Raw genomic sequence first — 72,089 nt, forward strand, 5'->3', positions numbered from 1 at the left:
CCTTCCTTATGATTAGACTTGTACATCTAATTTCTCCCTTAGCTTATTACCGAGAGACCAACGGATTGGTCAAGGAAATTGATCTTGAGAGAGAATGAAAAGTACCTCCCGAGCTAAGAGGGAGTGTTGGAATTAGTAGTTGCAGTGGGTATCTTAATTATCAAATTCAAAGGAGAAATAATTTAATTTCTTGTTGACCAAGTCGGCCCGAAATAGACAATTTGACCCCCACCACTTGAAGGGGTTTGACCATGTGGTCAAAACCCACCTCTTGACTCACATATATATTGGAATTTGATTGAACTCATTTGGCATCATCACATCACTCACTCATTCGACCAATCAAGGATATATGTTCACACATGCAACAATAAGAAGAGGATTGATTTATTCGTTGACCAACTCATTTGACTTTTTCTGACCAACATTGACTTGATTTGTTTCTCTTGTCTGATCAAGCTATTAAGGCTGAATTTTTTTGTGGTTCATTGACTATCTTTGATCAAAGTTTTATCTTTGTTTCTAGGTCGTTGAATGATATTTGACCAGAAGTCGGCTTTGTAAGTTTCACTGAAATCTTGATTGTGGAATTACAGGCCAAATTTCGTCCACTTTTTTTTTTTTTTTCTTTTTCAGTCATTTGATGGGTTTTGACTTCAAAATTATTGATGTCAGAGATTGGAATTTCAACTACAATATTCTAATGTGCATTTTGATAAATTGAACTCTCTCTTATAAGGAAAGACCACCAAGTTTCCCCCTTGTGGCGTTTTGTCCCAAGAAATTTTGGTTTCTCTTGGTTTATTGTTTTTTTTTTTTTCAATCTCTATTTCTCTATTGAAGTTTATTATTGAAAATTTGAAGTATAACTAATTAATGATTGGAATGTTTTAAATAAATCAAATTGTATCATTGGAAGTAATTATCAGTTTGAAAATGTGTTCTCATCTTGCTTGCTACTAGAAAATCAACACTTTTCAACTTCAGCAAGAACCAATCATTTACAGTTTCATTCATTGACTTGGAGACTTGTCATCAGCTATTTCCTTCAAATCAATGGTTAATTATTTGAAGATAAAACCACATGATCTTTGCTAATCATTTGTCATATTTTGGGAGACTGTCAATACATGCTTATACGGTAACCAACCTTTCATAATCATCCTTTGGCTTTGGAAAACCGGAAATTGTTTTTTGATACTTAGTTTATTTTTTCTTCTTCTTTCCACCATCATATGGGCTTTGATTCACTCAAGCACTTCTTTTGAGGCTAGAGATTTAAGAAATCCACACCCATATTGATCAAATGGAGATGAGATGAGATTTGAGTTCCTCTTCCTTTATATTTCTCCTTGACTTTGAGAAAATGTCTCCACTTCTTGCTCTATCAAAAGGACATAATAATGACTTCGTTGAAATTTGTTCTAGCCCCTCATGATGACCTTATTCCTCCATTAGTACCACTAACTGTCTACCATACTCATATAGGAATGCTTTGACATTATTAATGTTATCTTCACACCAAAATATCCATCCTTTATCTCCTCTAGAACATGTCATCAAAATTCCATGTTCCCTTATGAGCTTTGAGACAGTGTGCTTGCTTCAGATTAGAAGCATTCAACATAAATATGTTACTCTAAGTTGAAGGTTTAACTAGCCTATAGGAAATGAAGAAAATGATGAGTTGTTGGCTGGATAGGGTGATCTCCCCCAAGGCTTGCATCAATGTTCTATGTTCATGCTAAGAAAAAAAGAGATATCATTCAAATAACATAGTTCTATTAAGTCTTTTCAATGTTTTCTTGTTTAGTTTCTATATATTGGGTTGAGTGAACCATGAGTGTAAGCGAGTCTGCATGTGTAAATTTGTTCAAGTTATATAAGCCAAGTCTATATTTCATGTCATTCTAGCCCATATGTTATTTAGGTAGAATATAAACATATAACAATTCCTCTTTCTCTTCTTGAATCATGAAATTATTGGAACCATCAAAAAATCAACCAACAAGTCTCAAGAAATGCCTCTACCGACAACTCTCATGAGTATGCACTTTCATTTTCATCATTCAAGCAAAAAATATTCACTAGGATTGACATATTTCCTTCAAAATAAACATAAAATGCTCATACCATGTGGTTTTTGGGATCAATCTTATGTTGGATAATTCCATATGCCATCTTAGGAGAAGTTAGTGTTGTGCCACTATGTTTTCCTTTTGCATTGTTGGTATAGAAACATAGAGTTGAATCATATCACTAGAAGGGCCTAGTTAAGTAAAAATTAGTAACCTTTTGCAAACCAAGAATATCAAGTTAATACTAGATTTATTGTTCTTCATACCATGTATTGTGAAAGGGGTTTATGAAGCCTTGCATATTACATGAAGCTACCTTTGTTGCAATTTTTTTAGGTGGCAATCCATCTTCTCATTTTCCTTCCTTCTTCCTACCCTCTTAGGGGAATAAAAGGGTTTGGAGAATTCATACTTTGCAACTTGAGTAAGAGAAATCATTTAAAATTGCATTTATTGGCCTCTTTTGCGTATATTCAATACCAAATGTTAATTAAGGAGCATCCACTAGGGGTGGAGATTGGCACTAACTACCCCCACCTTGCCTTGTGAAGGAGTCATTTTGGATCCAACAAGAAGTTATTTGAAAACTACATAGCTTGAAAGCTTCATTTGATCCATGCAATAATTAGCATGTTGGATTGAATGGAAACTATAATCTTGAGGTGTTGGTTGTGATTGTTGAGCTAGAGAAATTTTTCCCTTTCTTACCACTTTTATCTATATTTAATTTTTTGTTAGGGATAAGGCACGAGGGGCATGGCATAGGGGTTTTTCCTCTTTGGGGGAATGAGTATATATTTTCACTAACAAAGGAATATCCTTAATAATATTCTAAGGAATTTGGCACCCATTTGAGCACTACAATACTCAAATTGATAATGCCATAAAGTGGGGGAAAAATTTGACCTTAAACTCTCAATCCATTACAAGATATCTCATCAAAACAAATCATTGATGAATATATTGAGGTATATAAAAAAACATCACCAAATCTTGTACATTATTTTAAATGAAATTTACACACTTTTTAAAAATAATTTCACCTTTCAAATGAGCCCATGATGTAGTTCAATTGGCGATTGTGTTATGAAGTATTATGTAAATTGTGAGATCTAAGGTTCAAATCCCCTGTAAGTGTTCACCTAAAAAAACACCTTTGAAATAATATTTTAATCTAAAATAAACACTAACATAGATAAGTAGAAAATAAATTGACAATATTCTAAATATAAATAAGAAAATTATAGATTAGATACCTTTTCCAAATCCTATACGCCACAACCACACAAACTTATATTCTTGATATTTTCTTCTTTAACCAATTATAATTTATAAATTTTCTTTGAATCAATTTCCAATTTTTTTAAATGTTTTTGTTTGTGAACTTTTTGAACATGCCTAGAGTGGATAATAAAAATATATGAGAAATTTCTAGTTAAGGAGTACAAGTCTTTGCTAAGGAGAATGTATGGTAAGGACTACTTGCAAAACTTACTTCAATCAATCTAATATAACTTATTGTTGGGCCTAATACACTTTGCCTTGCAGCAAGATAATTATTAGTTTCGTATTTACGTTTATGTCCATCATATCTTCGGTATCAATAACTTTAAAGTGCGACAAAATTGTTAGATGATAATAATTGTAGTTGGTAAAACTTGCTTTTCAAAATTCCATATCTCAAAAACAAACTTATATGGTTGGTGTTTGCTTCTTAACTAATATAATATACAACTTCTCTTTGAATTCATTTTCATTTCGTCTATGAATGTTTTTGTTTATTAACTTTTTGAAAATTCCTAGATAATAAAAATATATGAGAAATTTTTAAGTTAAGTACAATACTTTGCTAAGGGAAATGCAGGGTAGGGACTACTTACAAAACTTACTTCAATCAATCTAATAAGATATCTAATATATCTTATAGTAGGGCTAATACACTTTGCTTTCGACAAAGATAAATACTAGTTTCTTATTTACAATTTTGCCCGTGATATCTTTGATATCAATAGCTTGAAAGCATGATAAAATTGTTAGATGAGAATAATTGCAGTTTGTAAAACTCACTAATAATGTGATTGATCCTTTGAATGAATTATTATATTTAGGATTTAGTAATTATTAAATTTAAGATTTGGTACCTTTGATTTCAACAAAAATTGTGTTCACAATGTTTTAAATCTAAATAAACTATTTTTTATCTTTGGGTTACTCATGTTTTTTTCATGGATGGACTATTTTTCTATGTAAAGTTGACTAAATAAAGCTTCTTCATTTACATTTTTGCACCATCATCAACGCTCAATTTTGAAGTCTCTTCGTACCTTTTGGATTTGCAATTATTAATCATTGTTGACTTTTAAGATGTTATTTACGGCTTTGTTAGTAAGGATTCCTCATATGGTTAAGGTTGTTCCTTGAGAAAAGTGTTAATGGGTATATTGATAGGAGATTATAATGGTTGTGATATGAGGAATGGAAGATGACAAAAAAAAACCACTAGATTACATCCATAAAAGGTTGAAGCGAAATTTAAAGAATCAAAAGTTGAAGCAATTATTAGTTGTCAAGGAAATATTTGTATGATTTTAAGGAGTTATGGAAATTGAGTGTACATGTAATGGAAATTTATAGAGTAATAAGCCACACCTCCATGTAGGACATGCCTACATAACTTAGCAATCATTATTGTAGCCATTGCTTATAATATGAGGTATTAGTTTTTTATAGAAACTCAAAGTGACTATTTAAGTATTTAATATTTCAATTTTTATTAGAGAAATTTTGAGGTCTAAATTGAGTCTCCTAAAAAATATTACATAATAATAGTGGAAATAATAAAATAATATTAGATTACATCATTAGATTTCAAAGGACAAAAATAAAATAAAATAAATTGTTTTTTCAACTCATCTTTTCAACTTATCTCCCTACGGTTTTAATCAAATTTTGAGTTGGAGCACTCGTTGGATGCGGAATTTAATTCATCATCTGAGTACCCTTGTTGCATACTTTCTATGGACCATGCTACACAAAAAAAATCAGAAATACATGAAAAAAACGTGATTGCAATCACATTTTTCATGTATTTCTCATTTTTCGTGTAGCAAGGTCTATCAAAAGTATGAAATATGGGTACTCCTTGGATGAGGAATTAAATTATGCATCCAATGATTGCTCCTGCTCGAAATTTGTGTAAAATCGTAGGGTTATAGGTTGAAGATACAAGTTGAAAAAATATTTTTTCATTTTTTAATATTTTTACTTTTTTAGTCCAAATATGGTGAATCATTCCCCATGGTTGTCATCATCATCTTGAATCCTATTGGTTATGTTGAGAAATCAATGCTAGCAGAGTTACGGTTAGATTTCTCTTTCTTGATAATTACTTGTGAATTATGTTGCCTTCTTTTACTTCTTTGTTATATTATCTTTCATCAAGCAATTACCAAATTATGTGTGTATGAAGATCACAAAAACACAAGACACAAGATATAGGCACTCTGCTAAGGAAAAATACCTATCTAGGGGAAAAACTTGTCAAAATATATTCCTTAAATAGTTTTCTTGAGATAACCAAGGCTCTTCAACCTAGACACAGAGCTCCTCCAACCACGAAGTCGGCCTCTCCTTCCAGCAACTTCGACCTAGATCTTTGACCTTGCAATAGCAGTACTTTGACCCAACAAATCTAGAATTTTGACCTTCCAGCAACACGATCTTCGACCTAGCACTTTTGGAATTTCGACCCTTCTAGCCTTAAGACTTCAATCCATTAGGGGAATTTTGAGGTCTAAAACGGGCCTCCTAAGGAAGTTATAAAATAATAGTGAAAAAAAACTATTTTTCAACTTATCTCCCTATGGGTTTACAAAAATTTCGAGCAGAAACACTCGTTGGATGCAAAGTTTGATTCCTCATCCAAGGATTACCCATGTTGCATACTTTCGATGGACCCTGCTACATGAAAAATGTGATTTCAATATCGTTTTTTCATGTAATTCTCATTTTTTGTGTAGTAGTGTCCATCGAAAGTATGAAACATGGCTACTCCTTGGATGAGGAATTAAATTTTTCATCCAACGAGTACTCCAAATCGAAATTTGAGTAAAACCTTAGGGAGATAAGTTGAAAATATGAGTTGAAAAAGTAGTTTTATTATTTTTTTTATCTTTTTACTTTTTTACTCCAAAAATGGTGAATCATCCCCCATGGTTGACATCATCATCTTGAATCTTATTGGTTCTCATAAAGTTTATTTTGGTTGTATATTTTTCTTAGGAGGCCAATTTTAGAACTCAAAATTCCCCTAATGTAACAATTGGCCCAATAACTTCACATAAGAGAGAAATAGATAACCCAAAACCTTTGACCTTGATCCTTCCAACACTTCTCCTCTTCTTGGGATTTCACACTTTTTCTACCTCCTTCACTTGGATATCGAACTTGTGAGAGAGGTGCTCCAAATGAATTCAAATTTCTTGTATATATACCCTTTAGGTAAGGTCAAATAGCCTAGTTTGAGGCTGACTTGATCTCTTTGAGGTCAACTTGGTGTGGAGGTGTCAAATACCTAATTTGACTCAAAAGCCCAAGAAGGGTCTCATAAATTTTACAATGACTCTAATGACTCACTATAAATCCTAGGAGTCCACAATGGGGAATTTGACTAATAAAAGATAACCCATGCATGAAACCCATGCTTTAATAAGTCACTGTAATAATAATAATAATAATTCTTTTTCATTCTTTTTACAAGTACATTACATAATGACTCAAATACATTTATGAAGATCGAACCTAGTTACATTCTTCAACACTCCCTCTTAACTAGGGAGGTATTCATAATAACATATACAAGTACAAGGAAGATATCAAAACATATGAACTATGAAGAGTTTAGGCACCACAATGCCATGGGCTAGATTCCTAACAAAGGCAATCTATTTGGGTGGGACTAACATGGACTAAATATTTTATCCTCTCTAGGCACCATTAGGTTTACTTGCTAAACATCAACCCAGGGATCCAGGTGCATATACGAGGTTAGAGATCCATGACCAATGCCACCCTCCCTACTTCGGGATCCAGACATCAACACATAGTGTCAGCCAGAGGTCCTCCTAGATAATGTGTCTCACACACAAAGCCTCAACAAACCTCTTCTAAACTTTTATCATCTTCAACAACATTAGCAATATAAACTAAACTAAGCATGCTCCTAAGATATTCAAAGTTCTTATTAGGAAGAGACTTTGTTAGTATATCAGCTACCTGATCATCAATCGGTACATACTTTAGCTTCACAATCCCATTCTACACCAAGTTCCTTATGTAGTGGAACTTATTGTTGATATGCTTCATCCTAGCATGAAACACGGGATCTTCAGACATCTTGATGCAACTTTGATTATCACAGTTTATCATAGTAGGACTCAAAGGCTTCTCGAACAAATATGTTAGAATCTTCCTCAACCATACAACCTCCTTTCCTACTTCACATGCAACCACATACTCTGCTTCAACACTACTCAAAGCAATGAGATCTTGCTTTCTACTAATCCATGAGATCATGGCAGATCCCAAACTAAAGCACCCACCTGTAGTGCTTCTTCCAATAGTCTCACTGCCACCCAAATCGGAATTTGTGAAGACAATCAACTTGACTTCCTTGTTATCGTACTTTAGGCAATGATGAATAGTGCCACAAAGATATATCAATATATCCTTGATAGCTATCCAATGATCATGATGAGGCTCCAATTGAAACTGACTAAGAATATTCATAGCAAAACGTATATATGGCCTCATATTTACCAAATACATTATAGAACCCACCAACTTACGATAGGAGGTAGGATCTACGAGACTTGAGTCAAAGCTTCTCAACTTCTTGAGATTGGTGATCATAGGAGTAACCATGGGCTTAGAATCCATCATCCCAAATTTTTGCAACAACTTGATTATATACTTTTCTTGCCCCAGAAATATCTCCCTAGGTTTCTTCCATACTTCCAGACCTAGGTAATAGTGCATCAGTCCAAAATCCTTCATCTAAAATTCGGCTATCAGCGTCTTCTTGCATTCTTGTATCCTCCGCTCCACACCTATAATGAATAGATCATCCAAATATAGTAGAATAATGGTTGGCTCATTATCCATAACCTTGATGTAGAGATTTGGATCAACAGTGCTTTTCACGAACCCAATTCTTAGAAGGTATGCATCCATTCTTGCATACCATGCCCTAGGAGCTTGCTTCAAACCATATCGGGCCTTCTTGAGTCTACAGACATGAGTATCTTTGTTATTTACTTCAAAACCTTCAGGTTGTTCAATGTATACTTCCTCATCGATGGTCTCATTCAGAAATGTTGTCTTTACATCCATTTGATGGATATTCTATCCCATTGTAGTAGCCAATGAAACCAAATATCTAATCATAGTATACCTTGTAGTGTGTGCAAAGTTTCTTCACAATCTATTCCTTCCTTTTGAGAGAAACCACTTGCAAAAAATCTAGCTTTGTATTTGTCTTCCATCAACACCGTGATTGATCTTGTAGATCTATTTGGAGGTGACAACTGATTAGTCACTAGGTCTAGGAACAATTTCCCAAACCCCATTCTTCATGTTGGATTGATATTATTCCTGTATTTCCTTCTTCCATACTTCTTGATGAGCATCTTCTTCAAATTTAGATGGTTCATCTTCAATTATTTTGTCATATATGCAACATATCCAGAATATCTTTTCAGCCTTTTGCTTTCTCTAAAGGTTCCTTTTGCAGCTCCATGTCCTTCAGCATCTTCAAGAGTAGCTTTTAGCCAATTTGGCCTCTTCCTTGTGTTCAATATGATCACAGTTTGAATAGTCTCACATGGTCTTTCTTCTTCTTCTTGAATTGTAGAGGGATTGTCGTGGTGTACTTCTTCTTATTCGAATATTGGTGTATCTTCGTCATCGGAATCAATAGGGATATCTTTGGATATTTTGTAGGCATGATTTTCATCAAATATAACATCCCTTCTTACTTCAATATGTCTTCCTTCCTTGATGTAGATTCTATATTCTTTTGAGGAGAGATTATAGCCAACGAAGGTCCCTTTCATGCTTGTAGAATCTAATTCTTTCGTTTGTCCTTTGGAATGTGGATATAATGAGCACTCCCAAAGATTCAGAGATGGTCCACACTTGGTTTCTTCCCTATGAATGTTTCCTCAGGTGTCATATTCTCAAGAATTCTATGAGGACTTCTATTTTGAATACATATTGTTGCCATTGTTGCTTCTCCCCATAGAAATTTTGGTAAGTTTTGATCAACAAGAATTGTTCATATACCTTCTTTAATTGTCTTATTCTTTCTTTCGACCACTCAATTTTGTTCAGGATAGTTGGGAACAATGAACTCCCTCTTAATTGCTGCTTCTTTACAATATGCAATCAATTCTTTAGAAGTGTATTCTCGACCATTGTTGGATCTCAAAGTCTTTATTTTTCTTTCACTTAGGGTTTCCACTTCAGATCTAAACTCCTTGAATTTCTTAAATACTTCATACTTTTTATTGAGAAGGTAGAGCCATGTCTTTCTAGAGTGATCATCAATGAATGTTACATAGTAAATATGTCCTCCAAGTGATTGGTCAAACATACTCATGTTACCGCTCAAACTAGTAGGGGACCTAAAGGGGATTCCTAAAGGGTCAAATGTTAGGCCAAGGGCAATAAATGGAGATTTAGCCCACTGTCACCTTAGCTAAGGCTCCCTACTCTTTACAGACTTTCACCGATGGGAGGAGACCCGGTATATATGGAGTCACAAATGAAGGATAAATCAACAAATGGATATAAAGTGACTCAAGCAATCCCTTTCCAGAAGAGGGTCAAGAATGGAACTTGCTTGCTTTCTAAGCAAGGTACAATGTCTTCTAGGAGAAGGATGTGGGGATTTGAGGGTTAGGTTTAGGGAATATGACTTGTGAAAGAGTTTCCCAATCCCTAAAATCCTTATTGAAATTGGTATCCCAGATGGTTCTTGAAGAATAGTCTTTTCAAAGATGCGGGACCACACAAGACCAAGTGGACCCAACCTAGGTTAAGGGGCACAAATTTAGCAACCAATGATGTTCTTAACCCAGACAAGGAGGGGGAAGGATCAAAGCAAGAATATTCACTTAAAGGTGTCAAATTGATCCTATGAGGCACTAGCCTTGGGGATGCTAGGGCAAAGTTTGATCTCAGAGCTAGGGCTTGGGTTATCTCACAACTCCACTGTCGGAATGGCTTCAAAATTGGAGGAGGCCTTGAGGACACACCAACACAGGAGAGGCTAGGAGATTGAAACTTTTGGAGGGCTACTTTGTTGGGAAATTGATGCCCTAGGTAGCTTAGTGTGGCTAGTCCTAGAAAAGGAGAAAAAGGTGAAGAAATAGGTTTAAAGTGACCATCTTTTGATGGATCAGTGCCTAATTCCTCTTGGGGATATGGATTCAAGGAGAACTATGAAGATAGATCTTGTTTCTTGTTCAAGGAGGCTCTCAAAGTCAACTTCGTCCAATGTTAAGGGAAAGAGAAGAAAAGTGACCTTAAAAGCATTTATACTTCTTTGAAAAGGGAGATGGCTTGTCAAGGTAACTTTGACCTCTAGGAAAATTTGTTCATCAAAAATTGATCATACATAGAGATAAGCTATATAGAGACACAATTCCACATTGATGTCATAAATGCATGCAACAACTAGCCCAAAAATAGCGAAAATCTCATGATCAATGTATGCAGCAAAGTAAAAGAAAATAGCATCAAAATTGTACTTACATGTAAGAGAATATATCCAACCATCAACACATTTGCAATATAAGAAGCTCCAAGATAAGAAGGCCCAATCCACACATCAAAATTCATCCATGATCCAAAAATATCCTCCAAGGAAAAATGTGAAGTTCTCAAGAGAGAGAATGATCCAAGTCAAGTGATGATACAAAGTGAATTCATCTAACTCCTATTTATACACTCATTAGGAGTTTGAATTACCTAATTGGGCCTACATTAGCCCGTAAAATAAAATAATGTGAAAATTAACTAACTTTTGGTGACAAGCCAACCAAATTAGCTCTCATGAGGTCAAATAATAATCTATGCATGTTGCAGGGCCCTAAAAGAAGCCTTATGAGGTCCATAAGTTCCATAATGATGAGTAGGACCCTCAAAAGTGATGGACAAGGGGGTGGCCCCTTGTTCTCCAAACAATAAACTTGTGGTGCTCCCAATGGGTGTGGGGCAACACCAATAACCTCATGGGTCTCCAAGTAAGTCAAAGATGTATGTGGACCATCTATACGGGCTCAGATGATGGAATAAATTATGCCACATCATTGTAAGATCCCATCCTAGGGTCTTCTACTAGATCTATATTCTCTAAAATTAAATGCAATAAGAGGCAATAATTTATTTTCTTACAAGACATTTAAACGATGATAATTTACCATTTAGAATCTAATTCCTACAATTTAATTAGTGAACATTTCATTTCAATCACTTACATGAGTAATCTATGCATAGAGGAATATTTGTACCAATGGCCCGGTGGAGATGCCCTTGAGTTGCTTCTCCTGCTGGAACGCTCCTCTTGACTATTGATTGGATTTACCTCTCAGCCAATTAGGAAGTAATTCCTAGCCCAGGAAACCTCCACAGGTTCCCTAGCCCTCCGAGCTCAAGTCCAACCAGATGTAGTGTGTGTGTCCAAGACCAAGATAAACAATACTCCTTTCCTCTCTCTCAACAATTCCTCCAAAAGCAAGACCCAACATCCCCCTTTCTCTCTTCCTAACCTACTTCTGTTCCCACCCTATCCATCCTCTGCTGCTATATACGGTGGCATCGGCAATACCAATCTAACCACTGATAAAACCAACATGGTGGAAGCGTCGACTATATCAACCTAACTTCCCCAGTAGGAAACTGGCAATCGTCATCACACATCTAGGGGAGCATCTCTACCACTGCCCTCCCATGATTCCAGGTTTGGAGGTTACATGGTGGGAAATGCCTCCACCCCTCCTCACAACTAGGGTCAACGCCCTAATATGGACCACACTACAACGCTGGTTGGACTTGTCATCGAATAATCCAGTCAGGACGTCTTGCCACCTGTCATTTACATTTTACTCATGTCATAAGAGTGCATATCAAATAGATACCAAAAGTAATAGAACAATGTACATTATACCTTTCCCCATGATATGTCTCGACCTTAGAACGCTGCTATCATATAGTTCTTTCCCACCTGTGGGTTAGCTCTCATTCATGCATTTATATAACAACAAGATATATAAGTGATTTTTAATCATCATGTTATTAAGTCTAGTATCCACGTGTCAATCTTGTAGTTCATACTGGAAATAAATCATAAATTCACTAAGTCATTTATTTAAACAAATCATATCCACTTGATCCATATATGAAACAAAATAATTCTGATAAGTCACGCACTAGATAATTCATCACTAAGTGAGTCATACATTTAGGCCATACATCAACCATTTCCATCATCAATACCAAATCTATCAATTGATTTATATAAGTAGTTTCACATGTCCAACCAAATGCATCAATATTACATAATGTTCATAAATAAATAACATGGAACAACAAAATAGAACCTTAACATAGGTAGTTGTCTATGTCAAAAAAAATGGGCATCACAGATGCTCAAAAAGTGAGGGGTAGTCCCGTCGTATAGTTTCTGCGTCCTCCCAGGTAGCAGATCCTGGGCTATACTTGTCCCACTAGACGTTAACTTGGTACACCTTGCGACGTCTAAGCTGTCGAACCCTACAATCCAATATGCATAATGGTTCGACCACTACGATTCCCATGTCTGAGACCTGCAATTCCCTCCAATCTAGTTTTTGAGATTCAACAGAAACATAATGTTGTAAAATAGATACATCAAAAACATCATGAGTTTTATGCAAATGGGGTGGCAGTACAAGATGATAGGCAACTGGTCCAATCTTCTCCTTGATCCTAAAGGGTCCTACGAACCGAGGTGACAATTTCGTCCCCTTCCCAAACCGAATGGTGCTTTTTTTGGGCTGGATACGAATAAAAACTTGGTCCCCTACTTCATAACTATGATCGATCCTATGTGAATCAGCATAACTCTTTTGTCTATCCTGTGCTTCCTTTAACCTTTGTCGAATCTGCTTTACCTATTCCTCCATTTCTTGAACTAATTCAGGGCCAACTATTACTCGGTCCTCCAACTTTTCCCAACTCAACGGAGTCCTACATGGCCTTCCATATAGAGCTTGATAAGGAGGCATCCTAATTGAACTGTGGTAACTATTATTCTAGGAAATCTCTACCAATGGTAAGTATCTTTCCCACTAAGATTGATTATCCATGACATACATCCTAGGCATGTCCTCCAGAACCTGATTTACTCTTTCATTTTGCCCATCTGTTTCTGGATGATATGCAGTGCTCAGGTTCAACTGAGTCCCTAGTGCTGACTGCAAACTTGTCCAAAACCTAGATGTAAATCGAGAGTCTCTATCAGAAATGATCTTTGTGGGCAACCCGTGTAGTCGAATAACTTCATTTACAAACACTTGCGCCACATCCGTAACATCGTAAGTGTCTCTTACTGGGATGAAATGGGCACTTTTGGTCAATTTATCAACTATAACCAATATAGCATTGTGCCTCTATGAAGTGAGTGGAAAACCCACAAAAAAATCCATGTAAATTACCTCCCATTTAGATATAGGGATGTCATGAGGTTGTAGGAGTCCTGCTAGATGGTGATGATCAGCCTTCACTCGTTGACATTCAAGACATTTGGTGACAAACTGGACTATGTCATGCTTCATGCCTGCCCAAAAGAAGAGTTTCTTCGTGTCTACGTACATCTTCTTTACTCCAGGATGTGCACAATAGAGTGCTCTATGTGACTCTTTGAGGATGGTTTTTCTTATACCCCCTTCCTTAGGTACGTACATTCTCCCTTGAAATCTCAATAGTCCATCTAGTTCAAGGACATATCCCTCAAACTTTGGTTCTATCTACTTCCCACTCTGGATTGCTAAGATTACTTTTAGATACCAATTATCTTCAAATAGTTTCTCCAATACATGTTCCCTTAAATTTACCTTTAAGGCTATTAGGGAGAAGGTTCGTGGTCTCTTGCTTAGTGCATCAGCCACCACATTCTCCTTTCCCTTGATGTATGAGATCTCAAAATCATACTCACTCATGAATTCTCTCCACCGCCTTTGTTTGGCATTCAAATCCCTTTGAGTGAAGAGGTGCTTCAGGCTTTGATGATTTGTTCTTAACTCAAATCTTCTCCCAATGAGGTAGTGTCTCCACAGTTTCAAGGCTAACATCACTGCTGCTAATTCTAAGTCATGGGTAGCATATAACTCTTCATGTTTCTTCAATTTTCTAGATGCATAAGCTATTACTCTGCCTTCTTGCATCAATACTGCACCCAATCCTTGCGCCAAAGCATCGGTGCAGACAGTGAAGGCTTTTCCCATGTTAGGTACTCAAAGGATCGGTGCACTAGTTAGTAACCTCTTTAGTTCTGTGAATGCAGTGTCACATTCATTTGTCCATTCATACCTGACCCCCTTTCGTTGTAATGTGGTGATGGGTTTTGCAATCCTTGAAAACCCTTCCACAAACCTGCAATAATACCCTGCTAGCCCCATAAAACTATGTACCTCATGGGAATTTTTTGGTACTGGCCAATCCATTATGGCCTTCACCTTTTCTGAGTCAACTGAAATCCCTTCTCTTGAAATGATGTGCCCAAGGTAATGAACTTTCTTCTGAAAGAAGGAACATTTTGAAAATTTCCCATACAATTGATTTTCCCTTAAGCAAGTCAATACCACCCTTAGGTGCTTTTCATGCTCCTTTTCATTCTTGGAATACACAAGAATGTCGTCGAGGAAGACTTGCACAAATTGGTCCAAATACTTCCTCAACACGCCATTCATGAGGCTCATGAATACTGTTGGTGCATTGGTTAAACCAAATGAAACAACTACGAACTCATAGTACCCAAACGGAGTTCGAAATGTAGTTTTTGAGATGTCCTCATCCTTAATCCTCAATTGGTGGTATCCAGATCGTAGATCCATCTTTGAGAAAACCGTTGCTCCATTCATTTGATCAAATAGGTCATCTATTCCAGGTATCGAGTACTTATTCTTTATTGTGGCTCTATTTAAGTCTCTATAATCTATGCATAGCCGCAAGGAACCATCCTTATTCTTGACAAAAATCACTGGTGCACCCCAAGGTGAAATAATAGGTCTGATAAATCCCAAGTCTAAGAGCTCTTTTAACTGCATTTGCAACTCATAAAGTTCTAGAGTTCTCATCCTATAGGGTGTCTTAGATATTGGTTCTGCATCAGGCTTTAGGTCAATTGTGAAATCAATCTCCCTTACAGGAGGTAATCCAGGCAATTCCTTAGGAAAAACATCCTTGAATTTTGACAAAATTGGATGTTGATCTAGGGAGGGTCCTTTCTAGTCACTTACAGCCTCGACCACATATAGTTTGCAACCTTGTCGAAGACAATGTTTTACCTTCATCATGGATATGAATCATAGCAACACTCCCCTCTTGATTCCAAAGATCTCAATTGACCTACCTTCATCATCTAAACAAATCACCTTCTTCTTGAAACAGTCTACCAAAGCTCGATGAGCTTCTAGCCAGTCCATTCTAATAATTACATCATACGTCCCCAATGTTGTGACGTATGCCTTCAACTTAGTCATACACACCCTGAGGTTTACCTGACATTGGTCAACACTAGGTCCTACTGCTTGTTTTATCCCAGAAGCCATCTCAACTTGTTTAAAGTCATCGTGCTCATAGGCTGCCAACCCACATTTTTCTAATGCAACTGGTGAAATGAAACTATTTGTAGCACCAGAATCAAACAAAATTTTAACTTTTACTTTTTTTATCATACCTGAGGTTTCTACCACGGTAGACTAGTGTTCAACTTGCTAGTTGTCAACTGCTACATAGATTCGATGGTGGCTACTTGCCCCCCCCCCCCCCCCCACTGGTTCTTTTCCTTCTCTACGGTTGTTACCAGTTTGTAACTCAAGGCAGTCCCGCTAGTAATGAGGTCCTCTGCATCCCCAACAAGTGATGTGCGGTGGACCTTGAACTGAATGTTGTGGAGTTCTTTGGAAAGAGTTCCTTCCCCTGGGACCCCTGCCCCCACTTGTTTCTCCTCGCGTATGACTTTTATTTGTATGTGCCCTTGAAGCTGCGGGTGAGGCTGCACTAGAAACCATTGAAATCCCCACTGTTGGTGCTCTAGGTACAACCCTGTTTCCATATGGTGGTGGCCTCAGAATTCCTCCCCTTTGGAAGGTATGAGGGGCCTTCCCCATAAACCCTGTTTGGCGTGGAAAGATGGCTTTGCCTCCACCCTTTAATTCTAAGTGTTCTTCAACATAACGAGCCTGTTCTACAACTTCTGCAACTGAGGATGGTTTCCACATCCGCACCATTGCCCTAATCTTAGGGTTCAATCCATAAATAAAACGATCCACTTGGCGCTGGTTAGTATCCATGTAGGAGACATACTTGACCAATTCCATGAATCGAATTTCATATTCTTCTACTGTACGATTTCCCTGTACTAGGGCATGGAAGGCTCCTACCTGCTATTCTTCATAATATGCTAGCAGGTACTTTTTCTGGAATCTCTCCTCAAATAATTCCCAAGTAACTGTGTCTAGAGTGAGGTGTAGTTGACACTCCAAGTTACCCCACCAATTCAGAGCACTATCTCTGAGTTGGAATATTGCTATTTTAGCTTTTGAATTGGAATTGTAATCCCTTAGTGCAAAGCACCTTCTCATTCCTTCTAACCAGGCTTCTACACGTTCGCTGGCATGACCTCCTGCAAACTCCGAGAGCTTAATCTTCTGGAGCTCCCTAGTAATGTCCTCGATTTGAGGTCCTCTATCAGAGTCTCTAGATCCCTCAAGATTCCCTAACCCTGATGGAGGGTGTTCCACTTCCACTTCATTTGTTTGGTGCCCTTTTAAGGTCTCATTAATTGCTTCTAGGGAACGCAAGATGAGAGTCAACTCCGGTGAAGGTAATGGGTTATTTGTAGGAGGTCCTTGTGATGACTCTCCAGGACCTTGATTTCTTCACATCCTCACCATTTTGAATTGTTCAAAATCTACATGATACCTAAGACTTATTAGCACAACTTAGGGCCTTCTCAATTCTTACTCGACTCACACATGTTTTGCATAATGATAGATGCAAGTTTTCCCTTTTGTTATACTTGTAAATGAATATCTCTAATATAGAGATGATAACCATGGGTCTACTAAATCCTCCCCTATTGCTATCTAAGCAAGTGCTACCACGCACTGCTAGTCACCCTCAAGTATCCTTAGATATCTTTAAACAATCATACTAAATCCTTTAACATTTTGAGCATTCACATAATCATTAACTTACCATTTTTAATCACATTATTATAACTAGGCGCCCTTTTTAAATTTCATCAACAACGTTAGATTAGTTTTCAAAGTGGGTGCCTAGCTGTCTCAATCAACTCAATATTGACATTATTGTTAGATGTATACTATCTAATTGATTTATATAGAATGGCTAGTGCTACATGCTTGAAGATAATAATCAAATGAAATGTTTTAGATGATCTATATTCATGGAACTACAACATAAAAGATGGCCTTGTCATTAGTGTCGATGGAACATTGAAGGCATATATGAAGAAAACCGCAAACCTAGATGTTGTTTGGATAAAATTTACAGTTCTAAGCATTGGGCAATTGTTAAAGAACAAATATCATGACTTATGTGACAAATATACACCACCAACTTGGACACCATTCTTGTGCATTGTAAAAACATTTCTATGTACCTGGGTACAATCTTAATTCATGGTATGGAAACAATTTCCAATTTAGTTAGCATGTGTTCGAATGATACATAGAACTCAAGGCTTTAATTTAGATAGATATGCATTTGATCCAACTAGGATATCGACACATGGATTGGTATACACAATATTATCATAAGCCAAAACCATGGATTTATTGTATCTTCTCAAGGAATTAACACAAGGAAACTTTCATGTGAATGAGAAGTAACCAAAGAAGTAAGATTCTTAGCAATGAATGCAACATGGAAAATAGAACACTTACATAGGCTAGTAAAAAGTATATATATATATATATATTACAATTTTGAACACATATAAACTACTATCGCATAGTGACATCCTACAAGATGAATATTTAATGAGCAAGTTGATCACACGCTGTTGAAAAATTCATTCAAACTACCCTCTAAGAAATAGTGGATATGCAAATTTCAATTTCAACCTCGCATACTTGATTCATAGTGTTCTCTCTTACATACAAAAGAAAAATGCCTAGACATTGCTACAACAAAAGGCTTTTGTGATAATAAAATTGAGTTTAGTGATGGATCAAGGAATCATAAAATAGGGGATGTAGAGAAAATTCCATTCGAGTTTACTCATGCACCCTGTGCTGCAGTCATCCTTGAACTGAAGAGAAGAATGGGAAACATGATTGAGAAGGAAGCCTCGAATGCCATGGCTGCATTTGCTTCTATCATAGAAAAGGTGGAATATTTGGAAACATTTTTAGAAGTACGCAAGACGAAAGACATGACTTCAACAAAGCGTAAGGGTTGCACTTCGTGATTTTAAAATATTTGTGGAGAAGGATTCAACACAAATTACTTCTCTAATGATATCCTTGTTTCATGTGTTATTGCCGACAGATCTGTGTATTATCAAAAGTTCCCCTTTGGAGAATTATCTTGATAAGGAAGATGCATCTGCTAAGATGCCCCTAACTGTTAGAGAACAAGAGGAACATTGATTATCGGATTTCTCACACTGGTCATCCTCTGTCACATCACATTCAGATCATAATACTTGGCATTCCGCTGAAGCTAATGTACCTTCTGCCATAGGAGCTGCAATGAAAAGGAGTATGGATAAGATAACTGCACCACTTGATGCAGAAAATTCTCGACCTAATGGTGATTAGGAACTGGTCATGGAAAAGCCACTGGACAAACTAGAAATTGCTTCAGCAAAAGTAGCTAACCTGGAGTTGCAGTTGGAAAGCCTAAAGGAGAATCTCAAATTATGTGAGAAATATAGAAAAGATGCAGAAGAAAAGCTAGCTGAGGTTGTCAAGCAGGGTATCGAGAATAAGTTGAATTTTGTAGAAAATGAAGAGGAAATTGCAGGGTTCCGGTTGGCTCTTGGTAAGAGAGCGCCCGAAATGCCCTTTGAAGAAGGGAGAATGTAAGCAGAAAGATGCTATCATTAAGGGGACGAAATTGTCAAACAATGCTGCAACATCGATGTGCAACAGGAGATGTTTAGGCGACTTGGTTGGTTTGGTGGACAGAGTGTGTTGGTTGTGCTATTTCTTAGTGCGCTTTGACTGTAAATTAGCATTGTGTGTCTTGCCATAAGGCTACGTGCGCAGGGGCGACATTTTGTATACAGCAAGGAATGGACCTACTGCCATGGATGCAGTGGAAGGATTTATGCAAATATTTGTAGACCAAAATGCTTTCTTGGAGTACTTTAAAAATGGCTGCCTAAAATAGAGATATGGGTCTCTGCGATGAGAACTCTTCCACTTGCAAATCAGGAAATGCATGGAGCAATTGAGGCATATCATGCTAGATTGAAACTCAAACTATTGAATGAATCAAATGTTGTTGCGTTTCAGCGAGTGGATTGGTCAACACATAGTGAATATATTTTAAGTATATATTTTTATATACTTGTCATTTTGTAGCTTTATTTTCCAGCGTTCCATGATACATATGGTATATAAAAATAGACGGCATTGGGGGTTGGGTTTTGTTCAATGCTCCAAATATTTGCGCATGGAAAATCGGTTGATAGACTTGATAGATTTGGATCCATGTACCATGACTGTTTCTGATGTCTTCGATTGTAACCATGACTGTTACTGACGTTTTCGATTGTGTCTGTTCAACTAAATCAGGTTGTGGGACTACCAAAGGGTTTTCTGCCATTGGGACTGATAAATAGAATTAGGAATAAATTATCTAACAAAGATGCGGAGATGGCAGTTACCAGTAGATTCAACGACAGAATTGACAGAATGAATTGACAGAATTGCAGAGGGATGAAGAAAAGATTTAGGAACCAAGTTGTTGTTTAAAAGATCTACGAAAAGATTTAGGAACCGGAACCAAGTTGTTGTTGTTTAAAAGATCTGGATTGGTTGGTTCACACACTATCTATTGAGTTGCATTCTTACTATTGGTTTGATCAATATTCTGAAGAAAGTGGCTCATTCAGAAATGTAAGAGATGAGCTTATAGTTACCAGTTCATGGCAAAAGGCACTGCAGCTTCCAGATATTGGAAGTGTGGGTTGGCAGAACAATGATGCTTAGAAACTCATGGGTGAAATGTTAGAAAAGAAATTACATCCTAATGGGTCTATAAGCCATTTGTTGAAGATGGTGCCTAAAACTGAGGCCCAAAATTTATGAGCATGCATTCGTTTATTTCTAGCCATATTCAATCTTGGTGAGAGCACGTGTGTTGTTGTTCTATTATGATGATTATGACAAGTCAACTAGATAGGTGGAGTATGAATCACCTTCTAATACATAGGGGAAGCAGAGTCGAGAGTAAGGTGGAGAAATCAGTTTCACATATTTTTTTTATTTTTTTTTAATTTAGTAGAGATTTGTGTCTAGTGGGTCTTGGGTCCAGATTTTGAACCCGCTCTGATACCACGTGTAAGATCCCATCCTAGGGTCTTCTACCAGATCTATATTCTCTAAAATTAAATGCAATAAGAGGCAATCATTTATTTTCTTACAAGACATTTAAATGATGATAATTTACCATTTAGAATCTAATTCCTACAATTTAATTAATGAACATTTCATTTCAATCACTTACATGAGTAATCTATGCATAGAGGAATACATGTACCAATGGCCCGGTGGAGATTCCCTTGAGTTGTTGCTCCTGCTGGAATGCTCCTCTTGACTATTGACTGGATTTACCTCCCAGCCAACTAGGAAGTAATTCCTAGCCCAGGAAACCTCCACAAGTTCCCTAGCCCTCCGAGCCCAAGTCCAACCAGATGTAGTGTGTGTGTCCAAGACCAAGATAAACAATACTCCTTTCCTCTCTCTCAACAATTCCTCCAAAATCACAGCCAACCAAAACCAAAAGCAAGACCCAGCATCCCCCTTCCTCTCTTCCTCCTTCCCCTTTTATGCCCCCCCCTCTCCTCTCCACCTCAACCACCTCTCATTAATGTCATAACTTCTCCCTCATCCTTACAGTTGACTTCTCTTCTCCCAAGTAAACATGAGAGGACATTTGGGAATGTGATAAGAATAGAGTACATTTTGGGGATGAGAGATGAATATATAAATTGGTAATTATTTGGAGAGGACCATGTCTTCTCCCAAGTAAATGTGAGAGTACATTTTGGGGATGAGAGATGAATATATAAATTGGTAATTAGTTGGAGAGGACCATGTCTTCTCCCAAGTAAATGTGAAAGTACATTTTCGGGATGAGAGATGAATATATAAATTGGTAATTAGTTGGAGAGGACTATGTCTTCTCCCAAGGAAATGTGAGAGTACATTTTGGGGATGAGAGATGAATATATAAATTGGTAATTAGTTGGAGAGGATCATGTCTTCTCCCAAGTAAATGTGAAGGTACATTTTGGGAATGTGATAAGAATATTTAAATTGGAATAATGGAAGGAGACCATATCCTATCCAAGATTAAATTTGAGAAGACAAGTTGGGAATTGAATAATAGTTATAATAAATTTTATATCAGTAAATAAAATTTATAGTTTCCCAAATGAAGGTATTCACCAATATTTCTTGATAATTATAAGTCATTATTTTCAGGTAATGAAAAAAATAATAAAATTTGCATGATAAGATTAAGTGGGGCATTACAATCAGTGTGCAAGTCCTGGGTCACCTTCCAAGTGTATGGTGCAATTGTGGGGCCAGCTGGGCATGGTGTACCAAGTGCATCTTCCTCGTCCAATAGGTGAATCTCGAGTAATCTCATAACATCCTCGGGGATCCATGGAGTGTTGTCGACTGTTGTGGGTGCCTATCGCTCTCAAAGTAAACCATACATGTGTCAATGAAGTCCTCTGGAGGGTTAGGACCCCGTATAGGGAGACCAAACCTAAGACGAAGACCATCTGCAATCCTGCATAAGATCTAATGTGTCCCCTAGCCTTCCAGTACAAAAAGTCATTAGAGAAATTGAGTAAAAGAGCTTACCAACCATGGACCATAGGTGGTGACTTCATAATGGACTACCCCTCCATAATGGACTTTGGCATGTGTTAATGTATCAAAACTCCAAATGGGTTTAACCAAGTATCATATTAAGTGGTTTCTACTTCTAAAGGGGATAATATGTTCAATGTGCGTCCTTTAAAAGCTGGTGGTATGTGATAGAGAGGTGGATGAAGTAGGGGATGAGAAGGGACGGCCCTGGACCACATGTTAGGGTATAAGGGTAGCTAATAAAAGGGAATCTCACACTTGGGTCTATAACGTATAGGAGGGAGAAATCAAGGTACATGAGGTGCCCCAGCCTTGATTTTTCCACCCTTCTTTATATGCCTTTTGCCTTTTTATGATTTTTCTTTGATTAACTGCTCAAGGCTCAAGGGATAAGAGCATGATGTGTGATATATAGTCGTGAATACCCCCCTTTGAAGGTAGGTAAGTTCATTTCGCACCAGGGATTGGGAAAACCATGGGTTCTTATATGATGAAGGAGGCTCATAGAACTTGTAGGAACTAGGGTGATGGCCATGATGTGTAGAAATTTTGAATAATATGAAACTTATTCACAGAGATTATCCCGATTATACACTATTGCGGAATACATGCATAATACATAACCTCCTCTATGTTGATCATCAATTTAGCAGCATTAAAAACAATGAAACATCAATCGCATGCGCACATTAACACAGTATGTAATCCGGGGAAAGCATACAGTTGAAAACCCCACACTATCTGTATATTATAATGATTGAGAACATGTAACAATACATAGTACAATACTCCTCACAAGTACTCAGTACTATCTCCACCTGTTACACACAAACTAGCTCAGATCTGATGCCTCAAATCTCCTCCACTGTTTGCTTGCCTCCACTGCGCAATCCTGCATGAGAATAATGATGAATGGCTCAACCAAACTCGTATTTTTCTTGGCTGAACCATGTAATCCTCATTGGAATTACTCAATCCATGCATGTGCAAAATCTCATGCACAACTATAGTCACAACTGATAGCAATCTCAACCTCTAACACATGTCTCCACTGAACTGTCCATGCACTGAGTTAACTGATGTATTCTTTAGTTGCTTTATGAGTTAATAATTAGTGAATTAATTAACAATTAATTCACATCACTCATCACTAGTGTATTCTGCAGTTAGACTAAATACAACTAGTTCAACCAAGTCAAACTGAACACAACTCCATCAACTCCACCAAAACTCAACCACTTGAGTTTTAACTGAAGTCCACCATGCAATAGCTCAACTGACTCATAAGAAAAGCGTATTTCCTTTTGACAGCTGCATGTGCCACATCTGTAGCTCAAACTGAAGTGCTCCAAGAGGATAAGATAATGTTTATAGTCCAAAAATTATTATGAGCTAATAATATTCGACTGTTCTATTTTTAGCCTGGCAGTCTAAAAATAGAAACCGCCCATATATCTAAAAATAGAACTCCATCTATTTTTACCAACATGACCAATCATCCACAAATAGCATCCTGCAACTCATAGACCATGATCCATATGTCTAAAAATAGACTTTGCGCCAAAAATAGGCTGCGGGCCCACTTAGTGAAGGCGACTCCTTTCCACTAAGCTCCATCATCTTGTTGCATTTTCAACACTCCCTCTCAACAAGATATGGATTATCTACAACCCCTATCTTGCAACTCTGGAATGTTCTGCATGCAACACATTTGCCCAGTCTACTTGCTCCAACAACACTTGGAACAAAAATACTCCGAACTAACCACTCTGTTGGGCTAGGAACATACTCTGATGCTGAAGCTCTACCTGCTGCTGACAAGTGCTCCCTCTCTGACATCTGCGCTACTGCAACATCTCCATGCATCTCGCACCATTGCACACTTCTCTGTGCCACCTAGCACTGTGCAAAACACTTGTGCCTCTCACATTGCTGCAGCCTGCTAGCTATGCGCTGTCATGGGATTCCCTACACTGTCGCTCTCTCTGCTGCTCCATCCGCATCTGTCTCTACCCAATTAGTCAGTTCCTGCTACTCCACATCGGGGCTCCCGTAGCAAGGTCTCATCCAAGAGGTTGGGTACCTCAAGGATCCTGCCCCTCCTCCTTGGGACAATCAATCCACATCACCCCACCTCCTACCTGGAGGTATGGCTGCATGTGATCCCTCAACCCACCTGGCTCGAAGTTTCCCCCTATTGGAGGTCTCTACATGAGTAGATGTCTCTACTCGATCTCCTCTCAGCTTCCCTTGTTGTGGCTGCTCCACAACCTCCTGAAGCTGCTGCACCAATCGTGGCTCCTCCATAATCATCTGAGACTTCTTCTGGCTCTGCATGTTGAGAGGTAATATACGCTCCCTCTCAACCACCAAGTCTCCATCAGTTGCCTCGCTGCTCAAGGCTTTGCATGCATCTTGAACCTCAAGAGCATACAGGTTCTTGACCTGTGAACCAATCTGCTTCACCTATCTAGTGATGATGTGTCTAAGGAAAACCTTTCCCTTACTGAAGACTACATCACAGCCTCTGTCTTCCAGCATTGCGATCGACACCAAGTTTCTCTTCAGTCCTGGTACATACCTGACATCGGTCAAGGTAAGGCGAGCTCCATGCTCCCTCTGAAAAATAACCGTGCCTACACCTGAGACACTATACTTCTCATCATTACCCATCGCTATGAGTATCTGGAGATCTTTCTCCTCCAAAGTACTGAACAAACTCTTGTCACCGGTCATGTGGACAGAAGCTCCATTGTCAAGAAACCAACCACTTCCCACCATGGATGAAACCATGCATGCGAAGAGTGTGAAATCCAACTCAAACTGTGAAGCAAGTGCCTCACCTTCAGATCCTTCCCCGGATCCCTTCTTGGATTTCCTCCGTGAACAATTTGCAGCATAATGGCCCAACTCATGACAACGAAAGCATCTCACCTTCGACTTGTCAACCTTCTTCCCATCATTGGAAGAATTGGATTTGGAAAGAGAACCCTTCTCCTTCCCCTTCTTTGCTTTGGCATCCAAAGCACAATTTTCTTCATCAGATGCCTTTGATGAAGATCCGTCCCTGGTATTCCGCCTAATCTCCTCTTGCACAAGATCCGAACAAAGTCTCTCCCATCCTGGCAATTTCTCCCGAACATTGACAGAGTCCTGATAGGAATGCCAACTCTTCGGAAGACCAGGGAGAGCCAAGCTCACCAAGTCCTCATCATCGACAGTCACCCCCACACTTCCCAACTCATCCCGGCATTGGGTGAACTTCGTGAGATACTTGGGCATACTGTCTCCATTCTCACACTTAATGTTTCTGAGTTTATCCTTGAGCGCCAACTTCCTCTGGTCGCTCTTGCTTTGGAATAAATCTGTCAACGCTTTTCACATCAAGTATAGAGAAGCCTTTCCATGTAGGCTAGATACAATGTGATCCTTCACGCCCTCCCACAGAATCCTTTGACGCTTTGCTTTCTTCTTTTGCCAAGCCACAACTTCAGCAGCATCAGTAGGTTTTGGGACTTCAACATCTATGAAATCCTTCAACCCATTGTCATCTAACACCGCCTCCATCCTGTCTTTCCATGCAATATAATTCAATCTGCCCTCAAGAGCATACTCCAATCACAATCCGTTGAAAGACATTTCAACTTTGACACCAAGAAAACACTGCTGCAAATTCGAATTCCACCAGCTCAAAACTCAATCGCTTCTGATCTAAAATTTGTGAGAACAAAGTATTTCTCGTAGAGAGATTGATTGTATGGTCTTTTAACGGATATCTCACCTTCCAAAGGAAGGGTGAATCCAGAGGCTACCTGGCCCGATTACAAACTCTGCCTGAAGAAATAAAATGTAATCACTTTCTGAATAATAGATCTGATGATCAACTCTCCTCTAATACCATGTAGAAATTTTGAATAATATGACACTTATTCACATAGATTATCCCGATTATACACTATTGTGGAATACATGTGTTAGTGTCAGTCTTTCCAGCCTTCCTCCAGTGATCAAATGTGCTCTTACAAAGTGATTTTGAAGTGTCAAGGTCAAATTTTGTTATTTCAGTGAGTCTTCAAGCAAAATTTGGTCACTAGGCATTAGGTCTAGGGTTTGTTTTCACTCTTTTCAAAGTTGTCCAAATGGCATTCCATGTCATCATTCAGCTGAGTCTATCACCATCCATAGGGTTGTAATTATCATGTCAGTGTCTAATGAGTCATTTTACACCTTGTTCATGCTTCAGTTGTGCCTTGGCAAGGTCATTTCCCTCTCGTAGGGTTTTGAGGGCAATTTCTCTTGGACAGTCAAATCATCGGCAAAACTTGTATCCTGATGTTCATACACCTTCCCCTATCCTTAAAGTACCTTACCAAATGCTTCCCATCACTGAGATCCCCCAAATTCCTCATTTTTGCACAAACCCTAGTTTCTAGCTACAACCTGGCAATTTTCTAGGTTGGGCCTGTGTTTTGCCCTTTTGGACCCCTTCCCCTCACTCAATATTTGAGATTCCACTTTCCCCTGCTTCCTAACATCCCTCCCCACTCCCAAAAATTTCCCCAAGAATTTAGAAGCCCCTTATCCCCTTCATTTCGCTTCATTTCGACAAAATTCCTTGTTTCACACATCGGGGCAAGTTTCACTCAAATGATGTTTCAGAGAAATCAAAGATGAATTTTGGAACATTGAGAGAGGTTTTTGTCCAAAACATGCCAAAGAAGAAAAACCTCCTTCACGTTTTGCACAGGTGTCATGGTTTTAGAGAAATGTCAAAATTACAATCGCCGGATCCAAGGAGGTTGGCTAAGGCACTAAAACGACGGAAAAGGCCCGATCCACTCCAAATTTTGGTCAAAGACTCTTTGACTGAGCATGGTACTTGATTGGGGACTCCCAGCCCAAATTTCAAGAAATTTGGAGAAAATTTTGTCATTTGTGAATTTTTTGTGCCATAAACAGGTTTTTCCGCTTGACGGGTCTCACCCCCCGCGCGACCCTTTCATTTGGCAACTCCGTTCTGGGAAAACTCAGCATTTCTGGATTTTTCATGAAAAGTTACACATGCTCACCCATTGCCAAGGGATTTTATGAAGTTTTGGGCCTCCAGAAAGTCAAAAAACAAGCAAAAAATGACTTTCTGCCACATTTTTGACACACAGAAAGCAGTCTTGGGAGATTGCAATTTTGGAGGGGAAAATGACAACCAAATTCAGAAATTCTAGTTGGGTTGGAAAGTAGACTCACATACCTTTCCAACAAGCCTACTCTTGCCTCATTTGGACACCTGGAAGTGCCCCAAAAGTGCTCTCAAAGGCGCGCGACCCGTCAAGATTTGGCGCGCGACCCATCAGGCAATTTTCACAATTTTTCACTTACAGCTCATGGATTCGCCCAGCTTTTACTAGTTTTGACTTTTGATGGGATTTTTCACCCTCTTTGATGTAATTAATGTATTTTTATGTTGACATGACACTTATTTACCTATTCTAGAATATTCATTCATGAAATAACAAACATTTAATGAATGAATTGGTTTCCTAGCTTATAGAGGCAAGTTGTTTTGACTTCCTAGATTTTAGTGCTCAGTTTAGAATTGGTTGAAACAGCTCCTAGAAGGATGAGCTCGACCCCTAGAGGCAAGGAAAGATGTTATATTGCCTATATTATGTACTTTCTTGGTCATTTTCATGGTTGGACTCTTGAGGGAGAAGCTATCATTGTATTATTCACTGTATCTCTGCAATTTTTGGCTAAGGAAGACCAGGGTTTTGCAGTCCTTTTTGGGATTCTTGTGGTTACATGTATTGATGGTGTGTTTCTCTATGTACTTGTAAGTGTGTTATGTGAATCATTTCCTTTCTTTTCCTTCTGCACATTAAGCAAATGAAGTGTTAAAGTAGAATTCATGACTGTCATGCTCTGCTTTTAAGTTTGTTTAATTTCAATGTTTTCTACTGTTTAAGGAGAATTCAAAGTTATTGTTTGCTCTCCTTAGCTCCTCACCTATCTTTCTCATCCATTCACCTCAATCTAAGGCATCAATACTGTCTCCTATCTCGCCCCAAAGAACCCCCTGCAGAAACTGTGTCCAATCCCCGCACCCAAAATTGCCACCTCCTCAATTTGCCACCAAAAACTCTAAAAATCCCAAATCAACCCTTTGATCAGTTTACTAGCCTAAAATCAGTGTTACCCTATTGGTTATCTCACCCATTGAAGATCTTTATCGAGATAAACCGGAGAGATCCCTCTCCTGCCCCGTAGGGCTAGCTACGAGGCTAAGTGGTTTGATGTTGCCTTGAGGTTTACCTTTCTCAGCCTGAGGTGAAATTTCAAGTGCTAACAACATGCATAATACATAACCTCCTCTACGTTGATCATCAATTTAGCAGCATTAAAAACAATGAAACATCAATCGCATGCGCACATTAACACAGTATGTAATCCGGGGAAAGCATACAGTTGAAAACCCCACACTATTTGTATATTATAATGATTGAGAACATGTAACAATACATAGTACAATACTCCTCACAAGTACTCAGTACTATCTCCACCTGTTACACACAAACTAGCTCAGATCTGATGCCTCAAATCTCCTCCACTGTTTGCCTGCCTCCATTGCACAATCCTGCATGAGAATAATGATGAATGGCTGAACCAAACTCGTCCTTTTCTTGGCTAAACCATGCAATCCTCATTGGCATTACTCAATCCATGCATGTGCAAAATCTCATGCACAACTATAGTCACAACTGATAGCAATCTCAACCTCTAACACCTGTCTCCATTGAACTGTCCATGCATTGAGTTAACTGATGTATTCTTTAGTTTCTTTATGAGTTAATAATTAGTGAATTAATTAAAAATTAATTCACATCACTCATCACTAGTGTATTCTGCAGTTAGACTAAATACAACTAGTTCAACTAAGTCAAACTGAACACAACTCCATCAACTCCTCAATCAACTCCACCAAAACTCAACCACTTGAGTTCTAACTGAAGTCCACCATGCAATAGCTCAACTGACTCATAAGAAAAGCGTATTTCCTTCTGATAGCTGCATGTGCCACATCTGTAGCTCAAACTGAAGTGCTCCAATAGGATAAGATAATGTTTATAGTCCAAATATTATTATGAGCTAATAATATTCGACTGTTCTATTTTTAGCCTGGCAGTCTAAAAATAGAAACCGCCCATATGTCTAAAAATAGAATTCCATCTATTTTTACCAACATGACCAATCATCCACAAATAGCATCTTGCAACTCATAGACCATGATCCATATGTCTAAAAATAGACTTTGCGCCAAAAATAGCCTGCGGGCCCACTTAGTGAAGGTGACTCCTTTCCACTAAGCTCCATCATCTTGTTGCATTTTCAACATGATGATGGGGTAGAGCTCATGTATTGGATTTTTCCCACGTGCTAAATGTGTTTGTCCCGACCATCTTTTGCATTTTGTGGTACATTTTCCTATTGAATGTGGCCAATTATGCTTTTATCTTTCTTTTTAGTTGCATCAACCTCTAGGGCATCATTCTAGGCCTAACCCAAGGTGTGGGCAAGGGGAAGGGGAAAGCTAACCCTATGCGGACCTAGTGGAGGAAGGTGGACCCAAGTGGGAGAAATGATGAATGGGGTAATAATGAGTGGAAAGGGGGTAATATATGCAGATAAGCGAGCGAGACCACGCAACCAAAATCAGTGTTTACCATGAAATACCATCCCTAAATCCAAATGGTCAGTAAAAGAGATCCCACTGGACTAGAATACAAAGGTTAATATCCAAAAAGGGCCTATGGGACAAGAGCACCGACCTAGCCCATTATTTCTGGTGAATACCCCCATTAATCCATGCCCATAAGTGTTCATGATAAGAAAACTACAATACTAAATTACCAAATGACAAGGCATACCTTTAGGCTCAGGAGACCCACCTTCAAACATATGATCATGGTAGATGGGTGAGGGACCACATGGTTGGCTCAAGGGGCAGAGAAATGGCACAACGAGCTAGTTGGTGGCTGTAAGGGGCTGTTGACTACTAGTTGAGGACCATCTTGGAGAAAAAAAAATCTCCTAGGGATATCACCCACAAAATGGTGGGTAACAAGACCCACACACATCAGAATGAATGAGGTCTAATATTTCTTTAGACCTTGTTTCACTATCTGTAAATGGTTTTCTTGTATGTTGACGCAAAGAACATCCCTTGCAAAATCCTTCATGATCTTCTTTGATATTGGGGATGCCATGAACCTTTTGATTTAGAGTGGGAATGACCTTGTAGTGTAGATTCCCATATCTTCTATGCCATAGCTCAATGGGATTGATTTCCATATGAACTAGAACTTGAGGAGATGGTGATATGACTCTATATAAGCTTCCTTCATGAAATCCAATAACCCTAGCTTTATCAATACTTGAATCTTTTCCCCAAACCAAAACCTTTCCATCAACAAAAGAAACTCTATCCCCTTTATCTTCTAAGCAATAAAGTGAAAGAAAATTATTTTTCAAATTGTTGAGATGTAGCTTAGCTCCATTCTCCAGCTTCAAATATGTTGATCCCAGGCCTCTAACAACATATCTATTTCTGTCTCCCAATTCCACTACATGAGAAGATAGTTCCTTTGATAGAGTGTGAAGTTGTTTACTCTCCCTTGTCATATACCTTGATGCTCCATTGCCAATAATCTATGCATTATCATCATTAAGTGAACTTGTAAGTGCGGCCAAGAACCCTTGACTTTTGACCTTGTTGAATAAGTAGTAGAAGAACTTCTTGATTTAGCTTCCTGTAGTATTGAATTCCATTCTCATATAACTTATCATAGAGGGAGTAACCATTTTCTTCAAGCCAATATAGTGATCTTCAATCTTCCTTGACCTTATCTATGATACCATGTTGAGAAATCAATGCTAGTAGAGTTAGGATTAGATTTCTCTTTCTTGATAATTACTTGTGAATCATGTTGGCTTATTTTACTTCTTTGTTATATTATCTTTCATTAAGCAATTACCAAATTATGTGTATGAATATCACAAAAACACAAGACACAAGATGCAAGCACTCTTCCAGGGAAAAACCCCTATCTAGGGGAAAACCAAATCAAAATATCTTCCTTCAATAGTTTTCTTAAGATAACCAAGACTCTTCAACCTAGAAACAGACCTCCTCCAACCACCAAGTCAACCTCTCCTTCTGACAAATTTGACCTAGATCTTTGACCTTGCAGTAGCAGCACTTTGACCCAACAAATCTAGAATTTCGACCTTCCAGCAGCAAAATCTTCAACCCAACACTTTCAGAATTTTGACCCTTCTAGATGTAAGACTTTGATTCGACAACTAGCCCGTTAAATTCGCATAAGAGAGAAAGAGATAGCCCAAAACCTTCGACCTTGATCCTTCCAACACTTCTTCTTCTCTTCTTGGGATTTCACACTTTTTCTGCCTCCTTTGCTTAGATATCAAACTTGTGAGAGAGGTGCTCCAAATGAATTTGAAATGCTTGTATATATACAGTTTAGGTGAGGTTGAATTGACCAGTTTGAGGCCGACTTGGTGTGGAGGTGTCAAATACCTAATTTGACTGAATAATAATCCTTTTTACGTGATTCAAAAGCCCAAGAAGGGTCTCATAAATTGTACAATGACTCTAATGACTCACTATAAATCCTAGGAGTCCATAATGGGGACTTTGACTAATAAAATATGACCTAATCATGAAACCCATGCTTTAATACGTCATTGTAATAATAATAAGAATAAAATATTTTTCATTCTTTTGAAAAGTACATTACATAATGTCTCAAATACATTTAGGAAGGCTGAACCTAGTTACATTATTCAACACATTCTTGTAAAGTTTATTTTGGTTGTACATTTTTATTTTGAGGCCCATTTTTTCCCTTAAATTCTCTAATCATGAATTTGGAGTTTTTATTTTCCTTGAGGGTTTCTCTAATTAAAAATAAAAATATTATGTCTATATAAGAAATATTAATATGCCCACCATGGGTATACCAAGTGGTCTAAGTGGAGTTTGGTCAATATTAGATCATAGGGTCAATTCCCATGGGACCTTATAACTTTCCTCACCGCTAGGATGTTGGGTTCCTAGAGTATCTTTACTCCCATCTACATGTAAATAAAAAATGACACTACATGAGAATTGCTCAATTATTTTTAGGTATGTCAAAAGGGATTGACCATTATTCAAATGTGGAAGAAGCATGTCATCAGTGGAATTCACACATAGACACAATCATCATGTGTATAAGTTTATAAGAAGATAGTAAATCCATTTGTGAGTGCTATTGCAAGATCATTTTTATATAATATTTTGGAGTAATGGATCAAATTAATGTTAGATCATAAATATTTTAAGTAACCTAACTTCAACACTTGCCTTGTGAAAATTTTGTATGACCTCGACCCTTTGATAGTTTATAGTGGGTGAAGAACCATTGCAAGGGCCTTTGGAGATTTGTGGGAACCAATTGGTCTAAGTGGACAAAATATATTTATAAATAACATAGAAATATGAATTCCAAGCCTACTTCCCTTAATAGAATAGAACATAGAGAACATGCAAAACTTGGTAAATCAATAGCTAATCATCATATTGAAGTCAAAAATAAATAAAGAATCTAATAAATTAGAAATGTTCGAAAACTAAAAAAAAAATCTTTCATATTTAGGTTTTTCTTGGCTTCCATGATTTAAATGATGAGAAAAGGGTATACTCTGGTTGACTCAAGATGACAAGAGAACCTTTACTTTGATGGGAAGCTTACTCCAAGAGACTAGAAAGGGAATATAATAATTAGTTACAAGTTGTGAATGATTAGTGATGTATCCTTTATATACAAGTGAAGACAACAAATTCAATGGTACTATGTATGAAAAAGGAAAGGAAAAAATGTGTAAGATATAATGTTGTTTTTTGACCATTTTCCATTCAAATGAGAATTATAGAATACATATCAATTTTTAGTGAAGTACATTAGAGGATTGTAGTATTAATTGGAAAGTAATTAACAACATTTGAAGTGCACTCTGTCAATAATGTCAATACAAAGGTTCTATATATTGAATTACATGCGAAGATAAAATTGATGAACAATGGGAATTCATGATAAAGATAAATAAGAAAATCCCAAAGAATTGACTTATAAGAAGAGAGGAATTAAGAAACATATATACAAATTTCAACAAAATGAATGTAACTTCACAACACCAAAGAGGTGTGAGCATTTCTAAAACAATGGGAATACAAACTTGATGACAAGGGATGCTCAAGAGGGAGAGGTTGTAATGATATATATTGAAGAACTTGTAGAGTCTAGTTCAATGGTATCCCATGTCACCCAAAAGTCAGTGGGTGGGACACCAAATAATGAGGAGACAGAAGTTGGAAGAGAGAATCTCTTCCACATTAGAGTACAAATATTAAACAACTTGGTTAACATTTTATCTAATATTGGTAGTCAACTTGGTAATAAGCTTGGTGTTGAAGAAATTTCAACATCCAAAGCCTTATCGTTTTTGGTGGTTGTGTAAGGATGTTGAAATGTAGGTCACTAAGAAGTGCAAGTGAGTTTTTTTGTATATGAATGGTATGTAAAAGAATTCAAGTTCCATGGTGTACCTATAGATGTTTGTGACATTGTATTTATGAATCCTTATTTGTGGAAAAAATATGAGGTCTTCTTGAGAAGAGGAAAAAAAAATTATAAGATCCCTTTCATATCAACTAGTTTTTGTTGATACTCATGAAGGGAAAATTCAACAATTGAAAAGCACAATTTTTTTACAACAATGATTTTGTTTAAGAAAAGAAGCAACATGACAATGTGTTATCGTAGGCTCAAGAAGTATTCTTGAAGTTGAGGGGGATACCTCATAAGAGACCAGTTGAATATAAGATTTAGTTTCTTCCAACATCAAAATTCCCAAACTTGGTTTTATAGAACTTCCTTATCGGAGAGTGTCAAGTGAAGAAATAAAGAGGTAAATTTAGGAGTTGCTAGATTTAGAAGCAATTAAGTCTAATGTGTCACATTGTTCTAGGTCTTAAAAGGATGGCTTATGGAGGGTGTGTGTCAATTTATATGTGATTAATAAGATCCATGTGGTGAACAAATACCCACTTCCAAGAAACAACATATTATTGGATAAACCATAAAGGGTCGTGTATTTTACAAAAGAAGATATTAAGCCTAGTTATCAATAGTAATTCAAGAAGATATTAAGCCATGGAAGACTATATTTCAATCCAAGAAACAGATATTTTAACCAATAGTAATTCCATATGGTAGTGAAATACCTTGACCTCTTTTATGCTATTAATGAATGAGGTCCTTAAGTGATTCATTGATTGTTTTATGATTGTCTACTTAGACAACACCCTAGCCTTCAGTTAGGCTTAGGATGAACACCTTAAAAAAATGGAGCAAGTGTTAGAGATTTTAAGAAAGAATCACATCCAATTGAACATGAAGAAGTATGAATTTCACTGACATGGATTACCATATTTAGGCTTTGTATTTTAAGGAAATGAGTGGAGAAATAAACCAACCAAAAAATTATTAATTTTCCAAGATGGAGTAGCTTGACAAAAGCGAACTTTTTGTGGGGAGTTTATCAATATATCATAAAATTAATTAAACACTTCTAATATATTCTAACACATTTAAATTCCTTAACCATGGGAGGGTTAAATTTCTAATGAATGGAGGCACAAGAGATCTCATTCAATACATTGAAGCAAAATATTTTCTCAAGACCTATGATAAATATAGCCGACATGAACAAAGAATTTGAGGTTGTAGTAAATGGATATGTCTATGAATTTGTAGTAGTTTTAATGCAACAATGCAAGAACATTGCATACTTATTTATTATGTTTTTAGAGTAGTCACTACACTATTAGACTTATTGCAAGAACTTGTATGTTTTACATCATGAAGTTTAGCATTGGAAACACCAACTCTTGGTAATAAGATTTTCATGCATATTGTTACATGTCATTTTGTCACACTAAGGAAAAAGACCCTAAAAGCGGATATCTCGCTATCTGACAAACCTATCTCAACAATCCTCTAAAAATATGGAGCAAAAAACATTTTTAGAAGTACAAGAATATTGGATTACATTGCTTTATAACCCTAAATTCAAGCAGTGTCACACTTTTCCTCGGGACAAACTACGTAGGTTCAGTGATTGTCACCTGCATGGGTTGTCGCACTATTCTCCACTAAAAAGTGTGACAACCTTTCTAACTAGTTGGAAGTAAAAGTAAATTCTAGAACTCTTGTTGAGGAATATTATCCTTAACCACCTAAACTAGAGCTCCTACCTATTTGGACCTCATCCTAGGATTCATGGAACTAATCCCACCTATCATGGAACCTACTCTTCCTTATGTGGATCTCATCCCATAAGATATGGATCTCCAACCTCCCTCTTCTCTCCTATAAATATAGTGCTACTCAATGGAGAATGGGTTGAATTTTTCAGCACTTAACTCATGACCTTGTGCTGCCCATTTGAGATTGAGATTGAAGGCTTGTTGTGTAAAGGAGGATTGGAGATTGTTGAGTGGAGACCCCAACATCAAGGCACATGGTTGTAAATCTCCTACTCTTTATCATTAATACAAATACTTATTTCTTCCCATATGCATATGTTTTAATGTTTATTGTAAGGCTCCTTGATCTCTTACATGGTTTATAATTGAATCTTTGATATACATTATGCTTTGATCTCTTGTTTGGTTTAGTCTTTGTAGGTTTTCTCTTAGAGAATCAAGGGGAAAAGGCTGAAAGCTACAAAGGATAGAAAAAAGGGTCATGAATGAGCATTTCGTAAAAAGGTATGAGCTTTGCATCCTCTTCATATCAGTGATTCAATTATAAATTAGGGAATTTTTTCATTTATTTGTTTGATTGTTACTAGGCTTGCTTTCCAAGCCTAGGAGATATGTAATGTTAGCAAAATGATATTTGTCTAGATAAAAATTACTCCACTGGGGATTTATTAAGTTCTTCAGTGGCTTCCTTTTCCTACTGTGGCCTTCCAGTATATTTAGGGTTTTGTACTGATTCTTAAAGTCTAGTATTTGAGACCTTCGAAGTAGTTTTTTTTTTTTTTTGCATATATATGTGTCGCACTTTACCTTCAGTGGAAAAGTGACTTGTGCAGTTTACCTTTTGTTGTAGCAGATACAACCACCCTCCAAAATTTTTCCTTAGCTTCGTTTTGGATCCTCCCCACCAACCATCCTAGTAGCATGTCTTGCACTGTACAGTACATAAGCTTCATTGGTTTTTCAGCAACTTGTCAGCCTGTGCATGATAGCTTACTTCACTCCCCTCACATGATGCTACTTCGGGCTTGGGCCAATTGCTGGTTGAGCAGCTCCCTCAGAAAATTGCCCAATTCTGGAGGGGAACCAACCTCCCCTCCAGAAATTGCGCAAATTTGACTGGCAGCCTGTTAGGCTCAGAAATTGCGCAATCCTATCAAACAAGCTTCCTCGAGAAAATTGCGTAATATGGACCAGCAGTGCAGCTCGGCCTAGAAATTATGCAATTATGGGCAGCAGTCAATTGCTCATCCCAGAAATTTTGCAATCCCTCCAGACAGCCAACCTAACTTCCTCGCAGAAATTGCGCAAAAATCCCTCTTAGTCAACCAGGCTGTTGCATGTGCCTTCAGGTTGACCGGTTCCACCCCAAACCCAGAAAAATTGACTTGAATGCACTGTCTGCTTTTTCTCGAAAAAAAAAAGCAACATGCAAAAAGAATCCCTAGATTTTAGGGATCTGATTTAGCAACTGGAGGTTACATGCAAAGATTGTTTTAGAAACTTTCCTCCAAGTGTCACTTTTTCCTAGATTTGTGGTATGCACATCATGAGCCTCAAACTTATGTATTCAATGCTTTAGAGCTCATTCTCCACATCGATCTTGGAGCTCTGACATCCCATAGCACATCTAGGAGTCTTTGGCACATCTAGCTCAGCTATTTCCAGGTAAGTCCACTTTACTTGTCTTTTGCAGCATTTCTGTCGCTTTTTGTGTTTTGGCTTGTGTGAGTGTTGTCTGCTTGATTTCTGTGAACACTTGCTATCATTTGCATGCATGCTAGCCTGTACAAGCACCGTTTCAATTTTCATTTGCATCTCATTGTTGTAGCATGCATGACACTGTTTTTCATGAAGGGTCGCCGATTCGGTGACTCGTTTCACACACATGCATGTTATTCCATTTTCTGAATCTTGCATTGATTGTTTGCATGAATGATCATTCACTCCTGCTTATACTCAGTATCACCATGCATTCACATCTTCATTTTCTTTCAGTTTCCCATCGGCGGGTCTAGGTAACCTTGGCCCAGACTCTGCCTTGCCGGACAACATTACACAATTCTGAGAGGGAAGGCTTTGCCTTCCTCCTAGAAAATGAAGAAATATGTCCAGAAAGTGTCCTCCAGTCTTGCCTTGTGCAATTCTGAGAGGCAGTGTCTGCTGGCCCAGAAAATTGCGCAATGCGGTCCCTAGGCCTGCATCACTTGCTAACGGAAATTGTGCATTGCACAATATCAACACCAAACATGGTAGTCTGGATTGCGCATTTCGCAGTTCCAGCAGTCAACCAGCTTCCTGATAGTACGAACTACCTTTTGCGCAGTTCTGGTAGTCAGTATCCCGGCCTCCCAGTTAAAATTACACAATCCTTGCCATCAGTTCCCCGGGTATGTTGCATGTCATCCCTCAAGTTTGCTTTGGTTTTAACTGACAGATTTCTTGCCATGCATGTCACCATGTCTCCAGATATAGCAAGTGTTCATCCATCTCTCAGCATTTCAGGATCAATGGTCTCCAAGAGAGCAGGGTCAAAGGACACCAATGGAAGCACAACAGGAGCAGCAGTTGAGCGTGTGTCTACGATTTTTCCGATTTATGAAGACACCAAAATGATCGTAGACAAATAAATCAAGCTGAAATGGCAAGAGGTCAATGATACATTCTCAGGCACATTTGGGGAATATCTTGAAGACCTCCAAGTCTATGTGAACATTCACAAGTCTGACTTGCACCGGATTGCATGCAAGTATCCCATGTTCCCATGCGCCGACATGATACATTGGATCATCTCGCACACTGACCCCAAGATGATGACATTGAGCGGTGTTAGCGGGGCAATGATTGCTACCTTCAGGGCACAAGATTATCAATACATGTACCACTTGGTGAAGCTAGTGATCACCATGGAGACACCCTTCAGCATACTCAGTAGCAATGCCAACTCCAGGGATATCTTGAAGAACTGGGTGAAGGAGCCATCCAAATTCAGGATGACACCCAACCAGATTTACAAGCCGAAGATACTGTAGAATGCGTATCAGTACTTGGTCATCTTTGCATATGCTTATAAGGCCAAGAGAGCACGGAGACCTTCCTACAAAGTTGGGTGATCGTGTTGGACCAGCTAGCTAGTGAAGGAAAAGCATGCCACTGGTCCGACATGTTGGCTCACAGGCTGAAGGAATAGGTAACAGGAGCCCGGCAGCTGCCCAAAGGTACATGTCTGCTTACATCTTGGATGCAATCTGTGCCCGTCAGGGGTTCCCGAGCTTGAAGTGGGCATGGACACCAGCGGAAACCTCTGTCAATACTTATTGTAAACTATTTTCCGAATGCATCTTTCGAGGAGTCATCACACAACTGTTAGATCATTTTGTCACCTCGGTGTACAAGATGATATTTGAGCAAGATCCACCTTGCATGTCAAAGGTAGCAATGGAGGCACTGATCGACATAGCAGATTGGTATGCCTCACCTCTTGGCACCTTCATACGGATGTACAACGTGGAGAAGCCTCCGCATGTTTTGCCGAAGTTTTCCATGGATAAGCTCGTCATGCAAGAAGTATCGTACCACATCTCGACAGGACTGTCAGCTAGGCTGCACCAGAAGAAGAAGGCACCTTAGCCCACTCTTCTATTGTGGATCGAGTTGTACAAGATACAGAATCTCAAGCATGTAGATGTCAAAACAGAAGAGTTCGATAAATATCCTTTCAGAACCAAATGCTTTAATGCGTATGAAACACATTATTTTGTGAGGGATCACTACGCGAGAGTACAGTTTCCATCGATCTACGGGGCATGTCATTAGGCTGAGGAAGACCCATGGAGATACTGTCACAGCTTCTCTAGGCCCAATATACCAGTCGGCATCATTGTGGAATGGTTAGCGAAGTAGCATCCAGGCGAGCAACAGCAGCAGCAGAGGTAAACATATCGATGCGCGACAAAGGAAATAGAAATATTATCGACAATGTAGAGGCAAAACAAAGCTGCAAGTTCAGAGCAGACCCACTTGTGCAGAAAGAATCTTTAGAAATAGATGCGAAGAGGCAACAACGTGATAGGAGGACCGCGCAAAGGTAGAGAGAAAAACAGAGGATGGAAGAAATAGTGAAGGAGTTGCATGAGTTGAAGGAGAAACTCCGAAAGGAACAGGAGCTGCGCAGACAAGAGAAGGAAGCACAGCAAGGACAACTACAACAAGTGGCATAACATGTACAAACAAATGAAATTGTGCCCGCATAGGTAGTAGACTCATTCAATCAGCTGGCACAATGCAAACATGGAAAATTTTAAGAACCCCCCCTAAATTTACATGTATAATAAATGGGCGAATCTCCGTGGTATATAGGAAAAATGGAAGGCGATTTTATCAATAATATGATATGTATATATAATTTTTTGGCGAATCTCTCACCAGGCATGGCGAATATTTTACTCAATTATAAAATCTTGTGTTTATTGAATACACAAATGAAATCATTGCATTTCTTTAAAATATCTTTTGAAATCAAAATTACCGAAATTACATATCGATAACCTAATGGGTGTAGGATAAAATTCACCTGTGCCATTCACAGAAAGCATGAGAAAAAACCTAATACTATATATAAACCAAGAAAAATTCAAATTCATCACTTCTAGGGACCTCGTAACCACCCTGCCAATACACAAGTATGTTCCTGTTTGCAATTAGAAAAATTACCCAAATTACAATCTGTTTACTCCAGCATATTACCCAAATTACAATCTGTTTACTCTAGCATATGTTGGAAAGTTATAGAAGGATGACTAGTGCAATCAATCCATTCCTTTTAGCCCTGGATTTGTTTCAGTTTAAAACAGAAGTATACAAATATACTTGTCCAATGTCTATGCTTTAACCATTCAACTTAAGATGTTTTTACAATATAATTTCCTAAGTCTATTTAATATCTTCATTATCATAAAAACCAACCTATATCCATCTTAACTCCACATCACATCTACCACTCTTAGGGGGATGAAATCTATTTATCCCTCTGAGCACTTGGTAGACCCAGAATTAAGATGGATCTACGATGATAGAATTTCCCCTTTAAATAGTCTATGCTAACATGAATACCATGGTATTACCATGGGTCAATACCATGGGTTATCATAAACCTGGAGCTTAAAAATTACTATTAGTAATTTATAAAATTTAATAAAATTAATAGTTGATTTTTATTTTATTTTTTATTTTAACCAAGCTAAAATGTTTAACATACATTAAATTACAACATCCATTTTTACTCTTGATCAGATCAAATATTTTTCACTCTATGCTAGTTTGCATATCACGATATTTGATACCTCTCGGGGGTTAGTAGATCCAGAGTAAAGATGGATCTATGCTGGTTTAATTCCCCCATTTAAATAGGCTACATTCCAGGTGAATACCATGGGTCAATACAATGTGCCATTTTGGTGAATACCATGGGTCAATACCATGTGCCATTTTTATTTTTATTAATACTAATATTAGGGTTAATAATGTTTTTTTGCATGGTAATAATAACAATCTAGTCCATGGTATTTGTCCTATAGTATTTTTCCCATAGGTTTCACCTAAATATAACGCATTTTTTGAGTGTTCGTAAATATAAGGTGACTTATGGAGTAAATATAAAAAAATGTTTTATTTGTTTACCATACCTCTTGTTTATTTATATTTTTATTAATTTACCATACTTTTTTACAAATATGGTATTTGGCCCATAGGATTCACTTAAATAAAACCTCTTTCTTGAGCCTTCATAAATAGAACGAGAGTTATGGACTAAATATAAAAAGAGGTTTTATTTATTTACCATGCGTCTAGTTTATTTATATTTTTATTTATTTACCATACCTTTTGAGTAAGTATAAAAAGACGTTTTATTTATTTATCATAACTCCACTTTACTTATATTTTTATTTGTTTACACCCTTGCATGTATATAAGGTGACTTATGGAGTAAATATAAAGAATGCTTTATTTATTTATCATACCTTTCATTCATTTATATTTTTATTAATTTACCATACCTCTTTTATAAATATGGTATTTGGGCCTTTGGCCCATAGGATTCACTTAAATAAAACCTATTCTTGAAAATGGGCGAATGGATTCACTTAAATAAAACCTATTCTTGAAAATGGGTGAATGGAAGGTTGTAACTCCTAATTTCAAGGGCTAAATTTACCTTTTTTACCCTCTCCCTTAAAATAAGGTGGGCTATTTGAGGTGATTTGTAAAAATGTAATATGATACAAAATATTCGCCCACTAAAAATTTAAAACCCCTTAATTTCGCCAAAGGGCGAACATTGGCCCCTAAAATTTTCTATGAATGCAAACAAGGTGAGCAGTCATAGGAGCAAGACTTCGCTCAAGAGATTGAATGAGCACTTGAGTAGATGGATATGGAGATGGAGGAGACATAGTTAGAGTAAGACATTGACCTCATGCCTTATCACCAAGAGGTCAATCCACCAACTTCACTAGATCTGGAAGCAGAGCAAGTCCCAAGTGACCAAGGAGACACTGAGATCCTTGGAGACAATCCAGAAGAAGAGATGCACAACATATCATTCGACGAGTCGCAACATAGAGTTGTGCAATCGTACAGAGTGTTTACTTTGGATGACAACACATCTCCTATGCAGTTTAAGGAACGAGTGATTGTATCTGACGTGCACAAGCATCCAACAGCATTGGCCGATGCTACTAGAGCATATTCCAAAGCCACTAGCTTGAGTGTTTGCTTCTTGATAGCAGAGAACGAGCGAATGGCTAAGGAGTTACAGACGACCAAGCAGGGAGGAGAACTAGTTATAGCATCCGCCTGAGCAGAGTTGAAGAAGGTGATACTGGATGAAGTATCATCCCTTGAGATGGTCATGCGGGCCTTGTATTCCAAATTTTATACCGTGCATAAGGCAGTTGTCCATCTCAACAGTTGGCAGCAACGATGTGCTGGGATAGCACGTATGTTGTCGAACTTGTATACTATTGTTTACCACATGAAAACATGGATAATGAGATACAAGGGAGCCCTGTTACAGTTGCCTAAGATGATGAAGCCCAAAGTGGTCGAGCTAAAGGCACTCATCCAGATTCAAATCCGAAACTATGAAGAACTCTCGCAACTCATCACTAGTTTGCAGGCTTCCCATGCACAGGTATTCAGAAGCATGGATGTTGTTGTGTGCACACATGTGATACCATCTATTCAGACACTCACTGAGGCAAATCCAAAGGCACAAGGCTGACTGGATCTAGACTCGTACTTTGACGAGTTGATGCGCATAGCCACCATTGCAGAAACTATGCATCAATATGTCATTGGTCCAGCCGCACTCAAGACAATGATGCGCATGCTATCAGATGAGTTGGAAAGAGGAGTTAAAGCAGTGTACCCAAATGTAACAGAGGCAAGATTTCGTTTCCAGAAAGATGTCACCACAGAGTACATGGACACCATCGTGAACTACCGAGCTTGGCATTAGTTCATCACCGTTGACCATCATGAGGATGTCGAAGAGTTGGTCTTCCCACAATTGTCTGATTCATAGTGATGTGGTGCATGGCTTGCTCAAGCCTATTTTGTCTCACATGGGTACATGTACAAATTGTATGTAACATCTTGTCAAGTGGAAGTTCAAGTGTCGATAGCTGAATGTAACAATCATAGAGTAGTTGAAGAGTCATGAGGGTAGATTACCATTCACAAAGAGGATTGTCAAGGGTCACCCCACCCTTTTATATATATAGTTCCTCATAACTCATTGTATGGGCTTTTGGTCAGCCAAGCTTCCAATAGGAGTATCTTAGAGAAAGCTTGGAGGGTATTGTAATAAGCCTTGGATTCTCCACAGTTTAGAGCTATTACATCTCTTTGGAGGAGTAGGCAACAGTGACTATAATGTTCCGCTACCAGGACTAGTGGTTGGTCATGGTTGTACTGTATGATTGGAACTTTCACTTCTTGATATAACAAATCCAACACATTTCATGCATATGTTGTTATTGTATTTCAGCTATCCTGGTTACTCTAATGATATATGTATCTGTTTGCTTACGCATGCATGTATGGACTCTTTCTGTAGATGTATGAATCTTACTGAGATGTGTTGTTGGTTTAACCATCACTTTGGATTGTTAGCTTACTTTCTTTCCAGTTTGTGATGCATCTTTGCTCATATGTTCCCTTCTTATCCGTGTGCTTTCACAAGTTTCCAAGGGGCGCACTCATCCCACTTTCCATGTGTTAGAACCATTCATGCACCTTCCTTGGCTTTCTGCACATGTCACACCCTTGCTACCAACAGGGACATCTTACTTGCCGCTGCACATAACCGCGGTCAAGGCGATACCGTACAACCCACTGCTGGGACTCTTACACCAAATAGTCTGAGGTCTAGTTGGGACTTCTTACCAGGGAGATCCCTTGACATGTTGGCGGGTCTAGCACCATCAACACCTTTACAGAAAGAGCGACACCATATTTGTGTCAACTGTATAACTGCAACAACCTTAGAAAATTCAAATAATTAGGGTGTTATCCTTTGGGTCTAAATTTTTTTGCTTTTTGTGGTTTTTTTAGTTTGTGCTCATCAAATAAAAATCAAAATTGGATATAAATCAATGTGTTTGATTTTATCTTTTTAGAAAAAAACTTATATTTACATATTAGGGTTTTCATGTCTGATTGGTTTGTTGATCTATCAAAAAAGAATCTTTTGCTTTTGGAATTGGTTGTGACAATCTTTTTTCTTTTAGCGGAATTGATCAAACATTCATTTATACCTATTGTAAAGAATTATTTTGTTAATTGAAAAGTTAGTGTTTCTCATTAAAAGATATCCTCGATTTGAGTTTGCTTATCTTTATTATACTATGATAAGTAGTGATTATTTTTTCTATTAAACATAAAATGAAAAAAAGTGGCTTGGATTGATTTGCATTAGTATTTTCATTTTGAAAATTAGTGCATTAGAGAATTTGTTATATCTTCTCTTTTTAATTAATTCTTGCATTTTAGTGAGTTTGTTGTTGATTTTAAAAGAGTTCTTTTGGAATCGCTTTGGTTTGAATGAAAAGAGATTTGTAGAGGATAGGATCTTTGCATTTGTTGAGAAGTGAATGAAGCCTTCTTTCTTTCATAGATAAGATTTCGTCGAAGTGAAAAGGTTATAGTTCATATTAGTTGCATTAGCTGGATTTGATTTATTAGATCGCTTGGTTATCATACACATTTATTACCTTTAATGAAAAGTAAATCAATCAAGTCAATCAAAACATTTAAAGACAACAATTAATCAAATCCACATTTAATGTGGCTCTAGGTTAGAAGATGTGTTCTGACATCTATAAATATAGAGTTGTCGTTAATTGTCTACGTTGCATTCTGCAGATGGTTAGTATTCCACGTACATCAAAGTATATAGGGTCTTTCTTCCACGAAAGGAACTCCATGTATGACAAGTATATAGGAATGCTTCCAATCGTATAGTTATCCATTAGACAACACTATTACAGACTGAGCTTCCACGTACCCTTGGGTATATCGGAAGACCCCTTCTAGGTTGCAAACCTTCCATAGGTAACTAAGTTAGTTGCCTTGTTGTTTTTGATACACCAAACACAAAATTCAGAGAGATTGCATGCACATACTTAACGATATATTTCAGTTCACAATAGCTAGGTAACCTTTTATATCAAGTATCCCTTTTTATTGCTATTATTTATTTTGATTGGTAAAATTGTAAAATTGGTCATCATACACCGGTAACATTTGTTCATTAAAACTTCATTGTGGTGGATAAACCTCGACACTCTCATAGGATGCAGGGTTTACCCCCTGAGATTACACCTGAATCATCAAGTATTACGATACCTACAGTTACAGAACCTAAAGTGATGGAATCTAAGATAATTCAGACATAAACGATAGAACTAGAAATAGTTCAATCTAAACTTGAAATAACATAAGTTATATAACCATAAGTAATTCAAGGTGAACCTAAAGTACCTAAGACTTTAGAACCAAAAATAATTGAACCTAAAATTGAAGTAACTGAGTCTGAACATGAGTTTGTACTTGAAGAGTGTTAGGTCCCTATACTACTAGTGTAACCCCTTATTGTTGTTAGTACAACCCCCTTATTATATTTTTGTGCCCATGTAGTCCCCATATTGTTATTATTGTGCCCCATAGAAGCCCACTATTGTTATTATTGTGCCCTTACATTATTATTGTTATGTCGGCTCTGATTATATTATGACCCCTTAGACTCCTATATATAGAAAGGAGGTCTTGTCATTTGTATCATCTAAGAATTGTTCATTTGTGTTTTGTAAAGGAGGTTTCCCCTTGAAGAGGTTTATTTCTAAGGTGTTTATCTATATTTTCTATCTTTTTGTGAGATGGTTTCATAACATTTGGTATCAGAGCTTTGGATTCTAGGGTTTCGCTACTCCAAACAGACCATCGTGGAATTTTCGCTATATCTTTTTCTCTACGAAGTTTCAGAAGCCAAAAAGAACACCCATTTGATAAGAGATCATTCTGAACCTTGGGTCCAAATTTCAGATCTTATCGTGGTATATTTTCAGAGATATGATCTGAGGAAGTTAGGGTTTTTGCAAGCTCCAGAATTTCATCTCAAACAGGTCATCGTGGAATTTTCGCTATAATATTTTTTCTACAAAGGTTCAGACTCTGAAATTAAAACCCATTTGAGCCGAAATCTTGGTGAAGCTCGGGTCTGAATCTCAGATCTTTTCTCGCTATATTTTCAGAGATATAATCTGAGGAAGTTAGGGTTTTTGCAAACTCCCGAATTACATTCTAAACAGGTGACCTTGGGAAAATCGTCATAACTTTCTCTCTGAGCAACAAATTGAAATTTCGTAAGAAGTTATAGAAAGAGGATAGACTGTAGTTTTCTGTGTATATTTTTCAGATCCGAAGGTTGAAACAGTGACACATGGCATGTCGTACAAGTTCGCTCTAATGAAACATTATATAATTAGGTCATCTTAGGAGATTTGGTATAACTCTTTATTGGAGAATCCAATTCTAGTCAAACTTCTGGGTTAGAAAGAGGACTCAGAGGACTACCGCAAGACGCAATTTTACAACTTGGAGATATGAAATTACTAAGTTACAGTTATTTCAAGATCAAGCTCCTAAAATCAAGAAAAGGCGATATGAGGAAGTTTGATGGCAAGGATCTGGTAAATTGGATATTACAGATGGAGCAATAGTTTGATCTACATAAGGTTCAACAGTTACAAAAGGTACATATTGCATCTTTATATTTAGAACCAAATCAATTTTTATGGTATAAAGGGCTTTGTTCTCGTAAAGCACTTGTCACTTGGTCAATTTTCACAGAAGAAATGACAACACATTATGAGGATAAAAAGAATAACACCTTCTTTAGCCAATTGATAAATATCGAACAAAAGGGTTCAATGGCAGAGCACATTGAGGACTTTCAAGAATTGAATATAAGGGTAAATGATATTCCAAAGAAGAAAAGGATTGATGTCTTCATAAGGTCTTTAAAGGATAACATTCAACATGAAGTTCGTCTTTGGGAACCTGGTTCATTGGAGAAGGAATTCAGGTTGGCAAGAAAAATTGAAAGTGAAATTATGGAAACAAGGAACCCCACCACGTACGACTATAATTATGGAAGTGTTTTTTCTCCTAGCTTTCCACAACCTACAAGGTTTACACAACAACAATTGGAAGAAAAAAGAGAAAAAGGGCTTTGTTACAATTGTGATAGCAAATACACTAAAGGTCATAAGTGTGCTAAGAAGAAATTATTTTACATAGATTATGAAGAGGAGGAAGAAAAGGATCAAGAAACATCAAAAGAAGAGGATATACACCAGGAACCAACCCCAGAGAAAGAAGAAATGAATCTGACCATATCTTGTAAAGCATTGGCAAGAATTACCACTCCTCAAACTCACAAGATAGAAGGACATATCAAGAAGAAAAAGGTTCAAGAAGTGAAAGATCACATCGAGAAAGAAGAAATGAATCCGACCATATCTTGTAATGCATTGGCTAGAATTACCACTCCTCAAACTATCAAGATAGAAGGACATATCAAGAAGAAAAATGTTCAAGAAGTGAAAGATCACATCGAGCATCAAGAAATGAATCCAACCATATCTTGTAATGCATTGGAAGAAATTACAACTCCTCAAACTCTCAAGATAGAAGGACATATCAAGAAGAAAAAGATTCAAGCAGTGAAAGATCACATCGAGCATCAACAACAAGTTCTCCAACTTTTAAAGGATAACGCCACTTTGGTGCAGAATAGAATGAAACAATGGGAAAATCAACATCGCAGTGAAAGAAGTTTTGATGTAGGCGATTGGGTATTTTTACAGCTACATCTCAAGCAAGCTATTTATGAGAAGGAAATGTTGGCAATACTACATGCACTTAAGAAATGGCGACCTTACCTAATGGGAAGACACTTCAAGGTAAAAAAGGATCATGATAGTCTTAAATACTTTTTAGAACAAAGATTATCTTTAGAAGAACAGAAAAAATGGGTCACAAATATGTTAGGTTATGACTTTGAAATCATCTACAAAAAAAGGGAAGAAAAATGTTGTTGCAGATGCACTTTCAAGAAAGGATGAGGATGTGGAAGCATTGTTTTGTGTTATTTCTATTATCCAACTAGATTGGATAAATGAAGCAAGGGATGAATGGAAGAAGGACGAAGAAGTGTGGCCACTCATTCAAAAGTTGCAGAAGATCCCAGTTCAAACAATATTGCCAGAACTTGACGAGGAAGGAAAAAATATATTGGAGCCTGGAGTAGTCACAGAAACAAGAACCCGACAGCTACGAAATCGATCAATTTCAGAGTATCTCATCAAGTGGAAGAACTTACCCGCTGAGGATTCCACATGGGAGGACAAGAATTTTATACAAAAGCATCAAGAACTACTCAAGCATTGAGGACAACACTTTTTGAAGGAGAGGGGCATGTTAGGTCTCTATACTACTAGTGTAACCCCTTACTGTTATTAGCACAACCCCCTTATTATATTGCTGTGCCCATGTAGTCCCATATTGTTATTATTGTGCCCCATAGAAGCCCACTATTATTATTATTGTGCCCTTACATTATTATTGTTATGTCGGCTCTGATTATATTATGACCCCTTAGACTCCTATATATAGAAAGGAGGTCTTGTCATTTGTATCATCTAAGAATTGTTCATTTGTGTAATGTAAAGAGGTTTCCCCCTCGAAGAGGCTTATTTCTAAGGCGTTTATCTATCTTTTCTATCTTTTTGTGAGCTGGTTTCATAACAAAGAGTGGTTCATTGAACCAATAACTCCGCAAACCCAAGTTCCATCCTCACCTGGTCCAATTTATATTCCTCCACCGATTACATTGCAAGAATTTGTAATTTTAGTTGTTGAAACAATAAATTTACCACCTGGTCTTTTAAGTATTGAAGAAATTACTCAAGCACCCGATACAGTTGATCGTACTCTTCTTTCAAAATACCTTGTAGTATTTTGAATCCCATCTCTGTTTTAACTAGATCCTTGGTATACAACTCCTCTATCTTATTTACCTAGGGGAACTCCAGGTTTACACACTTGTTTACCTTTCTCACTAAGGTGAACCATGATGAAATCCTCAACTGTAAGTAAACCTCCATCCACTCATGAAAGTGGACCTAGTCAAGTAGATATGACTTCCATGTTTACAAGACCTCTAGAATCATTTATATATGGTGGACCCTTTGTACCTATTGGGTATCAATCACTAAGCGGAACCCTTTTAGGATTTGCACCTGATATTCTTTCTTCTTGGATTTCCACTTGGTATTCTAGAATCCCATATGGTTTATCATCAGTTAATGTAGAATCGTTTGCCCAAACCATGGAATTTCCACAATATTCCATGCCTGAAATGTCATTGGCATTTGACCAGCAAGTGAATATGTTATCTGGTAGTGCATGTATCCCTCAACAAACCCCAGCTGGATCTTACTCTCTGGCTGGGGGGAAATTGTCCTATGGACCATATTTTCCTCCATGAGGGAAACCTCTTGGAGGATCTTATCCTTCATATATAGGCTCGTCTATTGGTGGAGCTTATCTAACCCCTGGTCAAATACCTCAGGTAGGCCCAAGTCATCATGTTGTAACTCAACCCTTAATTGGTGCTTCATTTCTAGGAATGTAAGGTACTATTTGGAACCCTACTTTTGGTGTTGTACCCCAGTTACCTTCTAGTCAAAATGTTCAGGCTACTCCTCAAGTATCTTCTTATCAACCTATCCAAATCATTGGCTAGACTACACCTCAGACCCTTATTCAACAACCAAGTACACCACAAGCACTTGTTCAACATATTGTTCCAACTACAACTCAAACACCTACTCAAACTCTACAAAAAGAAACTATTCAACCTCAGATATCAGTTCAACAACCCATGTAGACCGTACCTCAAGCAACTATTTATCAACCTGGTCAAATTGTACCTCAGATCCCTGTACTTCAAATTCTCCAGGTTGCCCTATAGTTCAAATTATTCTAGGTGTACCCCAAATTCCATATCAAGGTTAACCTTATCTAGGTCAACCTATTCTGAGTCAACCTTATCTGGGCCAACCTGTATAGGATCAACCTATTCTAGGTCAGTCTCAAATACCTTTTCAAGGTCAACCTTTTCAAGGCCATCCTTTCCGAGACCAACCTTTCCAAGGTCAACCCTTTCAAGGTCAACCTTTCCAGGCACAACGCTTTCTAGGATTTCCATTTACAGTCAACCTGGTATGGTTTACCCTAACTACTCTGGTGCAATACAAACTAGAACTTATCCTCAAGGTTATCAATATTCTCAATAGGAATTTAACCGATAGTTACCTTTTATTGCAACCCTTGATTTACCAGATTCATCTCGGTTCATTAATGACCCAAATTATCAGTATCCTTTTTGTTCGGTGATTCCTTTTAAGCTACCAAGCGACATCTCAAAGTTCAATGGAAAGCATGGTGGAGATCCAACAAATCACATCATGACTTATCATTTGTGGTGTTCCTCAAACTCCTTGAATGATAATTCTGTTTGGTTGCATCTTTTCCAAAGGACTCTAGTAGGTCTTGCAGCGAAACGGTATGTTGAGTTATAATGTGTGTCTTTTCATAACTTCAATGCCTTAGAAATGGATTTTTAACACACTTTCAGTTACCAATTCGATATGAGACTAGTACTGGGCCTTTAACCTCTTTAAATAATTCATATTCTAATCACATCTTTGATCATAAACATGAGTGGATATGTCATCATCGAGTAGTAAAAGATTACATTCCATATCAACTATTAGCTGAGTGGTTTGTCAAATCCTTACTTCTTGATATAACGGAAGATGTTGCTAAAGGAGGAGTTGTTACTGAAGAAGAAGTTATTCCCCGCCCATTACTTAGATCTAGTTTATTCATAATTTGACACGTTGTACCAAAAAATCATGAATGCTCCTCACCTATTGAACACATTTCTATCAGCCTCTATAGGATCTAATTTCGTTGATGTTGTGGTTGGTTCTGTTAGTCAGTAGGCCAAGAGAAAACCCTTCAGTCACTCTAATATGAATTCTTCTCCTACTACTGCTACTCAAGATTCACCTTATCCTACTACTTCTCTTGTTACTTTCGAGATTAACATAGTCCAATCCAAAAATATTGGTAAGTCTCAGTGACCTGGAAGTAAGAATAAGGGCAAAGGTAAAGGAAAACAAGATTCCCAACAACAGGAAAAACAAAAAATTCAACCTCCTGAGGAAAAGCATAAACCATGATATCCTTGTCTTATCTATGATGAGGAACATTATACCAAGGAATGTCTACACCATACATAAGTAAATTGTTTCCTAAAAGGTACACCCAATGCACCTATTCTTTTGACAAATATTTTTCTTGCTCAGGAAACTAATATGGTTGAAAAAAATCAAACATCTTCTTCCCAAAAAATTTCTGACATATTGATGTGTCAAGGAGAAGTCAAGGTGGCTACTCAAACTGAAGATTATTCTCCTTCAAATCCTTCATATGGAAGTGCTACACATCAACCTTCCACGAAAGTTTCTCCTCCTTCTAGTCCTCTATAGATTGAGAAACTAGTTGTTGAAACAATGATTAAATCTCCACCCAAAGGAGTCATTTGTAAATATTATTTCAATCCACATGCTAGAGCTACACAAAACTATAGCATTATGGAAGACCTGGCACAAGAACCTTCTTCCATGTCAACTCTCTAAATCCTTCAGAGTTGTCCAGCTCAGAGGAAAGCATTGTTATTAGCAATCAGAGGAATTGACCCATCAAATTCCTAATCTTATAGTCTTTAACTTAGAAAATCACGTACCTAGGCTCTCGCATCAACTTGTGTTTCAAATCAAATTTGTTGTGAAAGGAAAAAATGCTCCTCATACAATAGTAGATGAAGGAGCCTTGAGGTGTATAATGTCTATTTATTTCTGGAAATCCTTGGGCTCTTCGGTAATCAATCAATCACCAACGACCTTGAGAGCTTTTAATGGGAGAGGATTTAAACCTTATGGGATTATAAATGCTTTGCCTATAGAATTGGAAGGTAAAATGGTATCAATAGAGGTCGAAGTAGTTGACGCTCAACTAGATTATAACCTCTTACTAGGTCATAGTTGGACTTATGTTATGCCTACCATTGTCTCATTTCTTTTCTGCATGATTTGATTTCCTCATCAAGGGAAAATCATTACTATAGACCAATTATCCTTTTATGCTTTTGATTCTTCAACTTCAGGGAATATTCATTTTATAGGTAAAACATTGATCCCTTATGAAAATGTTGGTGTGGGTTTATTTAAATACTCATCATTAATGGGAAATTTTGCACTCCCCCCACCTAATGTTTCTACCATGATCGCGCAATTGAACACGATATCATCTAGTACTGATTCTTATGATCCATGGATAGTACCTACTGAGTCTGATTATTAGATCTACGACTATCGAATGTCACTTAGTCCAATTGAGTCAACTTATCAAGCAATCCATTTGGCCTTTGCGGTAATTTTTGCATCAGACAACTGAGTGAACTTGATAGTCGATGAGTATTCTCAATCTTCATAGTTAATTTCTATATCAAATCTTGATCCTTTTAATGGTTTTTTCCCTATGGATGAAAGCATCATGGAAGTAATGTCTTTAGATGAAAAACCATGGGACGATAATCATCATTGTTCCTCTTTTCTACCGAAATTAGAAGTTATTGAGAATAATTTTGATTTATTCTTTTTACCTGAGATAGTTGCAAAACCCCAAAATCTTGTTTCCATTTACGAAGAAACTTTTGAAAGGAATTTAGGGAGCATGTCTGGTACCATCCCAATCGACATCTCGATAAAACTAGGAATTATTGAAAATGTTCACATAGGAACCCCTTATTCTATGGAAGAAATTCAAACTTACATGGCCCTATTCCAAGAATTCTGAGACATTAACGCTTGGAAATACAAGGAAGTTCCCATAATCGACCCAAGTATTATTGTCCGTGAAATCAAAACTTATACAAACTCCAAGCCTGTTTGATAAATATTATGTCTGGTACATCCACAAAAAGTTGTTGTTATCAAGGATAAATATGAAAAACTTATAAAAGTTATTTTCATATATCATGTTCCTTTAACTGACTGGGTGTCGAATATCATCCTAGTTATGAAGAAGAAATGTACCATTAGAGTTTATGTTGATTATAGAGATATCAATAGAGCTTGTTCAAAAGATAATTATCCAACTCCTTTCATTAACCAGATTATCGATGATTGCGCTGAAAATGAAATATTTTCATTTATGGATGGATTTTTCGAATATAATAAAATAAATACACTCCCTTCTAACCAACATAAGACTACTTTTATTTCCCATAGGGAACTTTTGCCTATCGAAATCTTCCTTTTGGTCTTAAAAATGTTGCCACAACTTTCCAAAGAGCCATATCCTATGCCTTTCACGACATCAGACATATTTTTCATCCTTATCTTGATGACTTACCTACTCACCCTAAGAAATGTCAAGATCATCTTATGCATCTACGAGACATGTTTTTACAATGCAGCCATTACAATATCCACTTGAACCAACACAAATGTGTTTTTTGTGTGGAATCTGGTCGACTCCTAGGTTTCATTGTATCCAAAGAAGGGATCTGCATTGATCTGTTGAAGGTTAAGGCTATACTTAATCTACCTACTCCTTCTAACCTTCTTCAACTCCAAAGTTTGCATGGGAAGGCAAAATTTTTATGTTGCTTTGTACCCAATTAAGTTGAGCTTACTAAGGGGTTCCCTTTCTTTGGGATGAAATAGCCCTAAAATATTTCGACATTTTGAAGGAGGTGTTGACTCATACACCTTTGTTACACCCCCTTGTTTATCACTGGGATTATTTTTTATACTTAGCTTCCTCAGGCAATACTATTGTTATGATGCTTGTCCAGGAAGACGATGCAAACGATGAACATGTGATTTACTGCCTGAGTAGAAATATTACCAACACATAGATAAAATACTCACATGTGAAGAAATTGGATTTCGAGGCTACGCAAGTCGTCCAACAATTTCGTCACTTATATTACTTCACAAAACTATAGTGGTTTCTAATTGCAACCCTATGATTTGTATCCTTACTCGTCAATTGTTTGGGGGGGAATACTCCAAGTGGATTGTTATTCTACAAGATTTTGATTTAAAATTCTTCAAATCTAAGTCCAAGGAATCCTTAGTCTTTGTCAAATTAATCTATGACCTTCCCTATACTGAGACAGAGACAGTAAGTGAAGATTCCATTCTTAATGAGACATTGTTTCTGATTAGTTCAATTGACCCCTGGTATGGAGGTATCATCATTTATCTCCAAACCCAAAATTTTCGACCTGAAATATCTTGTTCATAACATCATCAAATACGATACCAACTAAAGCATTATGTTATCATCGATGATACTCTTTATCGTCGTGGTATCATTCTTATTTTTTGACGATGTTTAACTCATCAAAAAGCTGAAAAATCCTTGAATTATTGTCATTCTAGAGCATGTGGAGGCCATATGTCTAGTTATGCTACAACCCAAAGTATCTTACGCGTTGGTTATTTCTGGCCCACCTTATTTAAATATTTCATTTTAGCAGCCCATAAATTCCACGCCGGCCATATATATAGTCGAAAAATGCATGATCCACCTACTCATTTACATCGAGTAGTTGTTATTGGTCCTTTTTCCAAATTGGGCATAGATTTTATGACATGTAACCCTCACTTGGCCAGGGGGCATGGTTATATTATAGTTGCAATCAATTATTTCACAAAATGGGCCGAGGTGATGCCCACATTTGAAAATAGCAATAAATATGTTGCATTATTCGTATTCAATCATATTATTGCATGATTTGTGTACCACAAGCCATCATCATGAACCATGGCACACATTTTATAAATCATATGATTTCCAAGTTAACTGCTAAGTTGGGGCTACATCACAATAGCTCGACTCCTTATTATCTGTAGGCCAATGGCTAGGTTGAATCCATGAACAAGTTTTTCAAAATGATCCTTCAACAGATCATAGGAATTCATCGATCAAATTGGCACATCATACTTTTTTCAGCATTATGGGAATAACGTAAATCAGTCAAAATGACAACTGGATTTACACCCTTCTAGTAAGTTTATGGTCTAAAATTTTTGTTGTTGTTTGAATGTGAAATCTCGGCTTTGAAACTAGTCGTCGAACTTCTCCCTGCTACTACCAAGGAAGAATGTTTGTTGCACTTAACTCGTTTAGATGAAACTCATTGCGATGCCACATTGGCTAAGGAGACCCAAAAGAAATGAGTTGAAGTGCAATTTGATAAAATCGTTAACCCTCGTGTCTTTTCTAAAGGTGACTTGGTCCTGCTATATGACCAAGAACACAATAAGCTAGGAGTTGGCAAGCTCAAGCCCATGTGGCTTGGCCCTTACATAGTCAAACATTTACTTGTAAAGGGGGGCTATGAACTAGTGGATTATGACAAAATACCTTTGTCTCAACACCGGAATGGGTTGTATCACAAAAATTACTATGCTTATATTTTCTGCATAGATATTTTTGTACGTTTTTGTACCATATTTTTAATGTGTTGTGACTTTATTTTTTTCTTACAAACTCCTTTTGTTTCCCCTGTTTATCTTGTTTTACACTTGGTTTGCAGATGTCGACATTCCCTCAACCTTACATTGGATATGCTGATGGCGCTAGTCATAGTACCCAAAATATTTCTTCCGTTGCATGGAAAATTTACACAGCTACAGATGAGTTAGTGAGTCTGCATGGTATTTTCCTTGGTCGAACAACTAACAACATTGTAGAGTACAATGTGGTTATTAAACTCTTGTTTGATGCCATTTCACTTGGTATTTATTATTTGGTTGTTAGATTGGATTCTCAACTCGTGGTATTACATCTGAGTAACATTTATTTAGCTAGAATTATGTCAATGTTAAGGATGTTTTTATGGGTTCATCTCTTGGAAAGGGAATTTTATTACATCGAATATCAACATATTAAAAGACATTTAAATACATTGACTCATGCATTGGAAAAATATGTACTAAATCGACATTTACACCATTTAAAAAAAGAGACAATAGTCATTCACACATTGTACAAAATAGGAAAAGTCAATAGAAGTAGTCTCCATAGATTAAATGTTTGTAAAAAAAATCGGTTTTTACAAAAATAATGCACAAGACATTTGAGGCCCATAGCCTTTATTATCTGCATGCATGTTGATCAAACCAAAAAGACAAAATCTAGCTCAAAAAGCCTAGAAGTTAACAATGATGCTCATGATAATAGATGGTGGTGTGAGCCACTCATCGTAACAGACAACCAATCGTTCCAGGTACCCCTGTTGTATGCCTATGATAATGAGGAGGATTATCATCAATCATGATGTCTATAATATCCAAAGTCAACCTATCAAGATTTTCCTCAACCTTAGCCAAGGATTCTACTGTAGTACGATGTTACTCGAAAATGTTTGTTGGTTGTTGACCACGCCTTTGTATTCATGACATTCATCTTGGTCTGACTAGTTCAAAATTTGCATGGTATTTTGATAGTTAAGTCCTGACACAAAGTTAAAAACACAAAAAAAACTTGCAAAATATTGAAAAAGACAAAACAACCAAAATGAGAAGTTTTACCTAGATCACCACATTACATTCTTTCAAGAAGAGGAATCTCAGGATCGCCTCTAAAATCTACACTTGTGTATGGGTAATCCTCAACCATGAGAAGCTACTGGCCCAACCATCTGAAGAAGGTAGGTGTACACTTCATCATCAGGCCACCTCCATGGCGAGCCATCAATGTAACCCATCATATCATACGGGGATCTCTAGGACCCATAATTGCATGGAAATCCTCTATGAGCATAGTAAAGGAATCCTATCTAAAGAAAAAGACACTATAATTGAACCATAATTGAAGTGTTTCAACCGCCCCGTCTTTGCTCTAGTTAGTTTCCCTTTCAGATTAGCCAAGAGCCCTTCGCACCAATTGAATATGGTTGGCTCTTTACATTCTATTTCATATTGCATATGCGCTTTTGTAGCCAAATGAGGAGTTGGTCTTCCAGCTAAATGAGTAATAGTGTACAAAATGGTCTTCAACGGGAGGTATTTGATATCTTTGATTTCAATCCTTCCACTAATCTTTTTGGATCCTCGAATACAATATTCATTTATATAGTAATATGTCAATTCACCTCCAACCCTAGGGCTAGATAGCATTGGTTCCTCTGCATCAAAGCTCTGTTAAGAAATAGATGTCCTCAACATCAATGGTAAGTGTGTAAACACCAATCTGAAAATGTCGTTCCTAGAAATTCTAGGATCTCACCAACTAGTTCAACAGATCTAATTGGGCCCTCATGCTCGTAATCAAAAATAATTTTGCAAGGCCACAATTCTTGAGTGCTTACATTGTGTCTGGATCATTAGTTGTAATAACATATTGTTCTTCATGTTCCCTCTCTCTCCACTCCATTTTGTCGGGTTATAAACTCAACAGTGAATGAGGAAAATATGTTAGATAACAAGCATAAGGAAAATGCAAGAAGATTTGAGCTAAATTCTTAGTTTTTTATGCCCTTGTTGCATGTCACACTCTGCTTTGAGAGATAGAGCACATTTGTGCACTTTATCTCAAGGCAAAGAGCGACATGTCGCTCTTCCCCATTTTGGGTAAACAAACTTTTGCACCTCCCAATATAGGAAAAGTGTGGTCGCTTGAGGGTGCATTTTCATCCTTTTAAAATCTTGAAAAATGCAAAAATGAAACCATGAATGCATAGAATAAGGAAATGGAAGAAACGACACTCGAAATAGTCCATAAGAGCAATCGCAATCTACTGTTGAAGATATGGGTGAAAATGAATTATTCAGAGCTCTCAAATGGTAAAAAAACACAATGGTAAAACATGATTTACTTTTTTGTCTTTTGTAATCAAATTAGGTCCATTAAATAATTTTTTTACCTATTTTATCTAAATTTCAAATATTTAGTCATTTTTTCAGTGTTTTTGAGTGGATATGATGATTTTGAATCTAAATGTGCAGATTACAGGTTAATTTTTTAAATCGATCATTTTGGCAATGAGTGTACTTTTATCAAATTTTCAGACTCTTTAAACTATTACGAAAAAGTGAAACCCTAGAGTTACCTTTAAGCTATTTTCTGACTCTCAAAAAATGAAAAGATTGTTGAGTAAACTTGTTTTTTTTCAAACTCATTAAAAGTATATGAAAATTTCTACCTAGTTTAAGTTTACCCCTTTTATGGACTACATAGACTATTTACGAAAAAGATATACTTTGATCAATAATGGTCAAAAGTGTTCTCCCTTGTATTATTTTATACTTTTTCGAACTCGAGGGACTAAACTTACAAAAAGGAACATTGTGGAGTTCCCTTTTCATTTCTTTTTAGACTCCCTAAACGTGAAAAGGAAGTCGAGTTACCCCTTCACTAGACTCATAAAACATAAATAGTGTAGGACTCGTCAATCATGATGAGATGAACCACTCCTTCCCAGGGTTCGTTAAAAATACTTCGAAGGAATTATCCAAAGGATAAGCTTATAGTTTATCCTCCTCAAGCTTGTGTAAAAATGAAGAGGTACTTTCCATAAATGGTGGGGAAAATTGGGAAACGCAATTTGTATTCAGCAGAGAGTCACTCTTGAACATGACACTCCTTCACTTTCATGTCTAATTGGGTTTGGAAATCCACTTACCTATCTATTGATCATACCTCATTGAAATTATTCATACTAGTTTTTTATCCCATATTGAGTTTGTGTTGCCAAATTCGTATAGTGTCACCAATATGTTCAAGAGAAGTTCAACCTTAATGAAAATACTTTACATTTACAATAGCCATTTTTCGTGCCATCCATCCCTGATTCAATCCTAAATTACTTTGTTGTCCTACTAAAATATTGATATTTGTTTTGTGTTGTTGATGGGGGGTACATCAAAGCCCTCCTGCAATGGGTCACTTCCTATCGAATTCAACACATTATCTAGGAAGTTGACGTAGAAACTTCCTTCAGTGCCTTGTAACTCACATGCCTCAAAGGCATGTTTCGTCACTTTAGACGATAGGTTCACATCATTGGCCTTCGATTGAAAGATTCTATGATTGTTCAATTATAGGTCGTTCATTCACACTTCATCAATTGTACTTGTGTACCTTGAGATCCATTGACATTATTGGTGGTTTCTCTCTCATCTATTAACGTTTCTCATCATTAGTTGGTAATCAGATGGTGTTTGCCATGTTCAACTTCAACACATTCATTAACATGGTTAGACTCGTACTATCAAGTGGCAGTGATGAATACCCTAGATCTAGTTTCATCCATCCAGGCTTCATGGAGTTTTCATGACTAATGTACAGATTCACATTGTACGACATGGCAATGTTCATATTGAGGTTATTCAAGCATGGATCCATGATGTATCTGTGATGGCCATGAATTTTATTTTTTTAGATGGGACTTTGTACATTTCCATACGTAGGTATAGAGTTGATATGTTATATTGAGTATGGGAATGCCTACCTCAAAGATGATTTCATGATTTTATGTATCGTAACCCTTGATTGTTCATTATCAGGTCTCCAACCATCGATCTCTAATTTGAACTTTGCATAATAAATCACTTTAGTCCTCATACATAGTCTCATACTTTGTGCTTTGAAAGGGGATCTGTTACATGTCATTTTGTCACACTAAGGCAAAAGACCCTAAAAACGGATCTCTCGCTATCCAACAAACATTTATTAGTAATCCCCTGAAAATATGGAGCAAAAACCATTTTGAGAAGTACAAGAATCTTGGATTGCACTGATTTAAAACCCTAAATTCAAGCAGTGTCACATTTTTCCTAGGGGAAAACTGCGCAATCACATGTTCAGTCATTGTCACCTGTGTAGGGTGTTGCACTATTCTACACTAAAAAGTGTGACAACCTTTCTAACTAGGTGAAAATAAAAAGTAAAGTCTATAACTCTTTTTGAGGAATCTTATCCTCATCCACCTAGAATCGAGCTCCTACCTATGTTGACCTCAGCCCAAGATTCACGGAACTAATCCCACCTATCATGGAACCTACTCTTCCTTACGTGGATCTCATCCCATGAGATATGGATCTCCAACCTCCCTCTTCTCTCCTATAAATATAGTGTTACTCATTGGAGAAGGGGTTGACTTTTTTAGCACTTAAAACATGCCTTTATGTTGCCCATTTGGAGATTGATATTCAAGTCTTGTTGTGTAAATGAGGATTGCAGATTGTTGAGTGGAGACCCCAACGTTAAGGCACATGGTTGTAAATCTCCTACTCTTTATTATTAATACAAATACTTGTTTCTTCCCATATGCATATGTTTTAATTTTTATTGTAAGGTTCCTTGATCTCTTACATGGTTTATAATTGAATCTTTGATATACTTTATTCTTTGATCTTTTGTTTGGTTCTATCTTTGTAGGTTTTCTCTTGGAGCATCAAGGAAAAGAGGTTGAAACCTACAAAGGATAGCAACAAGGGTCATCAATGAGCATTTCACAAAAAGGTATGAGCTTTGCATCCTCTTCATATCTATGATTCAATTAGAAATTAGGGAATGTTTTCATTTATTTGTTTTATTATTACTAGGCTTGGTTTCCAAGCCTGGGGAGATACGTTCTGTCAGCAAAACAATATTTGTCCAGATAACAATACTAATTTTATATATCCCCTCATTGAAATTTGCATTTGCATTGATGTTTAAAATGGGTGTCATATCTGCAATAATTTAACTTGATCATCATGTACAATATAGGAGAAAATTAGTAAGTTGGTTGGCATGCTATTATGGCCTCCTAGAACTAATGCAGTGGAAATAGGCATTCAATTGTAGGTATTTCCTTCAATGGATGAAGAATCAATCTAAAGAAGATGGTAATTGTCAAATATTGTGTGCAACATTGAAGTGAAGACAAGGTTACTAAATTAATCAAAAATCTCTAGAGTTCTCGTGTTTTTAAGAGGTAACCTTTAGTGGCTATTTTTACCCCCATTTCAAAAACGGTTGCCACTAGTAGCATTATTTTTTTTATTTTTCAAAGTATACTTTTTTTTAAATTCTCATCTATAATGTTGCAAACAAAAGACTCAAAACCATTTTCAAAGAACAAAAGCGATGCTCACAACATCACCCCTGTTTTTTGGGGGATTAAAATTACAACTTGGTTTAAATCATGGTCTTGACAACCAATAGTATTCCAAACAAAAACCTTTAAATCAACCTCTGAAGCTAAATGGGGTGCAACAATTAGCACCCCCATCTTTTCGAGGTTAGCATTACAATTGTTTAAAATTGTGATCTTAACAAATAACAACATCATAAACCCAAACCCCAAAATAAATATTTGAATTGAAATATGGTATTATAAGTAGTCAATTCATTTATTTCCTTATGATTAAAATTACAACCTCTTTTAAAGCATGACATAAAAATTAACATTGTTTCACATCAAGAAAGATCCAATATGAACAAAAATGAGGAAGGGGAAGCCTTGTATAGAAGGATGACAAAATAAGGTCTTGAAAACATATAGACCGAGAGAACATGAAAGAGACATATGCTAGTGGGACAAACAAATGTTTGTGGTATTATCCACTTACTCAATATCTCATCCATAGTACAAGATATATGTTTCTCCATTATTCATTTGATCATCCTACCCCTGCGAGAGTGCATTTCTTAGTAATTCACTTCACCATTAATATTGGATCTAGTTTCTTCTACTTTGGTGGTATATGACTTCTATAAAAAACATGTTCCATCTTCCACTCATCCCCCCTTCCCTAACGGTAGCATTAATGAATATTAGTCAACAATAACATAGTCAATAAACTAATTATAATAACTAAAGAATGTTTACAATGGAGGAGATGTAAACAAAGCATAAAAGAAACAACATTAAGTCTTGATAAGCTCACTTATACAGAAATATGATGTTCGAGCCTTTACCAACTATCTACAAAGGGTCTTAACTTGTAAAGTCCACTTTTAGGGCTAGTAAAAACTTCACCGTCCCACCTATTGTGGCCACAACATTCCCCTTAATTTTTAACAAAAATAATGGGGCCCTCCATTTACATTTTGTTAATTTCGCTTCTTGAATTACATTGTTTTCCTTATTTTGCTAGATTTTTACTTTGCTTGGGTTTTCGTTTTGATGATTTCATTGCTTTCATTTTGATGTTAGCTTTCCAACGGTTCAAATTTCGCTTCATTTTGACTTAAGTTTTAGAAAATATCATTGATCAAAGTTTGTTCAAATTTCATGGCTTGGGCATTAAAAAATGTAAATATGTATTTTACTTTTACTCTATAATTTATATAAATTTAATTAGTTTAGAATATGTAAATATAATTTATCTAGTTAATTACGTTATCTTAATTTAATTAAGTTATCTTAATTTAATTAAATTAATAAAAGTTAAGTAGTTTATTTAATTTAGCTAATTAAAACTAATTTTAAATTTATTTAATTTGTAAGTACTACTTTTAATTAATTAATTATTATTAATTTAATATTTTTTACAAAACCACCAAATTTGAGCACTTTGTGTACATATATTATAACTATAATATAAAAATATATTAAATATATAATATCAAATATATATATATATAACTAACAATCACCCCTTCATACCTCATTTGGATCACCAATGGAAACACATGGGGTGAACTCTCAAGCTGACATGGCACATGCATTAAGTGGGAGGATTTGAAGGGCATGAAAAAGGGAGGCTTCCATATTACAATAACCATACTAAGTGGGAGAGTATTTAATGAAAAGGTTCTTGTTCATATGGTTAGTGGAGAGATGGGCCCTCCCTACAATTGAATGCCTTCCACGGGAGCCTTTAGTTGGGGTTTGTAGTTGAAATTTGTATTATGAATATCTAACAAGGTATCATACGCATCAAACAGAGATCATATGTCAAATTTACGACCTCGAGAAGTTGATGTACCAACTAACTCCAACGGGACCCACACAATTTTGTCACTTCATCTCCTAACATTAGGTTTTTCGATGTTTAGGGTTTTCTCTCGTCTATTAATAATAAAAAGGCCTTTGAGCTTCATTGCAACATAGTTCAAAAGGCGTGTAGCTACCACATCTCTTCTCAAAGATAGGCTACCATCGCTCGAGCTAGTTTATTTCCATTCTGCATGTAAACACTTTTTAGTACTTTTTTATTAATGAATTGAAGTTTTGTTTTCGTTGTAGCTCTAAGTTTCCATTTATATCTATACTTCATTTCAATCCTTCATAAATCCATATCAGGGAGACTCTTTTCACTTCTGTGAGGAGGATTTTTTTCGTAGGATTAGTAGGAATATTCAGATTTGAGTTCTTGGGATTTTCCTTTTAATATTTATTTTGTTATAGAGGGATATCTTGGACTATTTTGGCTCTATTCTCTATTGGTAGAGTTGAAATCCTTAGGAGGATTGTTGGAGAATCTCTTTGTGCACACAGAGCACAAGATCCAGGTTTAAGATTGTATTTCAAATACTTTTATTTGTCAATAAAGCCTTAGATCCAATGTTTGATATAGCGGGTTAAGCAGATGATGAAGGAGATAAAGGTCGACGACCAAAAGGTTGTAGAGTTGGTCCATATTTTTCAGTTACTTCAACATTCCCTCCCTGCGAAGGCACGAACAAGTTGGGTTCTATCCAATAAAAGTACTAAAAGGCATAGGTCAAGGGGGTAGCTTGAGTTTATTGGTGTTGGAAAAAGAAACTATGTTCGGTATTCAATAATGTACTTGAGTCATTATGTAATGTACTTGTCAAAAGAATAAAGAAAAGAATTTCTATCATTGTAACAATGACTTATTAAAGCATGGGTTTCATGCTTGGGTCATCATTATATTATTCAAAGTCCCCATCGTGGACTCCTAGGATTAATATTGAGTTTATAGAGCCATTGCACATTCAAAGAGACCCTTCTTGGGCTTTTGGATCATGTAAAAAGATTTTGTATCAAGTCAAATATGAATTATATGTCCTCCACATCATGTCAGCCTAAGGAAGATCAAGTTAGCCTAAGGATCCCCATTAGACCCACAAGAAGCCTATATATTGAAGGAGGTCAAAGTCATTTGGATCACTCACTTTCTCAAGCAATTTGATATCTCTAGAAGAGCTGGGAAGTGCGAAGTCTATTGTCGAAAGGAGAAAAGCAGTGTGAGTTTGGGGGAGCCTTTAGAGAAGAAGAAAATTGAGCTTTTGGTGTCTCTCTCTCTGTTTCGTGGTATGGTCTGGGAGATCGAAGTCTCTTAGGGTTTTGCTACTGTCGGAAGATGCATGTTGCTAGAAGGGGTCGAAGATCTTGGAGGCTGACATGGTGTGGAGGGAAAGTTTGGTCTTCGTCTAGGTTGAAGAGTCTCAAAGAATACTATTGAAAGGAAGAATTACTTTGACTAGGTTTTTCCTTGGCATGTGCCTATATCTTGTGTCTCTTGTTTTGTGATCTTCATGTATGTATAGTAGCTTGATGAATGATATGATAATAAAGAAGTAAAAGAAGCCAACACACTCACAAGTAATTATCAATAAAGGAAACTCAAACCCTAATATAATATCTTTTATTTTCCAACATGGTTTCAGAGCTAAGGTCAAGAGAAGTCAAAGGTCACTTTGTTGGGATGGATTTTCCCTCTATTCCAAACTACATAAGTTTGGGTTTCAAATTTGTTGGAAGATGTATCAAGAAGATCATCTATTACCTATTCAACAAAGTCAAGAGTCATGGATTCTTGGTTGCCCTTACAGGATCTCTTACTGATGATAATGCATGGATCATTAATAGTGGAGCATCGAGACACATGACATGTGGAAGTAGACAACTACACACACTATCAAAAGAGTCATCCTCTCATGCAGTGGAATTGGGTGACAAAAAAATCTATGTTGTTAGAGGTCTGGGATCTACATCATTAAAGCTGTACAATGGGTCAAAGTTGCATCTCAAAAAAAGTCTCTATGTTCCTAGTTTGAAAAATAATTTACTTTCTATTTCTTGTTTAGAAGATAAAGGGGAAAGAATTTCTTTTTTTGACGGTAAAGTATTGGTTTGGGGAAATAACTCTAGTATCGACAAAGCTAGGCTTATTGGAGTTCGTGAAGGAAGTCTTTACCGAGTTATCACTCCATCTCCTCAAGCTTTGGTTCATATGGAAATAAGTCCCATTGAGCTATGACATTGGAGGTATGGCCATCTTCATTATAGGCTCATCCCTACAATTAGTCAATTGGTTCATGGTATTCCTAATATGAAGTTAGACCATGAAGGTGTGTTCAAGGGATGTTCTTTAGGGAAGCATACTAGAAAGCCATTTCATCATAGTGAATCAAGATCTAAAGAAATATTAGATCTCATCCATTCTGATGTATAAGGGCCCATGTCTGACAAGACACTTGGAGGTCATATCTACTATGTAACATTCATTGATGACCATTCAGGGAAGACATGGCTCTACCTACTCAAAACTAAAGATGAAGTATTTGATAAGTTCAAGGAGTTTAAGGCTAAGGTAGAAACCCTAACCAAAAAGAAGATAAAGACTCTAAGGTCTAACAATGGTGGGAAATACACCTCTAAAGAGTTAATTTCATATTGTAAGGATGCAGGTATTAAGAGGGAGCTCATTGTTCCCTACCATCCCAAACAAAATGTATTGGCCAAAAGGAAGAAGAGGTCAATCGAAGAAGGCATTCGAACTATGCTCCCTGATCAAGATCTACGAGAGTTCTTATGCAGTGAAAAAGTAATGACTATCATGTACGTTCAAAATAAAAGTCCTCATAAGAGTCTTGATAATACTACACCCGAAGAAGTATTCACTGGAAAGAAGTTGAGTGTGGATCATTTCCGCATATTTGGAAGTCCAACATATGTCCATGTTCCAAAAGACAAGGGAAAGAAGTTGGAATTGACAAGTATCAAGGGAATATTCGTTGGTTATAGTCTTTCCTCAAATGCATATAGAATCTACATAAAGGATGGAAGATACATTAAAGTAAGAAGGGATTTCATATTTGATGAGAATCAAGCTTACAAGAAATCAAAGTATATCCCTATTGATTCTAATGACGAATAATTTTTCGTATTTGAAGAAGATGAAGTTCATGAGAACTCTACTGCAAATGATGAAGAAGAAGGACCAAGTGAGTCTATTCAATCAGTGGTTATACCAACCACAAGGAAGAGGCAAAATTGGTTGAAAGCTACATTAGAAGATGTTAAAGGACATGAAGCTGCGAAAGGGTCCTCCAGGGAAAGTAAGAAATGGAAAAGGTATTCTGGTTATGCTGCATATATGACAAAATTGATTGAAACTTAGCCATCTATATTCCAGAAAGATGAGAATGTAGAGGTTTCAAAGAAAGCTATGCAAGAAGAATATAAATCCATCATGAAGAATGGGGTTTGGGAAATCGTTCCAAGACCTAGTGACAAATCGGTTGTCACATCAAAGTGGATCTATAAGATCAAACATATTGATGATGGAAGTATAGACAATTAAAAAGAAAGGTTCGTTGCAAGGGGCTTCTCTCAAAAGGAAGGCATTGACTATGAATAAACATTTGAACCTACTACAAGGTACACTACCATTAGATCTCTGGTTTCACTTGCTGCTATGATGGGGTGGAATATCCATCAACTGGATGTTAAGACCACATTTCTGAATGGGACCATTGATGAGTAAGTGTACATCAAACAACCTGAGAATAGCAGGGACTCTCATGTTTGCGGACTCAAGAAGGCTCTATATGGCTTGAAGCACCAAGGGCATGGTATGCAAGAATGGATGCATATCTTCTCAGAATTGGGTTCGTGAAGAGTATTTTTGATCTGAATCTATATATTAAGGTTGTGAATAATGAGCCAGTCATTATTCTACTATATGTGGATGATTTATTCATCACCAGTGTAAAACGAAGAATTCAAGAATGCAAGAAGATGTTGGCAGCTGAATTTGAGATGAAGGATCTAGGACTGATGCATTACTACCTAGGTCTAGAAGTATGGCAGAGACCTGGGGAGATATATTTGGGGCAAGGAAAGTACATCATCAAGTTATTGCAAAAATTTGGGATGATGAACTCCAAGCCGATGGTTACTCCTATGATCACCAACCTCAAGAAGTTGAGGAGTTCCAACTCAAGTCTCGTGGATCCTACCTCATATCGTTAGTTGGTGGGTTCCTTGATGTATCTGGTAAATACTACGCTAGATATATGTTTTGCAGTGAACATTCTTAATCAGTTTCAGTTGGAGCCTTGTCATGATCAATGGATAGTTGCCAAACATATATTAAGGTATCTTCATGGCGTTATACATCACTACCTAAAGTATGATAGTAAGGAATTCAACCTAATTGTCTTCATAGACTCTGATTTGGGTAGCAGTGAGACCAATGGAAGGAGCACTTCCAGAGGATGCTTTATTCTGGGAGTTGCTATGATCTCATGGATGAGTCGGAAGCAAGATCATGTTGCATTGAGTAGTGTCGAGGCAGAATATGTGGTTGCATGTGAAGTAGGAAAAGAGGTTGTTTAGCTTTTGACAAACTTGTTCGAAAAGTCTCTGGGTCCTACTGTGATTAACAGTGATAATCAAAGTTGTATCAAGATGTCTGGAGATTGTGAAAATTTCTAAATCTACACATCAGAAATCCTACTACAATCATTGGTTTATCATCTCCTACTTGTTTTTACATTTAACAAGTTATTTAATTGTTTAAACAACGATGAAAACACTATTGCAGACTACACATTCATACAGATCATGAAGTGAAAATAGAACGAGACAAATACACATGGGATGTCGTTATTTTTGGACAAACATCCCCGAAAAAACCCAATGCGGGAAAACCAATGCAGCTGCTCTGAGGGTTTTCTATTATTAAGAAGTAGTTCTTAATACAATTCTAGATGTCCTCTCAACAATCTCGTTACATAGATAAAAATATACTGGCAGAAACATAAGTGAGACTACCTCACTTCACCCGGCAAAATCTCTCTGTTCTGGCAACTAGACTAGTTGTCCCTGGCTACAACTGTGCTTCCCCTTCGCAGTAGCTGTGTGAGCCTGCGTGGAGCACATTGGGACACTGCATCAGCACTGCACTTCCTCCTCTGCCTCCAGGAGCTCTGGCGTCAACCTTATCAGATGATCCTACTGCTCCCTAGCTGAATTTGGATTTCTGCTAGAGGGTGGCTCTACCCAAGCACTAGAAATGTGTGGGCCCTTCTTCGCCCAATGTTAGTCTCCCTGGGTCTTTGTTGCCTCCTCTGGTGTCACTCTACCTCTCTCTGTTGTGTATTTGAGGTCATGGATAAGATCCTCCAACCTCAACTATCCCTGCCCCTATGCTGCAACAGATCACTTGTTCTACTTTCTCAGCAAACCACGCCCCAGAAAAATCGAATTGACTGATCTCTCTGGTGTATCTCCAACTGACCCTCAAACCTCCTCTTATACTTTTCTTGTTTATGAATCAACAACAGAGATTAAGTCCCTAATCAATTACTAATATTAAAACAGACTTGATCCTCGTCACTTAGAAGTTTCTCCCCCATATTCTTATCAATACCCATTAATAATTTTATTTTCTTAAGTTTATACTTAGGAACCCATTAAAAATATTAATTATTTTAATAACTCCTCATCCGGGTGGAATTTCTCTAAATGATTTATGGGTTCTGGAGATCTCATGTGTTCTAGTCCCTCCACAAAATTTTGGAGCTAGATCACATCCGATGCTACCCAAAATCAACACTCCCTCTTAGCGAGGAATGTGCTCTATTAACACTTCTCAACAAAAGTACTACACTAATCCACTGCATCGGTCCTCTATTTTGTTGATGCTTGGCTTGATGCCTTTCATCCACTGCACTATTTCTTCCTGTACTGCTGTTGATGACTCTACCACTACCACTGCTACATCTGTACTACAACTCCCTCTCAAAATGTTGTACCATGTTGCCCATAACACTACCACTACTAACTGTTGCACTACAACTCAGTTACTGAGAAGTAAGTAATTGAACCTTCACCCAAATATTGATGTACTGGTCAGTATGGATGCCTTGTGATGTTGAAGCTACCTCTGTTACTAATCTGCTGCTATTGTGCTGCCGCAAGCTTCTTTGTGCCTCTCGCACTGCTACAACATCCACTGTGATGCCTCAGACTGTGGCACTCTAGCAATTCCATTGTTGCTCCATCACACTTCGCTCCAACTGAAACCTACCATTTTTCTACTGTTGTTAAGGGCTCCCGTAGCCGTAAGTGATCCAAGAGTTTGGTCACCTCAAGGATCCTGCCCCTGTCCATGTAGTCCTCTCGACTACAACTCCATGTCACCCCACCTCTTCTCCAGAGGCACATGAGCACTCATGGCACAATTGTCATCCTTGCGTTCCCTGTCAACTTTCGCTGGAGTAGCCTTCAAGTCAGAAGCCTCCTCCTTTCCCTTCTTTTGGGGTCACTTAGTGGCAAAATGTCCAAGTTCCCCACACTTGAAGCATCTAACCTTCGAAATATCCTTCTTCTTTCTCTTATACTGCCCTTGCTATCCCGATGATGTGAGAGATGCATCCTCCTCCTCCTCCTTCTTGACCCAGGCTCCTTTTCCGCTACTCCTTGCCTTTGTCAACCTCCTGATCTCTTCTTGTCGAAGAGATGCCCACATCTCCTACCAATTGGGGAGAGTTTCTATGCCCAAGATACTTTGGATAAATGTCTCCCAGTCCTCGGTGGTTGCATTCAGGGAAGTCCTGACCATGAACTCAGGATCTGGTGTAGACCCCACGAAAGTCAAATGGTCATGAATCCCTTGCAACCTGAGGAGGAAGGGATCAATGTCTTCTCCCTTATGCATTTGGTACTATCTCAGTTGATTTTCTAATAGCATCTTCCATTGGAAAGAAGTGCCCTGATACAAAGTGGCCAGTGTTTCCCACATCTCCCTTGTTGTTTCTTTATCAGAAATGTCTGGTACTACATGATCTTTGACCCCGTCTAGGATCATGCACTTGGCCTTCGCCTAGGCCTCCTCGTACTTCTTTAACGAATCAGCATCGACCGGAACAACAACTACTTTCAAGGCATAGTCCTTGATGTGATTTTTGTCCAGGACTGCTAGGATCTTAGCCTTCCAGATGATAAAATTGGAAGCTCCATCCAATCTATCTTGATCCCTCAGTCCATTAACTGCCATCTCTGCTCAACAAATATAGGATAGGTTCTCTTCTCCCTCTCCTGCTGCTAATCCATCAAGACTTGGATCTGGATTTCTTTGGCACAAGAAAACCTCTTAGGAACAAGCTCCTCTAGACTCCCTCTGAGTTCTAACTTCCTTCACAGAAATCCTTTAACCAAATTTCGAATCACTCCTCTCTAATCCTCCTTTGTTGCTACAAACCGGATCTAGATTTCTTTGGCTAGAAATCTGTCAAGGCAATGACCCCCTCTACCTCGTCTCTGTCTCCACAAGCACTGTTCTGCACCAACAGCAACAGTGTCCCACCAGCTCCACTGATCGAATCCGTTGTGCTCCTCTAGCCCCGAAAATTGACTGATTCGAGCCTCTCAGGATTTGTGCTAGCCTAGAGAGCTGACGCATTCAATGTGTGAGCTCCTCTTAGGTTCTATGTCACCCTCTGCAGGCTCGAAACACTGACACAAGCATTGTGTGAGCCTCTGCGTCACTTTTCTGAAGTTGCTCCTCTGCCTCTTAAATGACGTTGTCACTCAGGACAGTTGCTTCTCTGCAGCAAATTCTCTGGATCTCTCAGTTGATGTCTTCAGTCTCCTATGATCTACAATGCTCTGATACCATGTGAAAATTTCTGAATCTACACATCAGAAATCCTACTGCAATCATTGGTTTATCATCTCCTACTTGTTTTTACATTTAATAAGTTATTTAATTATTTAAACAGAAATGAAAACACTATTGCAGACAACACATTCATATCGATCATGAACTGAAAATAGAACAAGACAAATACACAAGGGACACCGTTATTTTTGGACAAACATCCCCGGAAAAACCCAATGCGGGAAAACTGGTGCAACAACTCTGAGGGTTTTCTATTATTAAGCAGTAGTTCTGAATTCAACTCTGGATGCCCTCTCAGCAATCCAGTTACAGAGATAAAAATATATTGGCAAAAACCTAAGTGATATTACCTCACTTCACCTGACAAAATCTCTCCTTTCCGGCAACTGCATTGGTTTTCCCCAGCGAAAACTGCATTGCCCCTTCGCAGCAGCTGTGTGGGCCTGCGTGGAGCACACCGGGACCCTGCGTCAGCACTACGTTGCCTCCTCTACCTCCTAGAGCTCTGACGTCATCCTTCTCGGCTGATCCTGCTACTCCACAGCTAAATTTAGATTTCTGCTGGAGGGTTTCTCTACCCCAGTGTTGGAAATGCGTGGGCCCTTCCTAGCCCAGCATCAGTCTCCCTGGGTCTGTG

The sequence above is a fragment of the Pinus tabuliformis genome, chromosome 1_1 (assembly GCF_031772625.1).
Source record: "Pinus tabuliformis cultivar Carrire ecotype Pingquan chromosome 1_1, CPIR1, whole genome shotgun sequence".
Taxonomy (NCBI): Eukaryota; Viridiplantae; Streptophyta; class Pinopsida; order Pinales; family Pinaceae; genus Pinus; species Pinus tabuliformis.